At 43.0% G+C, this 68,992-nt stretch overlaps 2 protein-coding genes across 2 annotated transcripts in view; one reads left to right on the top strand and one right to left on the bottom strand.

Moving 5' to 3' along the window:
- nr5a1a (nuclear receptor subfamily 5, group A, member 1a) overlaps window positions 1-2,162 on the top strand; it is a gene marked incomplete at both ends in the record, with an annotated part of 13,648 nt that extends 11,486 nt beyond the window's left edge. The window contains one exon of the mRNA XM_080003196.1: window positions 1,909-2,162. Coding sequence (XP_079859322.1) covers window positions 1,909-2,162 — 254 coding nt within the window. The remainder of the gene's footprint in view (window positions 1-1,908) is intronic.
- Window positions 2,163-8,571: 6,409 nt separating this feature from the next.
- On the bottom strand, window positions 8,572-38,999 carry adgrd2 (adhesion G protein-coupled receptor D2; the record flags this gene model as incomplete). The annotated part of the gene is made up of 25 exons (XM_080004329.1): window positions 8,572-8,603; window positions 9,041-9,071; window positions 9,197-9,255; window positions 12,463-12,610; window positions 12,732-12,785; window positions 12,920-12,961; window positions 15,095-15,215; window positions 17,646-17,761; window positions 18,584-18,717; window positions 19,515-19,668; window positions 20,525-20,627; window positions 21,020-21,123; window positions 21,276-21,402; window positions 21,526-21,581; window positions 21,723-21,828; window positions 24,576-24,684; window positions 25,104-25,241; window positions 26,083-26,194; window positions 27,260-27,547; window positions 29,487-29,581; window positions 30,578-30,712; window positions 32,624-33,253; window positions 34,950-35,189; window positions 35,656-35,716; window positions 38,724-38,999. The coding sequence occupies 25 exons, from the start codon at window positions 38,997-38,999 to the stop codon at window positions 8,572-8,574; spliced, it is 3,471 nt and encodes a 1,156-aa protein (XP_079860455.1).
- Window positions 39,000-68,992: the final 29,993 nt, after the last annotated feature.

Below are 68,992 nucleotides of genomic sequence, written 5' to 3'. Positions count from 1 at the left end.
TCAAATAGTAGGGCCCTAACATTTTAATGGAAACCCATATTACAAAATGTTGATTATCTGCAGCACCAATTTATATTGAAGGTTACTCAAGTGTTTTGCTAAACGGGCCTTTTCTCCTCGAATAAACCGACTTAATTAAAATTTTTGGGGGGTTGACAAAAGCCAACCATTAACAAAGACAAGCTACCCCATTGTCCACTAATGGCATTAAAAAGGAGCGTAATGGATGGGGTGGGGAGAGGGGGTCTAAGCATTTGATGGCTGGAAGCGACATTCATGCAGCGGCTTGTGCATATGGACAGAGCACAGACGCCGTTTGCCTGGGTTCCCAGAAGTGATTTGCTATTTAGCGGCAGCACGTCAGCGAACAAAGGCCTTTTCAATAAGCAGAGCACTTGTCACAGCCGGAGAAAAAAAATATTTGCCGTCTCTGCAGTTGGCTCCTCCGCTCCCTCGCTCCGGCTCATCTCTCCAGAGTCAGGCTTGAACAGGGGGGGAATTGAATTGCCCTGAAGCGGCGTGAAAAGATGATTCAAAACATTGATTCAAAACATTTAATCACCAGAGTGAATGGGAAAATCTCCCGGAATGGGCTCAGCTGATGCTGAATGCCAGTCCTGCTGGAAGGAGCTGCGGCTATTGTCAGCTCGCGCGTCAACATTCAAGGGAGGGGGGGAGCGCATATATGTGTTATTGCACATAATGCACAGGCATACCTCACTATCAGCCCCATAAAGCGTTTTCTTGTAGGGCACTTTTTTAGAAGATATTATTGGATATTCCAATTGACACCGTCAAACTGGCAGATATGTTTGTTTCAATTTATATCTAATATGTTTAATTTCCGTTAAGTCTCCAAGCCATTATTCAATGCGCTTACATGCACACATTAATCTGAATACAGTGAATAATCAGAATAAGATGTTTTGAGTGTTGTTTACATGTGTTTGCAATAGGCTTATTTCTGTCCCTTTGACCACATGCCAGGAAGTGACACCACTATAGTTGGTTAGAATCATTACAATCCAGGTATATACATACCATTGAGAACGATGCTGAATAATCAAGGTCCGCTCATCACTTGGGTTGACTCCCAATGATTGAAAAACAAGGTTTATGTATAAAAGATATTTGACATTATATTTGACACTGGCCAACTGGGACTACTCTACCACCTTTACCCCGGCACTACTTCTACTCTACCTTTCTCTACTTCTCTACCACCCCTCTACCTGAACTTTATCTCTACTCTGTAGGGCAATGTTTTCAGCTGCTGTGCCATGAGAGCTCACCAGATGTGCCATGAAAAATGTTTATATTCCACTAAAAATTTTAAAATTTGCTCTTGTGTTGCAAGATCAAAACTGCAAGGATGTACTAATTTATCAGTTCCTGCCAATATAGCAGCTCTCTGTTCATCATAATAAGGTCACACTGAAAGTGCGAACAATTTGCACGCCATAATAAATAGTTATACTACGTGTTTGTGAGGTTTTTATTGGGGTTAGTGGTGGGATAATGGCGAGCCGTGGGATTATTTAATTGTAAAATGGGTGCCAGGGCAGAAAAAAGGTTGGGAAACACTTCTGCTTGTGGGGCACTGATAAAATATTCTGCAATCGTGATTTGATTCAATTGTTCTTGATTATTCAATTTCAATTTCAAGGCAAAATAAAAATTAGAACATTTTGTCCATGTTTGCCATATACTGTATCGCTTTTCTTTCCCCCGACAAATATGTGTAGTCTATGCAATATAGTATTTGTATTTCTGACAGCATCACATTCATTTTTTATAAATTAATATGTCAGTGTCATTGTGGGCATTTTCAGTATAAATGTATGAAAAATCCAATTTACTTAATCCCCCTGTGCATGTCTGCAACTCCCGCCCCCTTCCCCAACAAAGATGTGAAGCTCCTGGAGAACCAGTCTTTTGTGGAGGGCGTCCAGGAGCAGGTGAATGGGGCGCTGCTGGAGTACACACTGTCGGCGTACCCGCAGTTCCAGGAGAAGTTCGGCCAGCTGGTGCTGCGCCTGCCTGAGCTGAGGGCCCTCAGCACCCAGGCTGAGGACTACCTCTGCTACATGCACCTCAGTGGGGAAGTGCCCTGTAACAACCTGCTGATCGAGATGCTGCACGCCAAGCGGGCATGTGCATGAGGCCCTTCACTATATATACATATATATATATATATATATATATATATATATATACTGTATATATATGAGTGTGTGTGTGTGTGTGTGTGTGTGTGTGTGTGTGTGTGTGTGTGTGTGTGTGTGTGTGTGAGTGTGTGTGGGGGGGGGGGGGGAGGAGGGCAAGGGAGAGACTTAAGAAAGAGAGAGGGTGTGTGAGGCAAAAACAATGAACATAGGCTCAAGTGACAATAGGTTCCTAATTTTCACAGGCTCTAATTAAGTCATTTATGGAAAGATGGTGCCAGGGTCGTTTGGTGGACTGGAGTAGTACTTCCACCACTCAAAATCTAAAAAACAGCAATGAAGTAGTGTTTTTCCCCCCGCAGACAATCGTAACCTTTTTGCGACGAGACTGTGACCTCTTAAAAGCTGAGTTCTTTTGCACGAACTTTTTTTGGGGAAATGTAATGTCAAGCGCTGGTTGTAGATTCCCTACGATCAATTTTGACGGAGATTTTACGAATGGACTCGTTTCAACTCAAGTGATACGTCAGATGAAGCTTTACGGCTCTTAACGCTAACAACATTATGTCAGAAGTTCCAAAAGAAGATAGGCATCAAAAAAAAAGTGTGGGGGGGGGGGGATAGAAACATGGCATACTTTGGTTTTGGTTTAAGTAGAGTAGCACGACTCATATTTCTGCACTTATTCTTTTTGTCACAAAGAAAAAAAAATATATGAAAGCTATATAAGGTCAATTTTAATTTAATTTTTTACCTGCTTAGATGTTATTATATTGATATTATATCAAAGACACATGTTAACGAGGGCACATTTTTGTTAGGAGTTCACCGTCCAACACTTTGATGGGTTAAGCCAAGAAATATCTCCTAAGACTGAGGAGAGACAGAGAGAGAGAGAGATAGAGAGAGAGAGAATGAGAGAGAGACAGAGAGAGAAAGAGAAAGATGGTCAAGACACAACAGGGCAGAAATGGACAGGCAGGGGCGAAAGATGAGAGAAGAAGAAAGATTATAATACAAATAGACAGAGACTGAGAGATAGAGAGAGGGAGAGAGAGAGCGAGAGAGAAAGAGATCGAGAGAGAGAGAGGGGAGGTGATGAGAAAAAAACAAGCTGTATGTAGCACCGCTGTGTGGGAGAGAGAATGAAAGGAAGCCATCGCTGGCCAGAGCACCGAGCGAGCGGGGGAGGCTGAGGACAGCAAGGAGGAGCAAAAGAAGGAGTGTTTGGGAAGGGAGGGGGGCTTGGCAGAAGAGACACATCCACGTGTGCGAGACTGCAAACGAGAGAAAATAACGACAAAGACAGTGGTTTTTTGTTTGTTTAATGAGCAAAAAAACAAACGAGTCGTGAATAAACGATTTGTTTACTTTGTTATTATTATTATTATTATTATTTTTTTTTTATTTTTTTTTATTTTTTTTTATTTTTATTTTATTTTATTTTTTTTTTTAAACCAAGGAGCCAACTCCAGACGCCATAAAGATTCTGATTTAACAGACTTTTCCTTTGTAGATCTTATGTTACTTTTGTTGTTTGTTGTTGTTGTTAGGGCTGGGCGATATAGACAAAACTGTTATCATAATAATCTGAGTATATATATATATATATATATATATATATATATATATATATATATATATATATATATATATATATATATATATATGTTTGTCAAGAATTTCTATTGCAGTTCATCACATGGAATAAAAAACATCACATCAGACTCAGTGTAAAAGTGTAGTTTTTTAAATGAAACTCCCCCTATTTTTCAGAGTTTCATATTGTGAAAAAAAAAATCAAGCCAAATCAATCAAATGAAATAGAAAAAAATAATTGGGTATCATGTGATGATCATCTCGATTGTGCGGCAAAACAATAAATGATAAGACGATTTGATCGCCCAGCCCTAGTTGTTGGTCACACTTGTCAGTAAAAATATGTCTCTAGCAGTGTATTAGCCCTCCGCTCCACCATGCCACCATACCTCTGTGAAGTACTCATGGAATTTACATCTTTGACAGCACAATGGGATACTATGACTTAAACTAATATTACTTTTTTTGTGTGTCTAATGAGAAAATGTACATTTTTGGTTACTTTTCCATGTTATGTGAAATGAGGTACATGCCGTATTCACACATAATGTGTTGGAATCAATGGGATTCGTCCCCTATTTGGATACTCTGACATCAAAAAAATTACACTTTGATACCAGATCCCAGCGATTATATAGCATTGTTGGCGCATTGTCAAGGATACTCATCGTTGAGGCTAAATTTGAAAACATGACAATGCAATGTAAAGAAAATCATGCAGGGCTGGGCGGGTGACATGGAGGGATCTGTCATCACAACATCAATGTGTCATGATCTTCTCACATATATATCCCACATCAAAGAAAAGCGAGGCTCGTCACATTGATCTATATGGTACTTTCAAGTATATGACTCAAAACTTGGGAGAGTGCAAGGTCAAATTGATCTCATGTCTACGTACGGTTTGAGGCCACAAAATCACATACCATGACACGAGGCGATACGCTATACGACTATACGACACCATGGAAATACCGAAAAGTGGAACTACGGAGACATGGCCCAGCCCTCTTTACATGTTGTCACCATCGTGGTTGAAGAGTTTCCCCGTGGACTTTTTATAGCGGGTCCTGTCGTACTCCTCTTGCTAGACAATCGCTCCGCCTGCCTTAAATGAACACACTCACCTTTGGTTTTTATAGAACAGTGTCCACAATCACTGTGTATAGTCTATATTTATATTGTGAAGTGAAAATCGCCAGCAAGGTTTAAAAAAAACAAGACAAAAAAAACATTTCAATGCTGTTAAAAAAAATATTTTCTGCTTTATATCTAGGCCAAAATGCTACTATTGTAAAAAACATAATCTGTTCTCTTGATATTGCCTCGGTTTCAGTTTCCTTTTTTTCCCCCATGTGAGTCAACAATCCATCCCTGTCTTAAAACGTTCTCGGATGAAGAGAGCAACGCCCAAATATTTGGTTTCCTTTTTTTAATGTTTTATTGTAATACCCATTGAACTGAATAAAAAACTAAACAAGGTTAAAAGTGCCCGTCTGTCATCGTCATTCCTGCGGAGGTATTTATAAGAACCTGCAGTTCTTAAAGTATCTCAGACTTACAAAAGTGATGTGATTACAATACTCGTGGCAAAAACAGCCGAGTCTGACGCGGCGGCCTCTGAAATGAGAAATTAATCTGAAGCTTCTCACTCGATATTTCTAAACGAAAAAAAAAAACATGAACTTTTTTTTTTATCACCACATAAGTTTCCTGTGAGCGTTATTGAACTAGGTATACGACAAAAGCCTACGTAAATTAGATGTTTTTATAGCTGAAGACATTCAATTCACAAAACAAAACAACATTTATGAATGTAAAATTGATTGAAGTTGCCACGGCACAAGCTCAGAAAATAGTAAATTACTGCAAACATATTCTAAAGAATATATTTTGCCCACTAGTGGAGGGGTGGGGTGGGGGCGGGGGACTTTGAATTAATAACTTTTAAGACGTTATTTCACTGTACATGGCGATAATGGTTCTCCATTTGCTATCCATTCTATATGTCTGTAGCACAGATATACAAGACTTTGGAAGCCTGCCAAAATCAAATGAAACCAAACAAAGTTAAGCATACTGTTGTTGTAGTAGAGTAGATAGATTAGATGATCAGATGTTCAGGCTGCATACCCTTAGTGTCCAGTTTGCAAATTGATAGAAAGACAGACAGACAGACAGTGCATACAGCTCATAGAATGCATACAGGGAAAGTAAGCAGAACATCCCGACAGCGTCAACGAGCGCGTTCCACATTTTCTCACACTTTTTTCGCTCAATACAAACGGCTACAGCAGTGGCCACAGCATCCACATTTGTCCTCAGTCATGAAGTAATGACCCAAGCATAACTTAGGGATTGAACTCATTCTAATGTATTTCACAAAAATGAAGAGCGCGGTGATCTCGCAAAAAAAAACAAAAGCGACCTGGCTAACGGGCTGATGGCATGACGTTGGGGATGGTCGGTCATGTCGCAGGGATCATGACAGCCACACACTGCAGTTTTAAAAATAAAAGATGGCAAATGAAGCCAAAAGAATGTATACCAATTCGATTTTTGAAAATGTGGAAGCACAAGGCCCCGATCCTTCCCTCGGGACCTACTATTTGAAAACCACCGGTACCTACGGTGTCAACCTCACCTACCATTTAACAGATGAGAAAATGAAGCAGCAACTTGTGACCCACCTACCAAATGGCGAAAATAGTTTCATGAAACAGACAAACAAACAAACAAACAAACAAAAAACACTGACCATAAGGCATTGGTTTACAATCAAAGAGATTCTTGTACATCGACAGGAGGGCAGAAAGTAGGTTTGGGACGGTTTAGAAAGACGCCATAAGTGGCAACAAAATGACATCCCCCACACACACCTCCGTGGTTTCCTTATCCACCCTCCGTCTCAGCAGAGCACGTCTGACGCAAGGGGTCGTTCCGTCAAGCGTGTGTGCATGTGTGTACAGTTTGTTTTTTTCCGCAGGGGTGCACAGAACAGGAAGGGGGGAGTTGCTGTGCGTCGTCTGTAAACGACAGCGTGCCGTGTCCGCAGCTGGACGTTCAGAGTTTGGTTCCAGGGCGTCTTTCGCCGTGTCTGTGCTCAAAGCGGTGGAATGTGGGGATCCTTGGCGTGCGCAGTTCAGCAACCTTCGGAACCAAACAAACAACAACAAAGGCTTTAGGTAGCTCTCTGAGTGCCGCAATCTTCGGCCAAACAGGGCGTTTAATGTTTTTGCCTCCAGGCACCTGCAGGCAAAGTCGCCACGTGCCACAATGGCGAGAGTGCAAGAGAAACGGGCGGATGAAACAGAGAGTGAGAGAGAGAGCAGGTGTTGGAGTGGTTAATGGGCACTAGGCTTGAATAGGTGAGCCCCTGTCTGTTCCCGATTAAGGGAATGAAGCTCCCCTCTTTTTTTTTGTTTTGTTTTGTTTTGTTTTGTCTGGGTGGTCAACAATGAATCACAAGCACCACTCAGATACGCTGCCCATCAGCGGTTTCCTCCACAGAAAAAAAAGAAAGGGGGATGGGGGCATTTAGCCTGTCCATTACAAACTCCGATCTAGCTACGCAAATATGGAGCCTCTGAGAATGACTTGATGCTCTGGAAATAGGAAACCATCTGTTACCTGCACTCCTAAAAGCACACACACATAGAAAAGACAGAGGGGGATTTAAAAGGAAAAAAAGGAAAAAAAATGTTTCCAGTGATGTTTTTTTTGGTCTTCAGAATAATAATTAAGATTAATTCAGATTTTCATGTTTTTTAGTTGTTATTTTAAAATAACAGAGAGTTCAAAATTTCACATTTCCCTTGAAAAGAAAGTACCTATTCACACTTTTTTTGAACCTAATGCGACTAAGGCGTTTTGAGAAAAAAAAGCCTATTGAGTAAGTCAGCTGTCATTTAGAAAAACCCTCTCCATAAGCGATTCCGTGCATTCCTTGGTTGTGTGCAATGTATGTTTTTAAACTGTTTTTATTACTAATATCATACCTTTTTCTTTGCTTTACTTTTAACTGATTGTCTTTATCAGTGTAATTTATTGAAAAAGAGAATCTGTGAAATGGGAAAGTGCACAATGTAGAAATGTGTTGCATATTGTGGCAATGTACTGGATACCGTATGACGTGTGATATCAGGATCAGACAACGAAGGCTAAAACACAAATATATTTTTTCTCTCTGGCCATTACAAATTATTTATTTAACAAAAAGAGCATGTGTACCATGAAAAAGCGTGGACGACGACAAAAATGGTAGTCCATGATAATGAATGTTGACAAAAAATGTAAGTCTTGTCCAGACCACAGATCTGTCGTTGTACTCACATCATTCCATTTCTTTCAGTTCTGATTCCACAGACGTCCAACATTTATCACATATTTTGTAAATGGTAACTACAAAACAAAGTGTGAATTTGTGCCTTTTGCCCAACATTGTGTGATTACGTCCTTGATTCCTTTATCTCACCTTGATGATTTATCATATGTTGCGGTACTGCAATGTTGTTACTGGTGTTACAGCAAATGTGTGACCTGTCGAGTTCCGCAACACTATTTATCCGAGACTACACATCTTCTTTTACCCAAAGCTCGAACATGCATGAACTTGGCATGAACGGTTTTCTGCAAGTTTCTGTAAAAAACCCACGCATGTATCTCAACGCAATGCTTTTATACAAACATGAGAAGTGTAGGTAATCTTTACAAAAGTGTGGTCGTGTGGTGGTTGCGTTCTTCTTAAAGCAGCAATTTTCTTGAAACTGCAAAAACAGTCATCTTCAGTGGCACACAATTCGGCAGGTCACCCATTTTGGTTCCACACCAGTAATAACACTGCGGCACAACAATCCAAATAACACCAGCAAACAAAGAATTTCTCAATAAATCAATATGGAACTGAAACAAATAACTCCTCCACTTTGCAAAGTCAAGCTGCTGTGGCATCACATTAGTTTTTCCTCAAATGTGGAGTGAGTTTATGCACCGAACACAGATTTTAGATTTGTCCCCCATTACTTGCATTAAATTCCTGATTGGAGAGACATGCATCCAATATCAAGAAAAGGCTGGACTGCTGCAGGAATGAATCCTATCTACGTACTGTTCTAGGCTATTTAGTCTCCTTTGCTGGTGATGTGTGGAAGGGAAAAGCGAGTGATAATGTAATTGTTGCTAATATCACAGTAGTTGTACCAAATCACAAGGATACGTTTCAATTTGTGTGATCAATATTCAGTATACTTAATATTCATTAACTGAAGTTGCAGTACCTGATTGCTTGAAACCCGTGAGTTGGACAACCTGGCAAAATAGAAAACACACACATGGGTGACATTTAACTGTAATTTAATCATAACGAAATAGCTTTGCATATTAAAACACAGTGCCGCTACTTTGGGGGACTTTGGGGAGACCATCACACTTACTTGGTTTCCAAATGCTGGTTTCAAGGAGAAACTCACAAAGCTCTCTTTTCGGAAACTCTCTGAAAGACGAAAAAAGACATATCCGTGGCTCACATTTATTTTCTCCTGACAAAACAAAGGTGCAAAATTTCACCCAAGGCCAAAGTGTGAGACACAAAACAGAAAAGACACAAACAACATACTTGACAAGTCACATAGTGCTTCACAAGCTAAACGGCAAGAGATCATCAACAGAATGGAGGAAAACAAAAGCAGAACAAAATCTAATATAATGCGCCGTCCTCTCTGTGAATGTGCAGAAAGAAGTCCAGCAGATTCCTTTTCCAATGCTCTCCTTGTCTTAATTATTGTTTGTAGCTTCCCTGTGCCAATTCTACATTTGAACTACTATTAGTTTCCTTCCTTGATGACAAATGGACCTGTTATGTTTGTTAAATATATTGCAAATATAGACATTATAGACAATTATAGAATTGAATCGGATCACAGACACATACTTATAACATCTCCAGAAAGGAAAATCCTTCTTTTGTGTAAAAATGCAGCCGAAAATGATTTTTGACCAACTCTTCTTATGAGCTATTTTCTTTAATGTTAATAGTTTTCCCAGGGTTTCTTTGGTTGATAACTGTGCTGTTGAATAGGTTTTTGAAGATTGAGCTACAACCAAAGAGCTGAACAGTTTTGGGGTTGCTATTTCTGACAGAAAAGACTGAAGCCTCCCAGACAAAGAGGCTTGCACTTAAGGATGCCAGACAACAAAGAGCTAAAATGAGAACTGATATTGTATACTAGCTTTAACAAGATAGAGAGCTGGAGATCAATGGACTGAAGTCGTGATTTTGCATCCTGGGGTTGTTTTATGCTTATAAAATTACTAGTTCTACCTCTACCCTTGACTCAACCCTGGAACCAGGTACTTACCTGAACACTCCAACATTGCCCAGAGCTAGTCCTCGAAACTCAGGTTTAGTCTCAACATTATAACCAATACCAGAGACTAGACCCAGGCAGATGGGTCCACTATTTAGAGTATTTGTTGAAATTTGACTTGGATGCACTTCTTTGTATGAAGCACTGGGTGACTCGATTGGTTGGGTCAATTTGAGCGGGTAGACCAAAAGCCCCTAGTAGCATTACTAAATAATCGGGAAATAAATAGACTTAGTTTGTAAAGTAATGGTAATAGGTATTGGATTTGCTGATAACATGTAGTTGTACTTCAGTGTGCTGGCATTGGCAATTAACCTCGCTCAAAAACACTGAATAATATCAGATGTTCTTTTTTTAATTAGTTGGTAGCAAATTAATAGCTAAGTTCTCGGTACAGATTAATAATTAATTTTTCATATTTCGTCTTCAGAGAGGGGATTTAGGGGGTGAGACTGTGTCTCCGTTATGCATCGTTACGCACAGTGTTACTTTTTGTTTCATACAATTACAGAAGAAGAAAGAAGAAGAAGAAACAGTCTTTATTCATCACGCAACACACCACACTATAACACATGCTTGCACACACACACACATGCTTTGATGGTGGCCAATAAACAATAAATACATCTACAATAAAAACACAGTATAATTATTGGTTTTGTATGGAGAAAGCAGGGACGTATAGCGGATCACACAGAGGTCAGCAGACCGGAGAGATTGGTGGCGTTGCCAACCTTTTTTTGTTTAGAAAGTTTAAAAATACAGGATATTTACAGGAAAAAATAGAAGAGAGAATCTAAGGAACAGTAAAATACGGGGAATGCTGTACAAAACGGGAGGGTTAAAAGGTATGGTCATATTAGGTTGCTTGACAATAAGCAGTAAGCTATAGAGGTAGACAATTAGCACTTTGATATGTGAGTAATACGAGCCAACTGACAGTAACATGGGCCAAATGAATGGCATTCAAAATTGAAGGCACTTCAGTCACAAAAACTGAAGGATTAATGAATCAACAGGAATCCAACTGCCCAACTTGGAAAAATCGCATCGGCAATGAGGCTCAGTGGTGACAAATCAAAGCTCACAGAGAGGGATAGATGGAGACTTAACAGGATAGTGGATAAATGCTCCAAAAGTACAGCATTAAAAATGAACACAGAATTGAAACAGCACCTCTGTGACCCAGTCTCAACAAAAACGACACACCATGGACTTCACAATGCGGGAGTTTAAGGCAGCCATGTAATTCTGAGAATGCTTGTATCCAAGGCCAGGTTTTGCACAAAGATGCATAACCTGGTTTTAGGAGCACAAAATGTGGTTAAATGGGTAGACGAGTCTTTCAACGTTTTTCTGACATCCGGACAGGTTTATGTTTGGAGAAATCCAAAGGATGCCTTCAACCCACAGTATCTTTCATCATCTCTTAAACATGGTTGGGGCATCAATCTCATGGGTGTCACTGGGTCCAATAATTACTCTTGCATGGCTGTATAACAGCCAAGGACTATGAGGCCATTTTACAAGACCAGGTGCAACCAAAGCTGCAAACACTGTTCCCTCAGGATGTTACCATATTCACTACAGTGGTTTCATGAAGACCGGGATGAGGTCAAACATGACCTCCCCAATCAAGTGATGGAACATCATTGAACCTTTATGGGAACTTCTGGAGCAAAGAGTGTGAAGCAGATTTCCACTTCCATCAACCCTCAGAGACCGGAAGCTTTTGAAGTTCTGTACTTCTGTGACAGTATTCCAGGATGGTTTTCTCTTGTTTTGAGGGCAAAAGTTGTCCCTACATATTAGGTCTCTGATTATACTAATATATTGCTAGGTGTTTGAGATATTTTGTAGATCCCCTATGCCCTGCTGGCAAATGTACAACATTTGCTAATGTTAGCACACATGCAGACGGCCTTTTGCCTTATTTGTCAGATTTATCCACATAGTTTCACATTACGTTAGATATCAAGCTTGGGCTCCAAACAAAAAGACAGCATGTCGTTAAATATTTCATTCAAGTTATTATGAAACTTTTGAATACAGTACATATCCAATATTTGTGTTCATGTACCTTTAAACGAGTACTGTCTTGTGTGTTACAAATGTATACTTAGTGGGCAAGAATTCATTTCTTTCTCTTGTCAAAGAGTGCACCAACAGATCTTTAGTTCTGCCTAGTGAAATTCAACTACCAATCAAATTCATCGTACCTCGGAGCACATTCATCCTTGAAGGCAAAGATGTCTCCCAGACATACAGTATTCCGACACCTGAAACTCCCATCCACTGGACGTACGGCCTTTGTGATCTTACTCCTAGCTTACCGTTCTTGATGACCAAAGAGGCTGAGGTGGAGCTTGGGGGCCCAGAGGTCTCACTAGTCTCGGGGGTGGAGGGCACCGGTAAGCTGTGGCCCCAGGAAACAGCCGGGGCCCTCTGGGAAGGCAGGAAGCCGATTGGCTGGGAGCAGTTCTGAGGAGCACGATTGTGCAATCAAAAGTGTTGAAGAAAAGATTAAGATCCATAAGTTTAATACAAGTGAAATTGATAAAATGCGCCTTTAAGAAATATTAAAAGGATAACACGGTCTCACCGTAAAAGATAAGGCCTTCCGCTTTTCTTTAATCCTCTTTATGGCATTCCTCACCTAAGAGAGAATGCAGGTTGTACTGCTACTGGTATGCCTGACCACTGGCATGTACACACATGCCATACCACACAAAGATACATTCTCACATTCTGTAACGGTGGCAAAGACAATGGTGTGAATGTTATCCTCACCTCACTATTGTAAACAGCATACACCAGGAATATATACAGACCCTATCAGGATGAGAGAATCAACACAAACATGTTTAGAAAAACATGTCATCAAAAAAAAACAACGACAATATACAAGGTTAAAACCGGCAATTCTAGAATTCCATGGGGACCTTAACCAAGTCGGGGTATTTGCACACAGTTCTATTTCCAAACAGTAGACATATCCGAATAAAGCTACTCCCATTGTTAATTCATTTTTTTTTCTTCTTATATTTATTTCTCTGCAGTCTGGGAGCTGGTGGAAAGAAAATGAAGAAAAAAAGCAACAAAACAAAAAACAAATTGTCTAAGAACACATGCACGTCTGTGGCCAAGAGACGCTCGTCCTCCTTCCTACACGAGGAAACACTCCTACCGCAGCGTTATCAGCCCCTCAGCTGGACACTGGCAGTAAATCTAAATTAACTAGCAGCTATCCGGGGGTCACCCAGGGGCTAGTTCATTTTGATAAATTAAAAAGAACCAGGGTAAGGAGACACCTAGCGAGGTGGGAGAGGGAGGAAGAGTGTGTGTGTGTGCTTGTGTGTGTGTGTGTGTGTGTGTGTGTGTGTGTGTTTGAATGTAGATGTGAGGCAAGTGGAAGGGATAAATGAGTGTGGGATAGAAACAGAGATAGGTGAGTGTGTGTGTCAGAGACAAGAGAGAGTGGGATACTGTATACTGTATACAGGGAAAATGGGAAGGAAAAAAACGGAAGCCCAGCTCGCAGCTTGAAAGAGGGGAGAGAGCCATGGCAGCTGCCTGAGTGGCATTATCTGGGCAGTGTTGGGTTGGTGGAGAAGTGGAGAAGGACTGGTCCAAGACCTGCTCCAATCAGCCAGCCCTCCGCCCCTCCAATTTGTTTGGGGAAGAACAGATCACATAGTTGTGGATGAAAGCTGCACATGACTCTAGTTGTGTGTTTAATTAGATGTTTGATGCTCATTTGTTTTCCATTTTCTCCAATTCCTTGTTTCATTGTTCTTATGCCTGGATGGGACGAGACGATCTGATAAGCCGCGACACCCCATCCTTAATAGTTTTGATTAAGGATGATGTCATTTAGTATTCACATCATTAATAACTAAGTTATGATTACATTATTTTACATAAATTATTATTATTATTAATTCTTTAAATTAATGGTATGTTACTATTACATATACAACATTTTTTTTTGCTTCCAGCAGGATTTTTTATTTATGTAACTGTCACAGTTTACTAGTTAGTAAGTTCTCTTTAGGACTATTATTAAGTACGATTTGGATTACCTATTTATTTAACAAATCATATGCAATTTTCTTGAGCAATCCGCTACAAATTCCATGATCACACAAAATTGCTGCATCTGTAAGATACGTCAGGCATGGGGAGTGACGAAAACTGTTACAATCCGGAACAGCTGAACTGATATCACTGTTCACCCGGTGGCGATGTGTAAATCAGGGGTCAGGTGGCTATCTTTACACTTTACACTCAGCAACAACTGCTGTTTACTATACAAGACAGCGAGACAGACCACTCTATGTCTTGCATTGTTTTGCCATGTATCGGTGCCCCCTACCCCTGGGAAGTGCAAACAACATCTAAAATAACTGAGCAGGATAGGCCTAGAAGGCTAAAAACGTATATTACTAGTGCTTTCTTTATTGTCGAGTTCAGGGAGGTGATTTATCGAAATTTGCTTAAAATACTTCTGACAAATGTATATCTGAACAAAAATAAGCAAATACAGAAGGATAAAGCTCTGAAATGGCAATGGTTTGACGATTTAGTGGAGTGCTGTTTGACCCCAATTAATTTTGCAACTACTGAGCCCCTAGAAATGTTATATGATTGGTGTGCCTTTGTCTTTGGAAGCATTTTTAAGCTGAGAAAATGCCCGAAAATTGGTCAGCTGATAAATGTCTCCTGTCAGCTTTTGGAAGCGCTCTACTCCACTCCACTGATTCGCACCATATTTCTATGTATAAAATGGCAGAAAATGAAAGGAAAAAGTGAACTGCTCCCAATGGGATTGAAACACATCCAGCTAAACTTTGTAAATGCGGCCATTTTTATAAACTTAACAAACAGTTTGTTTCTTTCAACTAAACCCAATGCCAATGCCGTGCTCACAAAATGCAGGAATGGAGCCTCGGTGGCTCCCTTTACCTGGAAGGCATTGAGGGCGATGAAGGCGTAGGCGATCACAACGGACAAGTGGACCAGCACTCCGCAAAGCCAGGTGAGACCCAACACTGGCAGAAGGATGAGGACAGGTCGGGTCACAGCCCTGGGGGAAAAAAAAAAAAGTGTACCATCTCAGTACAGGGCAGACGTAAAAGATATTTGAGCGCTGGCTAACGTTATAATTGAGACGAATGGAAATGTTTTCAAGGCGTTTTATTCTATGTTGTTTTTTTTGCAGTCGGCAAGTCTCCCTTTGGAAAGCTTCTGCCTTGAGTCCTCGTCAAACCTTCCAATCTCGCCGTCGCCTGCGTAGCCACTCGATTTGAATCGCCCACGTTCACTCTCCTCCTACACCGCCGCAATCCGCTCCTTTCAATTATTTTTGGTGTTTATGCCACCAATACCGTTGGCTGGGGGGCAAGGCAGAAAAGGTTGCCTTTGTTTGGCGTACCATTGTTGCTGCTCAGCTGCACCTGGGTAGAAAGATTGAGTTTTTCAGTCTGCACTATGTCTGCAAGGACAAACCTTGCGTTTTCCTTTTTTTATTTTTTTCCCCCGCTTCATTTATTTATTTATTTTAAAGCCGCTTCTCAAACCGCCGTGTCACAGAAAGCAGCAGAAAATGCGTACATGGCTGCTTTCAATTTTAGCGTAAAGGAATGGACCTGAACTCAGAGGATTGTAATTAATGCACTGGTGTGCCGCAGGGAAAAAAGCCCAAATTGGGGTAAGTTTTTGTTTCAGCTGAATCCCAATTTCGAGATGAACGAGCTGAATATTTATTAATTTATTATATTTGCTTATTTGTCTATTTATTTATTTTTTATTTATCTATTTACATATTGTATCTGGAAGGCAATTTACTGCAAAACTAGAAAGAAGATTCGATTTTTGTGTTGACATCTTTAAATGTTAAAATCCCCCCCGAAAATCTTTCAATTACTTACAGCACTCATGGCGGCAGTGATCTTGTGGCAAACCAAAAAGATGCGATAATAATAATGGTTACACCTATTATAATAACGACCTTCGCACATATTGCGCTCGCGAAAATGTGTAAAAGGACAATGTGGGGTGTGTGTGTATGGTTGTTTGGTGGTGATGGGGGTGGGGGGGGGTGCAAGAAATCACACTCTTTGTCCTTACATTGCATTCTGAAAAACCATTGCAGGTACATTGTGAAACGGGAGGTCACATTCACTCAGTACTTAGACATTGTACCATTTTGCAGGTGTAACATTTTACTGTCGGTTAATATTCTTGAGGGGGGAAATCGGTTATGTCAAGTGAGGATGAAAGACATTTTTTTAAGAGGACTGGCTTCACATTTTAACTGCAGAAGGGAATCTGGGGGGTGACTTTCCATCATTTGATAACATCACAATTCAATGTTTATTAATTCATTAAGAAACGTTGCGATCTGATATTAAAATGTATTGCAATTAATTTTTTCCTATTCGGAAATTCTTGTTAACAACTCAGGAGTTGAGGGCGGTCTTAAAGGCCACAAATATCTAAAGTCCTCAAAACCAAAGACATTTATCAAACCTGAAAAGCTCACACAGTTTGGTGTAAGCAAGGACATGGCATGCGCAGTCTAAACTTGTGTGCTACGGCCTACAGCGAAATATCAGAACGTTTAACTTAAGACTTACATTATTTGTCCACATACTAGTAAAATGCGATGTAAACACAACTGTGGTGCTAGTGTGGTCAAAATGATCGGTAAATTAAAAGAGACATGGAGTAAAGCCAGAATTGCATGAAATGATAACGCAGGGCCACAGTGCCGGTTTGCAACTGTAATGTTTGTCTGTTTCTTTTCTTGAAAGTTTTCCTTCTTCTGATCATTGCTTTGTTTCTCTCTTTTGACTCTGTGCCCGATCTTGGCATTTTAAAGGCGCACCCCGCCACCAAAAATGGAAACAGCATACACTGTATACACTAAATGGCTGTTTCTGCTGTTTTTATTTTAATTTTTTGACAAAATAATCTTACGGATCACTACTTTATAAATATGTACAACTATTAATGACACAGAAAATGATCATTACTTGTCTTCATAGTCTGCTTACCAAAATTGACCCCCTAGTGGTGCGGTGTACATGCAGAAAAAAGATGCATGTACACACACACACACACACACACACACACACACACACACACACACACACACACACACACACACAAATGCAAACCAGCATCGACACAAATGAGACCCAAATGAGCACGGCCACGCTCAGGCACGCAACTCACTCACACAGGCACATGCACAAATGCGCACACACACATTTGTACAGGGACCAGGTGTTGGGCTGATAAACCTACTGCACTCCCACACACACACACACAACTCCCTCCCCCCGCGCTCTCTCTCTCACACACACTGTCTCTATTGACCAGCAGGTTCAACCCAAAACACGAGTCTTTACTGTCCAAAGAAAAAAAAGAGAAAGAGAGAGAGAGAGAGAGAGAGAGAGAGAGAGAGAGCGAGTGAGAGAGAGTGAGAGTGAGAGAGGCCTTTGTGACTCACCAGGTGAGGTCAAAGGTGTGCATCTTCGATGCCGAGCTTGGAGTGAGCATCTTGGCACGACGACGAGCGCTGGAGACAGTCACCATGACAACCCGACATAGAACAACCGCATTAACCTGGAGACACGATGCAGAAAGAAAATGAACTCAAATAAAACATGTATGAATGTGCGTTTCATCATTTGGTGTTTTTTTTGGTTTAAAGTCCAAATCAGTCGAGCCTGGCATCAATTTTCTATTTAAAGGATGCCTAAATGCAGTCCAATGGGGCAAATGTTTAAGCCGAGAAAAAAAACAAACGTGTTAAATCTCCCTTTAGACATTGTGAACTAATAAGGCCTGCGCTGAAAAATAATGGACCTTCACAGTTGCTCTATAAACTCCAGACACCATCTTATCCAATTCCAAGAACATCACAGGCTACATCACTCCTATACCAAACTGCGCTCGTTCAACCCTTCTGTATCTCCAATATGCCCAAAATGTAAGTCAGCAGAGGTCAACTCTGGTCCACCACTTTGACACATTATTTCCGCAACATTTGAAAAAAAATGTTGCAACCATTTTTGTCTTCCTTATTGAGGACAGCCTAAAGTATACATACTGTATATGTGTATACATCTTCTTTTCATTGGTACATATTGTAGACATTTTTTTTAACACTTGGTGCTTATTACTATTCTTATAACAATGCTTTCTATCTTGTAAGAGCCTGTTTTTGTTTTTTGTTGTTTTTTGTGTCTTTAAGGGGCGGGGTTCTTGTGACCTCATTGCTTGTTTGTAAAATTCGAAAATCTATAAATAAAATAAAAGATAAATAAAAAATAAAAAATAAAAAACAACGGACCAATCGTTAAAGCCCCAGAGTGTTTATTATTATTATTATTATTTTTTTTTTCATTCTTTTTATTATTATTATTTTTCACACACAGCACATACCGCCAAGACAAACAGAACAGGTCCCACAAACGCCCAAATCATATCAGTCTCCACATTGAGCCAGCAGTGGCTGTCCGCCTTGTATTTATCCAGGGATATCGCAAGTGTTACGCCGACATTTAGAACGGGCAGTCCTGCAAAGACATTCAACAAATTAGAAAAAATAATAATAACGATAAAAATAAATTCATTTCGAGACCATATTCAACAACCACAATCGCATATATAAATAAAAAGGAACATGTTTTGGAGTTGACAGGGTAGCGGGATAGCTACTGCTTTTTTTTTGCCAGACAGGTGTATTTAGTCTGAAAGGGGAACGCTGTGTGTTCTCTTGTGAAAACTGTGTGAACGAATACAGGCCGTTCTCAAACTCACCGGAACGACATAACACAGAGATGACGACTTGGGAACACAACAGCGCGAGTCATATCAGGGAGTTTTTGTTTCTTTTTCAGACCGATAGAGCAGAATGAGGAGGGAGTTTTGGGGACAGGTCAAACCCTAAATTACACTAAACAGTTACACTATTCAACTTTAATCCCGATACTGGTAACTGGTGCTGGTGGTGATATGTTAATCGTTTTGGCTGCGGTGTTAATCCCTGCGTCACAAATGTCATGTTTGATCATGATCATGTTTGTTTGTTTGAAAAACAATGGGATATTTAAATAATATCTAAATAATATAAAATACGCAGCATAAGAAACATACATTCAAAACTATTTTTGACCGTCCATCCAGTGATTGTCAACTGTGAAGCTGCCTGTGAAACTCAGCACATAAGTGCTGTAGGGTTGCCAGTTCCGTCTGCAGTCAGTGTTTTGTTGAAGGTAATGTTCTGGCGCAAGGCATTGTGCAGTGTGTACCTGGCAACCCCCCAAGATAAATAAATACAATAAAAACAGTAAAAAAGATTTACAAAGCTTACCCCAACCGATGACGTAATAGAGTTTCATGCGACGGTCCTCGCTGATGTTAACTGAGACCACTTTGCTCCACAGAAGGAGGCCCTCCACCAGCATCCAGGAGAAAGAGGCCATGAAGAAGAGATGGAGCAGCACTGTCACCACTAAACAGGCCTCCTTAAATGATGAAAAAAAAAACATTATTCTTAAAACTAATGACACATCGACTTTTTTTTTTTCGAACGGGAAACTCACAATTTAGTTAATGCTTTCAAACCGTGCATTTTATCAAGGTTTTAAGGGTTTTATTGATTCTCCGCAAACAACCTCTTTTGACTACCGAAAGACTGGAAACAGGAATGTTGCGCCACTTTCGACTGGCAACCAGCGTTATGTTAGCCAACGTTATGTTCTGAATGTTAAGTTCTCTCCAGCGGCAACTCCAAGTTTAGTAGTCTTAAATAAAATGGGATATTAGTTACTGAAAACATGTGACTATAATGTAAGTATGTCGTTTTTGAAAAGGTTATTTTTTAACCAAATTTTTTTGGCCCTTTAGATGGCATTTTAGCACAGCCAGAAGCTGCAGCAGTGTGGTACGTTTCTCATTACTAAAGCGTTGAGGGAGGTTGTGCTTGAACAGTTATGAATGATGGGAACAGACATTTTAATAAGGCCTGGGTTGAAGAAAAATTGTATTGTTTGGGAACCCCTATCAAAGTATCCCAAATTTTCTTATACTATCCAAACTTAACCCATAAGTATATGTGACCCCATTTCCTTCAGCTGCAGTACACCGCGTCTTTTTCATTGTTCAGTGTCTCACACTGCTGCCAGCCAGCAAACTGGTACTGTGGGAGCCAACACATGGGCACCGGTCACGAGGACGTCCCACTTTAACATATGTGGATGTACTCAAGAATGATGCAGGAGCACAAAGCACCAACGAGCTGGCCAGATGTATGGAGAACCGGGATGACTGGAAACAACGATGGAAGGCTCGTCTGAGGACGACCTAGAGGGAGTGTCTCACCTCATTGGCTGAAGCCCAGTCGCTGCACATCAACAGCAGCTCAGCAATTCCAAGAGCAACTATCAGGTTCTTATGCACGGTGGTGCGGTCCGACTTGGGTACGCTGTAAAGACAAACAGAACACACACACACACATGCACACACAAGCACGCACGTGCACACACACACACACACACACACACACACACACACACACACACACACACACACACACACGAGATAGAAGGGGAAAGAGCAGAAATTCCATCTTGTTGTTTTCCAATGTTTATGAAAGTTATGTTTGTCAATAAATGTTCATATGTCATTGTGTGCATTCTCACTGGGGGCGCCGTTGAGATATTGCTCGTATAGAGTACACACACACACACACACACACACACACACACACACACACACACACACATTTTGGTACGATAGCCAAGCGAGGATGTTATTAAATGTTTTTCACCCTCAGCACCCTTTATGGTAGGGACTCCTCTGACATGCGCCACTCACCCCACCGCCATGAAGAGGATGAAGGTGAAGAGGAGGCCACACAGAGACACTCCACAGCCGACGAACGTCAGCACCTGCAGGGCTTTCTCATTCTCTGTGCTCCGCTGACGCGCACACGCACACGCACACACACAGTGCAAATGCAGGAGGAATGTTTACAGACACATAATAGCAGTTAATGTCAGCAGAGACTGCTGGAATTAATAATGGCATAATCAGAGGGGGTTTTGGGCGGGGTTGGGGTGAACAGAGTTACCTGTACTTCATAGACTTGCAGCAGCAGGGCGAAGTTAGTGGTATGGTTGCAGTAGCAGACAGTGGAGCCATACTGTTTGGAGACTACCTCGCAGCCCCTGGTGCTCCACCAGCCGCCGGACTCGGGACTGGGGAGGGGAAACAGTGGAAATACAAAAGAGTAATCCTGAATACTCAGCCAAAGACTTTCTGACGACATTAACTAATAAACAAACAAACTGAGGAAAATAAACCTTTTTTTCCCCACTCACGTGAGTTCAAAGTCCCAGAAGGCGCACACCGGATCGTAAACCTTTCCAGCAGGATTCTAAAAAAATGATTTAAAGTGATGTTTTTGTTATTTCAAATGATGGCAATACACCGGCAGTAAGGCATGTGTTTATTTCAATTGAAAATCATCTCAGGTCAGAGAGAGAGAGCGAAAGGGATGAGAAGGAGCTCTGCTAACTTGGGCTTTGTGTTGAAGGCGGAAGCGCACCGCCACGCTGACTGGCTGGTCGTCTCCTAGCACCATGCTGGAGATGATGGAGGAGCCCAACATGGTTCCCAGGTATCTGGTTTTATGCAGAACACATTATCACACATTATTATTTATTTGTTATTATTATTATTATTATTATTATTATTATTATATTATCATTTTTCTCCTTGGCATTTTTCGGGCTAAAAATTTCTGGAACACGACAATCGCTGTAACCCATGGACATGGTTGAAGTCTCGTTAGAACCGGGACGTTTCAGACATCTTGTGGTTCAAGTTTAATCCACATCAAATTACATATGTAGCAGGAATTTGTAAAAAAAACATTGCAAATTTACTGGGAGTTTAAGAACGTTAGCATACCTTGATAAGTTTGTGGAGCGAGAAGCTTTGTGACATCATCATGCGATGTTATATACTGTAAGTTCAGGCATTGGAGAGTTGCGCAGTGTAGACCTGGTTGCTTCGCGTAATAGTTACACTTGTTCAGACGACAGACCGAAGAAGGAGCTGATGCAGCGTTCAATGTAAACTCTGAAAATTGTAATTCTTGCTTTGTTTCACAGAACTCGGGAAAATGTAATATATACCTAACACGACTGAATTGGACCCCTGTGTATTTCTGCCTGTAGCTATATTATAAATGTATTAATTTGTTGGTTGTTTATTTATTTATGTAATACAGGTTTGTTAGGTACTAGTACTTTCTTATTTTAGCGTAACTACCATCTGCCCACATTGGGCTCACTGGTTCACTAGCTAGCTCACTACCGTAGTGCTACATAGGGTTAATTTTGTTCATAAATGTGTACATTCCGTATTTCCTCAAATATAAACCAGTACTCAAATAAAAACTGAGCCTCTAATAAAAGCCGGGGACATGATCGACTCGAAAAGATTGCCTTAAATACAGATCGGGGGAAAAACCAAGGTAGGATAAACTCCCGGTGCCTGTTGAATAATGTGCATGCCAGTTAAGCATAATGTTCATTTCCATTTGTACGTTTCCTTTAAATTGATAAATTGAACAATATAATCATGCTATTTTCAACACTTTTTTGTTCTGGATTACTCATTGTGTTAAACTTAAACCTAACTCAGAGAATTTGGAGTGCAGTTTCAGTGGTGCACCATGGACACCGGTTTGTGTATCGGTTTCCTGTGTTTTTATTTCAAATCTATTTGTTTTTGGTCAGTTTCCACTTGTACTCTATGAAACAGACATTTTAAACCCAACTAAGGAACTATCCCATTACACCTTGGTTCAGCACAGTGGATTGCGTAATGGAGAGAGAGCGATCTCCGGCCATCTGTGCATCCAGGCTGTTCCTGTGTCTCTGATCAAAAAAAATAATGTAAGAGAATTGAGAGTGCTGAGAAATTACAAATAAAGAAATCTCTTAAAATAAGAACAGTGTGTTTTTAATTTAGTTGTATTTATCCTGAGGAGCATGGCACCCAGATGGAAGTTTGATCTAAAATTCAAATTGTTCTGGTTTGGTTTTAGATTTAAAAGCCTGCCTCGAATATAAGCCTGCTTCCAATAAAAGCCCGGTACCCTCTGCACTTGAGGTAAATAAAAGCCACAGCCACTATTTGAGGAAATGTTTGAGGTATGTTATTTTTCTTCTTATCCCTTTCTTGATTTGCACAGATTTTATTTATTTTTTTGCTACTCTAACTAAGACCAAGATATCCCCACGGGGATTAGTAAAGTGTTATCTTATCTCATTTTGTGGGTCATTCTCATGAAACCACCATAAAACATGTCCGAAATGAATTGACATATATATAGACATATTTACATGTTACAGAGAATGTAGCATAGTTCATTTCAATATTAAAGTGCACAACGCCTACTATATGGGCCTACATTGTTGTTTTTCACTATTACATTGTAGTGTTTTTTCTGTGCTTTTATTATCAAGAAATTCATCACGCGTTCAGACAATTAAAGATGGCTGTTACGGTAATGCATGCACTTTAGCTTAACTTAGTTTAGTTTAGCGTAAAATGGCAGAACACACAATGGCAGCGCAAAAATGTATATTCCCTCACTACGTTCCCTCACTACTCTTTCATATTAAAAAAAAATATATATTAATTTTAAATATGACAATCGAAAGAATAGTGAAGGAATGTAGTGATGGAGTACATTTTTGCATTCATTATGTGTTGCGCGAAAGTGCCTTTATTACCATAGCACCCATTGTTTTTTCTGGATGCGCGACGGTAATGAATGTTTTGATAAGAAAAGCACAGAAAAAGCAAAAAAATAATATATAAGTTCGAAGCAACCAAGTCAACCAAGCCCAAATAGTAGGCATTGTGTACTTTAATATTTAAATGAACTACTTCACATTGCCTGTGAATATGTGCGTCAATTCACACGTTTGATGGTGGTTTCATGAGAACGACTTTTATTGGGACGTGCATAGCTCATTATCAGTTGCTGCTGTATTGAATTGACCGGAATTTCTATTAGAAGGGAAACTGGAGTATCCCGTCGTCGCTTGTAAATGTAATGCCTTTCCCCAGGCATACGTATGTATGCTTTTTGTTGGTTGTAAAAAAAAAATATATATATATATTTTTATTTTATTTTTTTAAATTAATTAAATAAATAAATAAATAAATAAAAAAAACGTAATAAATGTAAGTGAAAGAAAGATCTGTTGAGCATTAGGTGCTAAAATGGTGTGGTTTCATCAACATAGGCAGTATCTCACAGGCTGCAGGCAAAAAAACCCTGCCCTAGCACCGTCGCAGTGCAGTTACTGCGTCTCAGACACGGCTCGATGGCGAGCACTCCCGCAATTACCTCTGGCTGCCGTCGGTGACTGTGGGAACCAGTGTGACGTTCTCCTTCGAAGTGAAGACGGGACACAGCGCGCCGTACCATGTGTTCACCAACGTGAGTTTGCGGAAGCCTTGCAGCGAGAGCGACAATCCCCAAAAAAAAAAGAAAGAAGCAGAAGCAAGAAGAAGGCAGGTGAGTACTAATATACAGTATATTGAATTTGTTTTTTAATTACTAATTTATGATATTAGCCATCAATCATGAAGAGCATATTAGCCATCTAGAGCACGACCAACCCGACAATGCACCTCCTGACACATTTCAACATGAGATCTTGGGTTTGAAAATGGGGGTCCGTCGTTTGCACATTGACCAGCCCATTCACCTGTAAAACTGAGATTAGTTAATGAGGTTAATGAATTAATCCCGTTAATTCCACCGCGCCCGGACGCACGTGGAACTAATGGAGGCGGAAAAGGGCACCGCAACACGCAACGGCTAAGAGGACGCGAGTTTCCCCCGAGTTCTCCTTCTTCTCCTTCTCCTCACCGTTGTTATGGAGATCCTGTAGCTTCTGACGCGGCACCGATATGCAGTCCAAGTTGCTCTCTCGTTCCGTCTCAGGCCCGCAGAAGGTGGAGTCGCTGTGTCCCTCTGCCGACAGCGCTTGCTGTTTGACTTCCAATTCTGGCACAAGAGACAAAAGGACATCAATTTGAACACAAGGAGTCGTCTAATTGTACCTGCGCGTTGACACACAAAAAAGTAGCGTTGCCCCCCGTTCAAAAAATGGCACTTGTAGGGTATGGTAGGATACGTTTCACCGGAATGTAGGTATGATAATCTCAGTGTAGTAAGAATGGGGGGGGGTCTAAAAGAACGTAATAAATTGAGAAGAAACGTCTATAACAATAAACTCTACCACATTACCACATTAATATTCATACAGAGTAGATATTTCTTTCACCGTCCTTCACAACAATCAAAACAATGATATTTACATTTTTTGTTGTTGTTTACAGTCATTACCATAAGGTAAAGAATGGCTCCACACATGTGGACGCAGATGCAAATATGGATTGACCCTGCATTTTATGAGACTGCCTCATTACCTAAGAAAACAGCAAAACAAGCAATATACCAAAGCAAAGCTTGCAGGGTCTAGCAGATGAATAGCTTTACAATGACAGTTGACTTAGGGAGGTAAGCATAAATAAACAGTTAAAGTAATGTTATTAAATGTAAATTAAATGTTACCCTTCTGTGAGTGTCTACAGATGTTCATATTGCATCTAACGGCAATAGGAAAAGGCATGTGCTGTCAGCGTTAGCTTTCTCTGTGCTTTCTTTGCATCGCAAAATCGCATTTCATTGGTATTCCTCATATCAAGGAATCCATATGCCTGGCTTACAGATGATCCATCCACTTCCAGCCTCTCACCCTTTCACAGGCTCTATAATAGACTTTTACTGTATATTGTGTGTGTGTGTGTGTGTGTGTGTGTGTGTGTGTTTGTGCGCAACTCACTGATGTTAGGGCTTCGAATGAGCAGGTGCTCAGTCTCTGCCATCAGTCGAGGGCTCAGGCTGGACGCCATGCGGTCGATGGTCCTGACCACCTCCATGGGCCCGCTCACCACCTGAAATGCGGGGAGCCAAGTTCCATGACAAACAGGGTACTTACATTGCATTTGAATATTTGTCCTCCGCGGTTTACCCATCCTAATCATCTGGGAGCCATGGGCAGCCATAGCATAATCAACTTCAAGAGTTAGTACAGCCAACGGTGGCCCTTGGTGAAGGGCATCGGCAGGACTCTCGAACCCTAACGTGCATGTCTTAAGGATGAGGGGAACATGTGGCAACATGCAAACACGCACAAAGAAAGGCCCCGGTCTGGGTTTGAACCGAGCTAAAGACTGAGCCACCATGCCATCCGACAAACAAATGATCAACTAAAAGGGATCCACCCAAAAAGCGTATTTCAATTGCAAGTGTCTCCTCTTTTTTTTATATATATATTTTTTAGGACTCTTTAGATATATAATATAATCCGGGGTAGGTAATTAGGCTACAATCCTAGGATTCCCTCCCTTGTCTGTGTTCACCCGGGCCCCAGCCCCTCACCACCACCACCACCACCACCATCTCTTAATTCAACACGGCCATCTAAGTGCCGAGCCCCAACAGACAGTCATTGACAGAGAGACGGAAAGATAGATAGAGGGAGGATTGTGGATGACTATAGCAGCCCGTGTGTTAGAGCGGCGTACTCCTCTCCTCCTCCATTCAGTCTGGGCGGCCTTGGAGAGCAAAGCTGCCTGGGAGGTGGGGGGTGGTGGTGGTGAGATGTTGGGGGTGTGTGTAAGGGATCTATACATTCCATACACACCGCAGGCAAAATAGGAAGATTTGAAATAATGACATTTAAAAAAGGGATCCAGTATAGAGTTGTGATTGTAAAAAGGGGCATTTATAGGCCTATGTTTTTCCTTCAAATCAATTTCAGCAGCACTAAATGAGTTTAAAATTTCGGTGCAGGCGGCATTCATCGGGGAATTGTTTTCAAAGAGACAAATTGGTACAATCTCTGAATGAGCCATCGTCGATGCTGGTCGTGGTCATTTAAAATATCTGTGGAACTACACTGCCCTCTAGTGGGATGACCCAGACACAGCCACAGTGTATGCACTTGTGATGGGTACCTCTTTAATGGCCTGCCACTTTAACACATTATCCTGACTGATAATGCCGTCTGCCACATTGATGAATTGCTGGCTGAGCTCTTCAGCGCTGGCCCGACTGCAGTTGCCCTCCGCTGGCACGTCGGCAGGGACGTCAGCTGCCAAGGAGAGCAGCTGGATCAGGGACAGCATGTCGCTTGGCTGCAGCGCCTCCCGTCCAGTTTCCTCCAAGGCCTGTCTGGACAGGTTGAGCAGAGTGGATGCCTGGTCCCAGACCAGCTGCCCTGGCTGCCGCTCCCTAGGTGCAGCCTGAGTGGAAAAAAAGTAAGATGACTAAATATAATCGGTATAATCTCTATCTATCTAGAGTATCTATCTAGGGAGGTGGGCGCACTGGGGCGCGTTTGGGCCCGGGGGAAGGGGTCCACGTGGATACTCCCCGGCCTGCTGCGCCCCTGGATTGACCGGTCAAAACTCATACTCAGCACATACACCACACAATAGACCGAGGGCTTGCGGGATGGCGGCGTGCAGGCTATGTGGGCAGGGATGCGGCGGGCAGCTGCCATCCTGCCTGTCACGCTCCTGCCCAAGCGTGCTTCTTGTCAGGGTCTGCGAGACAGGAGGGGTGCGAGTGATTTGGGTTCGACTTGCCTGAAGGACTCACACCCCCAGCCCCGCAATTTTAACTGCAATTACCAACAGCACACATTGAGCACTGGGGTTTTCCAGGGTGGCCGGTCACTGGTGGGTTGGGGTGGGAGCGTGGTTGGCCGGGGGGCGGTCAGGTGGGCCCCTCCTCCCGGCCTCGCTGGAGTCCTGACGGCTTGGCCTGGTGGCTTGAGATGTGCTGCGACCTGGCGGGGCTGCGGAGAGCACCGCTGGGTGCCTTCTGGGGCCCCTGGGGGGACCTCTTGTCGTTGTGGGTGCGGGTTGGGGCGTGGGGGGGCGGCTGTTGGCCTTTTGCTTCTGCGGCAGGGCCTCTCTGCGGCGTGCGCCCCGGGTGCTGGGGGTGGCCGAGGGCCTGTATACCTGCCGGGGGGGGGGGGGGGGGGGGTGCCCTGCGCTGGGCACACGCTGCTACATGTATGGGCACTTGGCACTCACGCCGGGCAGGGCGCCTGGTCGGCTGCGGTGGGGCGGGCCTTGTGCAGGGAGTGGGTGGGCATGGGGGTCTTGCCGGCCCGCCCATGGGGTGGGCGGCTCGGGCTGGGTGTCGGTCTGTCACCATGGGGCCGTGATCCGGGCCCGCGGTCCGTGCCTTGTGCCCATGGCCTGGGTTCTGTGCCGGCGGCTGCGTCTTGTGCCTGCGCCCGTGGGTTGGTTGTATGTGTGCGCCCCTGGGGCGCAGGGCCTCCTTGTGCTCCCTGGGACTTGGTCATGCTCCTCGGGCTGGGCGCAGGAGTTGCTCGACGGCCCTCTGGCTTCTCTGGGGGCCCAGGGGTCTTCTGTGGCCACAGGGCGGGGTACCCAGGGATCTCCTGCAGCCGGGGGTTGACCACGGGGCTGTGGAGTTCGGGGGGCTTCGGGGCCCTTGCGCTGCCTGGAGGCGCCGCAACATAATACCGACCTTCTACACCAGTACCAAGGGGGATAAGTCATGTACACTCACCGGTGGACATCTTACACACACACACACACACACACACTTGCACGCACGCACACTTGCACGCACGCACCCCTGCTTGGAGTGCACCCCAGCAACCGGGGTGCTTTCCTCTCCTTTCCTCCCTCATTTACTGCCATAACTTTGACAGGAAGAGACCACGTGACCAGTTGTAGTTCCAGTTTTCCTGGACCTAATTCAGTTTTTCAATATATGTTATCATCCAATGTTCATGTTTTTGTGTAGATGTTGTTTGGTTCTATGTTTAATTTGTCTCACCGTGGTGATTCTCCCCCTCTTGGAGTAGTGACCAGTGGTTTATAGACCCAAACATGATGAATAGTTCTCCAAAGAGGGGGGTTGGTGGTCGCTCTTCATAACCAAAAACTTGAACTCCACTTGCAGGCTAACTCTGTCCTGGATGCAAATGGCATACAAATACTCTGTCTTGTATGCCCAGCATGCTGACAGCACAGGTAAAAAAATAAAAAATAAAATAAAAAAATAGAGTATCTATCTACAGTATCTATCTATCTATCTATCTATCTATCTATCTATCTATCTATCTATCTATCTATCTATCTATCTATCTATCTATCTACCTATCTACCTATCTATCTATCTATCTATCTGATTCTTTACCTGAGTTTTGTTGGACAGTTTTGTCAAACGCTCCATAAAAGGACTGGATTCCGCATTCGTGGCCTCACTCAGCTCCTTCATCTTGAGGTAGCGCTCTGCAGCACAGAAATCAGCGGAACTTAAACATCACAGCACAATGCCTCACACTCCTTTGATACAAAGATACAAAATTGTACCTACAACGTTTATGCTGGAAATAATTGAATTCTCTTAGTTTTTAGAGAAATCCTGCAAGCAAATTAAGTTTAAAGTTACCTTAATTGGTGTTATGCTTATATGTTTGAAGATATAAATATGTATATTCCTGAATTTCCTCTCCTGGAATCATTCAAGTCACATTTTATGTCAAATCTGAAAGAAATATTATTCAGGCTGTCAGGCTATTTGGATACCGAGGATGTTTTCTGTAAACCCTTACAGAAAAATATTTTAGTAATCTAAAATATTTTTTCTTGAGGGTCAATACAACAACAAGGAAGAACAGGTTATGCAAAACAGTGTGTTAAAAATCACAAAATGTAAAGTATACCCTGACCTTGAATTTTAGGGCCAAACCATCCTAGCCCTACTTTTAAACAAATTTTGTTTTTCATTAAATTTGATTTCCTAACATCTTCCTGTTCAGTGTTTACAGAGGTCTATAAAATGAGTCCTCTATTATGGCTCTACTAATTCCACACTGTGTTCAGTTTTGGGTAAAGCAGGTTCTGTCCCTGCATCTTAAATGGCATCCTACATACAACATATATACACAATGTAGTTATTTCATACTAATTTCACCCTTAATAAGAATAATAACAGATACTTTATCAAGTAGTGATGAGGAAATGACTTAAAAAAAAACAACTTTACTAAAAAAGTTGTTTTTGCCCTGCATATTTCGGGTTTCTGGCGCATTGTGGGTTTTTTGAGCTGTAATAGACAATAGCATTAATAAATAACTAATAAATCTAGGAAGCTGGATTTGATGAAAGACAACAACCTCTCCATATATGGAGGTAAAGGAGAGTTTCTTTCTTTCTTTCTTTCTTTCTTTCTTTCTTTCTTTCTTTCTTTCTTTCTTTCTTTCTTTCTTTCTTTCTCTCTCTCACCCCTGCTGCTGATGCAGATGAAGGCCAGCGGCTGGGTGCAGTCAGCCACTCCGTACAGAGGGTGGTGCTGTTCTGACCAGCCATCCAGTGTCCTGCAGCCCACCAGCTCTGCTCCCTGCTTCTGTGACTGGAGTGCTGCTCTCACAGACGCACACACGCATTCAACAAGCGCGCGCCCACACACACACACACACACACACACACACACACACACACACACACACACACACACACACACACACACACACACACACACACACACACACACACACACACAGACAAAATCAACCACAGGAAATACTGTATGTAGTATGTGAGTATGTATTTCAAAGTTAAAATAAAATTATGCTGGTCAAATTTAAAAATAAATATATAGAAAAAAATGGTGTATTGTATTTCAGTGGTATTCAATTGGCATTAATTCAAGATATTGTAATATCGTCATGTAGATCATTTTTTTAAATCTAATAAAGCCATGTAGCCACTGAGTGTTTTGGGTTTAAAAGGCATTGAAAAGATACTGGATGCCAAAACCTGGCTAAATTTGGTTCAAAACTGAATTTAGTCAACATCCATGCTTGGACACGCATAAAAGCCGCTATTTCAATGTACTCTGATTGACTATTTATTCATAATAGTTGTTCAAGTATATATTTATAACATATGTTTCTGTTATTTTGCATAAATAAAATAAAGCTGACCTACATTCATATCAGTGATTCGTAAATGAGCGCTCGGTTCTCAATTAAAATTTCAACTGTAATTAGACCAAGCGACCTGAATAAATGATGTCTGGCTCTCACTGGGTAAGGGCTAGAAACATATAACTGAAAAACACAAGTCCAAGAATATCCATGAAAAACATTTTGACTGATACTGTACTTTTTCACAGGAAGAAGCACACCTTCCTGTTTGTTGTGTCTTATGTTAGCGTGGGTGTATCCAAAAGATCTGATTTACAGAACCCTGAAAACACTGGTGAAATGCATAGTTTGACACTGTAACAGTGCGGTAAGCTTTTCCATAGTAAAGCATTCAGTGACGTTGTGCTGTAAACAGTTATAAATGACTGTAACCAACATTTTAATACAGTCTTGGTTGAAAAATGCCAAACCCATGCTTTAATTTATATAGGGGAGCAGCTTCTCTAATATGTTCCTGTTTTCCAATATCCCGTATTATATAAAGAAAATTACTATAAAATTTGAAATGTTGTTACGGTTAGAGCCCTAGGCCTTCCCCCACACTGCAGTCTTGGCATCCCCTCCAGCCTTCCCTGTCTCTTGCCCTCCTGCCCGGTCACCTTCCCATGTCTCACACTATCCGGGTTAAATGACGAACCTCTTTGGGATGGGGGATTGTTCTGAATGATTTGGCAGCCTATGAGGTAGCCGAGGAGGAAGATGGGATCATTGGGTGGATTAGTGTAAGATAATGACCCCATCCTTTTTGGATGTGAACAGGGACACAGAATCAAGGCTGCATCCAAAAACCTCAATGGATTAAAGTCATTTATAAATTATGATGGATCAAAGTAAAATTAATCAACAAAGATGGGATAGTCTTAGAGCAATCGGACCCTTAAGTGAGGATCCAACTCAGGCCATTTTGTGGGCTTAAATAATGCATAGCCAACCTTAATAGCAGCAGGTTGAACAAGAACCCACTTGTACCTTGAACCCTGTTGTCAGTAGACCCGCGACCAATTGTATTCACCAGGATACATTGATTAAAATGAACCAGAGAAGGAAGTTGAACGCATATTGCAATTATAAATAGATCTTGGAATGTTAGGTGCTGTATCTTTGGTGCAATTGCTTGTCAAAAGTGAAGACTGAATTCAATTCATCATAACATCAACGTTTAAAGGCATGCCTGAGAAAAACTACAACAATATTAAATATGCAAAACATTCTGGAGCTGGCCTGACTATAATGTGAGCTTCCTTATATAGACTTGGGGGTTTGGAGTGTGGCCATTTATTATTATTATTTTTTTATCCAATTCTTAAGTGTCTTCAGTGTCATGTTAAGGATGAGCCCTTACCTGGACAAAACAGCATGGCCTCTACTTCTTTGACCACTGGGTGGATGCTGACGCTGTCAACGCTCCAGTGGAAGAGCACTTCCTGGGGCAGTGGTGAACAGGCATTCAGCACTCGAAGCTGCCACCCCTCTAAGCAGACATTCCACGCATTCAGGTCAGTGATGTTCCCGACAAAAGGCTCCGTGAAATTCCCACCGAATGAGTCCTGGTCTTGACCCAGGATGAGTATACCATTGCCATGGATGTCTCTGGGTGTGTCCGTCCCTGATCCTGTGTCCCTGCGCTCCGCGTCCACATAAATGGCCCATCGGCCGTCACTCCGGCGCCAGGTGACACACAGGTGGTGCCACGCCCCGTCGTTGGGGAAAGAAGCCTTGTACGGCCGGTGCTGCCCATGGATGATGAGGGCCAGCAGGATGCGTCCATTCCTGTCCACCTGTCCACGCAGCTGAAACTCGTTTGTGAAGACAGGTGCCGCATATGAGAAGATGGTGGACACCTCTTCCCACTCGGGATCCCACTGGATGCGCACACAAACGCTCACCGCCAACATGGCGGGGAAGGAGGCGTTGACACGCGCAAAGCCCTCATGGGATTCCCTTGGGAAGTTGAGCGCTGAAAATTGCAAATCTGAGCAAAGGCAACATTGTGGATTTATTCTACGGGAGCAGCCGAAAGAGGAAGAAGAAGACATAAGCAATGCAATGCATGCAATATACTGTACGTTTTTAAAACTTTGTTTCCTCTGCATGAACCAGTGCCCAGAGCCAAATAGCACTTTTCAAACTTTTGAAAACAACGTAAATATATAATTTTGCTAACCAGACAAGAAACTTTTGTAAGCCTAGAAAACTTGCATGTGGTAAAAATCAATTTATGGCACAGGCCAAGTGGGATTTTTGGGATTGAGTGCCTCAATTTTGTGTTTGCTGCAGGTGCACCAGTTGATGAATGCTAAATGCTCCTAAATTGGACGTGTGTTCCTGTTCATGTTGATTTGCACTGGTAGACGCCCTGTCAACACTATTAAAGGCATGAATACTTAAAATCTTTGTACAATGGCATATTTAAGTGCTCCAATGAAAGCCAGCTTTGTTTTTATCATATGTTCATAAGGTCTACAACTGTAACCTACTGAAACGTTTTGTTGTTAACATGAGCTTTGGTCCTACTGTAATTGCATTAATATAAAGAATAAGACATTCTAAGTTCAGGCCATGCCAGCGGAATGCCTCATATAAGATTCCGAGGAGCAACTCAATACAAATATCATCCTTGTGTGTCCCACACACAAGTGTCTCACACTTTTTCATGCTCATAGTCATGGAAATAATCTGTTGTCCGACTTTTTTCGTGATACAAACAACAAAATTTAAACCAATACATTTGAATGGGGATATTTTCTCAAGGTTGATATCATACAGGCTTGTGGCTTCTACAGGAGCAAAAACAAATTAGTATATACATATACATAATATTTACGCAATTATTTCTGAACCTTTGAAACCTAATGCTAACCTACCATAACCCTAACTGTACAAACTACCAAAAAAACAAACAAAAAATACACAATTCTGCACCATTTTGTTATGCATCTTGATGCAATTGCCTCATAGGTTAGGTAGTTATATTATTATAAACCTAAAAACAAAAAGAAGGTATGTAAGTAAAATAAATCCAACTCATCCAGGGGGGTGCCAAGTGTGGATTACAAGACCATTCATAATCTAAACTGGAATAAAATCAGATTTTACTTTTTTGGAGAACAAAACCAAAGACATTTCTGGAAAGGTCTCAGCTTGTATGTTAGCATATGTAAGTTTAACACATTTCAGTGGACCTCAAACTGAGATATTGACCTTTGAACCCTGACCAGAGGTCACCTTTGAAGCCCTGTATCTCCTGTTATTGAAAGGTCAACAGTTTTGGACAGCTCTGGACATGTACTTTTAGAGGGCTGGTCGTGTCAATAGGGGGCGCCACTTAAATTGGCCTAACATATAATTCAGGGCTTTGCAAATTACACATGTAAATTCTGACAACACAGGTATATTTTCCTACCAAATGAACCCCTATTTACACATGCATGTCATTTTTTTTCATTTGTAGGTTTATAATAATAGAACTTCTTTACCCATGAGGCAATTGCATCAAGATGCATAACATGGTGTAGAATTTTAGTTCTTGTAGTTTTTATGGTTAGGGTTAAGCGTTAAGTTTTCAAACGTTTATATACTGTTAAATTGTATTAATGAATGAGAGTCATACAGAGGGTATGACCCTACACCCCTATTCTCGCACATTCTTGATTTAATAGTCCACTTACACTGTTTGGCAATCGCTAGAGGAACTGAGGCAGGCTTGGTGATGTCGCGGATCCAGATGGGAGCGTGGAGTCCAGCCAGCCTGTGCAGCTCCAGCGCGCCCTCCTGGTCCTCTGACTGACCCACTGCGGTGAGGGAACTAAACTGGGCTCTGCAGAAGGCGTCAGCCCCGGAGAAGGGAAGAGACTCGTTCACCAGCTGAAAGGCCCAGTCTGCCGTGAGATGGACCAGGTGTCTGTCCTCTGGAGGTGAGAACCAAGAAAACAAGCAGGATCCATGCAATCGTGCTTCTCAATGAAACTTTGCAAAGTGAAGAGTGGTTTCAACCCCTGGTTTGAGCCTCGCTCCACTCACTGCACAATTTAGAAACATGCCAAGAAGTGGGTGAGGAGTGGGGGTCAGGAGGGGAGCTTGCTGTGGTTTCAGACACTGCAGGGCGGTTGGTGGGCATTGGGCAGAAGAAAAAAGTCAGTCTTCAAAGAAAAAAGGTGTGACATGGTGGAAGCTACATCAGCATCCACCATCAACCATTAGATGGTGTGATGATCCACATTTACTATATGTAATGCAGATTTAATCACATTTGTAAGGAAATGTTAATATTATGACAAGGATTGATGTCTTTCATTAAAGAACAGTCATACAGTATAGTCAACATATTTTCTGGCTATTAAATGAACCCTTAAAAGTAACAGGTGAATCACTCACCGCGGGAAGTCCCCATCAAACTGTCCGGCCCCGCGTGCTTTGGCTCGGCCACACCCAGCACCTTGAGTAGAGAAAGTTTATCCCCACGAAAAATGGAATGAATCAATAATAATAATAATAATAATAATAATAATAATAGTAATAATAATAATAATAATAATAATAATAACAATACATGCAAATATAAAGATATATTATTATTTTCTGCAGATAAATAAGAAGTAAGATTAAGCAAAGGACCAGATTCTTTACCGCCGTGTGCAACAGCATGAATCCGGTGAGCAAGGCGCCGGTCATCTTAAAGTAGCCGAAAAAAAAAAATAAAATATATATATATATATGTATAAACACACTTAGTAGAAAATAATTTCCATCGGATGCAAACGGTCTGTTGATTCCTCAATGGAAACCGGTTCAGTCAAGAGTCTTTTCGGAGCGATAATTCCTCTCGATTTTTTTTTGCCTCGGAAAAAACAAAACAAAAACAAACCAAAACCAAAACCAAAAACAACAAACACAACCAAAGTGCAGGAGAGGATCAATTGTATCAATTGAGTATTGATAGTGTCGTGTTTTCCTCCGTAGCCCCCATCCCTCCCCACGCACGCACCCCCGCGCATCTAGAGCGTCCCAGTTTTACTCCGAGGTAAGGAGCTCAAACCCCCCCCCCCCCCCCTCTCTCTCTCTCTCTCTCTCTCTCTCTCTCTCTCTCTCTCTCTCTCTCTCTCTCGCTCTCTCTCTCGCTCTCTCTCTCTCTCTCTCTCTCTCTCTCTCTCTCTCTCTCTCTCTCTCTCTCTCTCTCTCTCTCTCTCTCTCTCTCTCTCTCTCTCTCTCTCTCTCTCTCTCTCTCTCTTGCTCTCTCTCTCTCTCTCTCTCTCTCTGTCTGTCTGTGACTGATCTGGACTTTTCCAGTAACAGCATCTCCAAAGGAGGGGTCCAGCAGTGGTCCACACCAACCCCCATGCAGTACGAAGCCAGCATGCTTTGTCATGCAAATATGGACATTTATCTCTATTCCTTTTTTTTGTTTCCTTTTTATTTCCTTTCTTTCTTTTAAGAACCCTTCTTACGCAAGCGGTGTCAAACATTTAAAAAGAGGAGTTCATCAAAAGCAGCAGGCAACTTTACCACCTGCGCTGTCATTTATTTTAGGGGGCCCTTTCTGTGAGGGGATGAGTTAATTTAGAAGTTAAGTTAAACTTTTTTACTGTGTGTTCTTCACGCACCATAAAATATTGTCAGCGCACATGCAACGAGTCTGTACTGTATAGTAAACCTCAAGGAAAGCTATTTGCATGCTTTTACAACTACGCCACGCTGTCACTAATGAAGTGACTGTGAGGTGTCTTGCAAGACTTAGTAAATCTTGGCGCTTTTAAACACAGACACGCGCACGTGCACATGCACGCACACACGTACTTCTGTGCACGGTCCGTGACATCACTAATGCCCAGTGTACACTGATCTGTTCAAAGAGGGACCAAGACAAAAGACCACCATTAGTATTCCCCCAAGGCGTCACAAGTCGTTCCTTGCACCAAGTCATTCTTTGCACTTGCACTAAGTCCTAATCCCAGAATGCAGGTGCCTCGACAGCCTCCCTGTCTCTGCCTGCCTGTCTGTCTGTCTGTCTGTCTGTCTGTCTCTCTCTCTCAGCTACTCTCACCCCAGCCTATCAAAGTGGCAATCCATAAAATCGTCTATGTTGGAGAATTACACTACAAATCCCTGAAGACGGTCAAATGTTTTTTGCCATTTGAGGTCGTGGGGATATACTTTCCTCTGAGGTTGCGTTTGGTTCTTTTTTTGAATGTTGGTCCATATCCACAGTATATCCAAAAGGTAGATGACGAAAGGGTTGTTTCCTCCAAATATAATATAGTTCTAAACTAAACATTAATCCAAAGTTGAAGCATATTTCCAATGCTTCCAATACTGTCTTCTGGAACTTGCCTTGGATTCAGGAAGCTCCGCCCCCAGCGCAGTGGTGTAGGGCAGTGGCAAAAATATGCCATCACCATCTCAGTGTAACTGCTGTTTAACCCTGAATAAGGAGAATTTAGAACTTGAGAGCCGGAATACCAACCTTCCCTCCATCAGGGTGGATGAGAGATTTTTGGACACGCTCCCTATAGCATCCCAAACCACTTAAGCCTCCCGGCTGGAAATGTCCACCCCTTGGCCACCCCAGCTACTGAGACAAGTGGGCAATGTCATCTGATGATGCCTGTAAAAGATCCGAAGAAAACCCGTGACCACACTTGGAGCCAAGCCAAAAACTACGGCACACTGATAATCCCCGTGTCATGGTCCAATGTCCCATTTCGTAGGGGAAGGGGAATACGCTTCAGCTGCCTCGTGCCTGAAGAGGAGCTGAGGCTCTAAAATCCGTTTTCGGCACTGGATGAGCCGGATCATTCCACTGCGGCGACCGGATCAGGCAGCAATCCTGCGCCTTGCATCGTGGGTGTATGGCTGTTCCTTTTCTGGGTGCCTCTCTGTTAGACCCATGGCCTCCCAGCGCCACTAGAGGCCGCTCTTTCCCCATCTGCAGCTCCCTCCTTGAGCCAATTTCACACACCTGGGATCAATTACCTTCATCACTCACACAGTATTTAGCTCCCCAGTCACTCATTGCCAGACTGTCAACTAGCTTACCCGAGTTGTACTGGCACTGGCCTTGTTCCTAGTTCCTAGTTCCTAGTTCCTAGTTCCTAGCTCCTAGCTCCTAGCTCCTAGCGCTTGTTTCAAGTCCCTAGCTTATGTCTCCTTGTTTCGTCTTCCCCTTACCTGCTTATCTCCTCTCGTCGACCCAGTCTGTCCGTCCCTCTCCATCCAGCCCTGTTCCCAGTCCATCCACCCGGATCCTGTACCCCTCCTCCCGGTCATCATCATCCCTGCCCAGCCCTGCTCCATCCCTACAGGACCGGGTCCCCCCAGCCATCTCCACTGTGTGGGCTAATAAACATCCTTTGTCTGCCTCCCGTCTCTCTGTGTCGTGCGTTTGGGTCCCTTCTAGCTCCGGTCGTGACAGTACGGTCTGGCCCTAAAACATGGACCCAGCCGACACAGAGGGGCTCCGCCGCACACTCCAGATCCAAGGAGTGTTGCTTGGTCAACATGACCACGCCCTCAGGGACCTCGCGGACCACATCTGGACCATCTCGGTGGCCGTCAGCAGCCTGCAGATTCCTTTGGCTCCCGTGGCCCCCCCCCTCCTCCGGCCCTCCCTCCACCAGGGCTCCCAGTGCCCCCCTCGTCCCCTGGGAGCCCCATGTTTTGGCTCCGGCGATTTCGGCACCTGCCGCGCCTTCCTTGTGCTTTGCGCGATGGTTTTCCAGCATCAGCCATCGTGGTACGCCTCCGATGGCGCCCGCATCGCATTCCTCATCTCCTGCCTGAGAGGGGCGGCTCTCGGCTGGGGTTCCGCAGTTTGGAGTCAGGGGGGCACCGAGAGTCTCTCCTATGATCTGTTCACCTGCAAAATGAGAAGAGTCTTCGATCACCCAGTTCGCGGCAAGGAGGCCGCCAGAAGACTCCTCTCCCTCCTCCAGGTTCCCCGTAGCCTCGCCTCCCTCGTCGTCGAGTTACGGACACAAGCCGCAGAAAGCGGCTGGAATGACGGAGCCCTGCAGGACGTGTTTCAGCCTGCCCTGAACGATGAGTTGCGGGACGAGTTGGTGCGGTGGGATGAGCCCACGGACCTGGACCAACTGGTAGATACCGCCATCCGCCTGGACAACTGGCTACGGGAGCGCCGGCACGAGAGGGAGGGGGCGAGACTACAGCCCGTGCCTCCCGCCACACCCTGGTCTCCAGCGCCCACTACTCTCGGGCGCCGACGAAGTCCCCCAACTTACTCTGATGCCGAGCCTATGCAACTCGGTCGCTCCCGGATCTCCCCCGAGGAGCGAGCCCGCCGCATACAGACCGGTGCCTGTCTGTATTCCGCCATCTGGGACACATCCGAGCCACCTACCAGGTCCGGCCGGGAGAGGGCAACTTCTCTGTATGGTTACGTTCCGGTCAATCCAGCTCCAACCCTCTCTCCCGTCCTCTGCTCCCAGCTACCCTCTCATGGGGGGTATAACACTCTCTTCCTCCGCTCTCATAAATTCCGGGGCGGATGCGAATTTTCTTGACCTGGGACTAGCACGCCAGCTGGGGCTGACACCCGTCCCTCTTCCCAAACCGCTCGAGGTCAAGGGGCTTACCGGGTCACATCTGACCCGGATTACCCACCAGATGGCCCCCCTCGAGCTGCTACTCTCCGGCAACCACAGTGAGTCCTTGAGGTTCTTCCTCATCCATTCCCCACTGAACCCCCTGGTCCTAGGGTACCCCTGGCTCCGGACCCACAACCCTCAGGTGGACTGATGCTCGGGTAGCATGAGCGCCTGGAGCACACACTGCCACGCCCACTGCCTCCGCTCGGCCTCTACCCCGCCACTGGACGCCCTGCCGGCGGTCCCGACCTGTCCTCGGTTCCATCACAATATCTGGACCTGGGCCCTGTTTTCAGAAAGCAAGGCGCGCTGTCCCTACCACCTCATCTTCCCTACGACTGCGCAATCAGCCTCCTGTCAGGCACCCCCCTCCCCTGCAGTCGCCTGTATAACGTCTCCCGGCCCGAACAGGAGTCCATGGAGACCTACATCCGCGACTCTCTCGCCGCCGGGATCATTCGCCCCTCGTCGTCTCCGCTGGGCGCAGGGTTCTTCTTCATCGCCAAGAAGGACAAGATCCTCCGTCCCTGCATTGACTTCAGGGGACTCAACGACATCACAGTCAAGAACAATACCCCTTGCCCCTGATGGACTCAGCCTTCGTCCCCATCCGGGGTGCCACCCACTTCTCCAAACTCGATCTCCGCAACGCCTACCACCTGGTCCGCATCCGCAAAGGGGACGACTGGAAGACTGCATTCAACACCCCGCTCGGACACTTTGAATATCTGGTAATGCCTTTCGGTCTGTCAAATTCCCCCAGCGGTCTTCCAATCTCTAATTAACGATGTCCTCTGGGACATGCTCAACTCGTTTGTCTTTGTGTACCTCGATGACATCTTGATTTTTTCCAAATGCCTCTCCGACCACATAAGACACGTACGCCTGGTGCTGCAGCGGCTCCTGGAGAGCCGTCTGTTCGTCAAGGCCGAGAAGTGTGTCTTTCATGTTCCGTCCGTTCCCTTCCTAGGATTCATCATTGGCTGAGGGAGGTTGGGGATGTACCCCAAGAAAGTGGCCGCCGTGATAGAGTGGCCAACCCCAGCCAATAGGAAGCAACTCCAACGTTTCCTCGGTTTTGAAAACTTCTACCGGCGCTTCATCGGAAACTTGAGCCGTATCGCTGCTCCCCTCTCAGCCCCTAGCTCCACCGCAGTGGGCCTCAAATGGACCCCCGCGGTCGAGGCCGCATTCCTCGACCTCAGAAGCCACTTTTTGTCGGCCCCAGTCTTGGCCCAGCCCGACGCCGACCTCCAGTTCGTGGTACAGGTGGACACTTCGGACACGGGGGTAGGAGCCCCATCTGAAGCTCCCTCCTTGAGCCAATTTCACACACCTGGGATCAATTACCTTCATCACTCACACAGTATTTATTCGACAGCTCCCCAGTCACTCATTGCCAGACCGTTAACTAGCTTACCCGAGTTGTGCAGCTACTGGCCTAGTTCCTAGTTCCTAGTTCCTAGTTCCTAGCTCCTAGCGCTTGTTTCAAGTCCCTAGCTTATGTCACCTTGTTTCGTCTTCCCCTTACCTGCTTGTCTCCTCTCGTCAACCAAGTGTGTCCATCCCTCTCCATCCAGCCCGGTTAACCTGCTTGTCTCCGCTCGTCGACCAAGGCTGTCCGTCCCTCTCCATTCAGCCCAGTCCCCGTCTCTCCACCCGTATCCTTGACCCCTCCTCCCGGTCATCATCATCCCTGCCCAGCCCTGCTCCATGCCTACCTGACCAGGTCCCCCCGGCCATCTCCACCGTGTGGGCTAATAAACTTCCTTCGGCTGCCTCCCGTCTCTCTGTGTTGTGCGTTTGGGTCCCTCCGCTTACACCATCTGGGCAGATTTCCTGAGAGAAGCCCTGCCGCATCTCCAACACAGGCCCTCCCTCCACCCTTGTTGTCAGCTTATCCGTGGTACGGCACTTGTTTCGGACATCAACTCATCCATTGCGTCCAGAGTTCAGGATCACCTGACCGCATCTACAATCATCGCTCAATGTGTCTAATGACATCAGACTCGAGCAAACTGAAAAACTGGAGGCTAGTTTTAAAACCCTTATAAACACACTACTTGCTGAAAATGTAGGCATAGGTGTAATGCTGGCTGCAATAATTTAGCTAACATCTTACTAAAAACCTTGATCCATACAAAGTAAGAAATAGATAATCAATAATGCACTTTTAAATGTAAGGTCAGTCACTCACAAATCGTTTTTTAATCAATGATTTTATCGCTGCAATGAAATATAATGTGTCTTGTGGGAACCTGGCTTTAAGCGTGATGGCACTGCAACTCTTGTTGAAACTTGTCCTCCTAACCATAAGTTCTTTCAATCAGTAAGACAGGACCAAAGATGGGGTGGTAAAGCTGGTTAGGCAGATTTTCATCTTTTGAATTTCTTACCATTGTGCTCAAAGCAGAGTTAGATGTGCTCATTTTAACTCTATACAGACCACCTAAGCAATCCTCAGGGATTGTTCTTGAATTTTCTGAGCTTATGTCTATTATTCTTATTAGTTATGACTGAATAATCCTCATTGGGGATAGAAATATTCGCCATATCAATAATAGTACTGACTCAAAGGCTATGGAATTTATGAATCTCTTAGATAGTCTAATGTAGGATTAACACAACACGTCACTGAAGCTACCCATCGACCGGGTAATATACTTGACCTCGTAGTATCACAAGGGATAAGCATCAATTACTGTGTTCTTTGATGCTCTGTTAAATACTGTACATCTAGTAGCAAAATACAATTTACAATTCAAAAATGGCACTTAGATACCACACCAGAATAAACATTTTCTGAATTTGCAAACTCCTTTGATCCATGTAATGTACACTGTTCGATAAATGAAATGGTTGATGCCTTAAATAGCAACTTAAGTAATGCAATGGACAGCATTGCACGAGTTAAGATTAAAAAGAGGTCATATAATAAAATTCACCATAGATAAATAACACCTTGCGAGCCTAAGAGATTGTGTAGAACCGCTGAACAGGCAGGGAGAAAAACTAAACTAGAGATTCACCGCAGCATTTTGAAAGAGTGCATTTCTACCTATAACAATGCTATCTGCACTGAGAGAAGAATCCACTTTTCAACGATCAGTGCAGACAATTGCAGCAACTCTAGGGTACTGTGCTCAACTATTGACTGATTATAATAATGGCTCACATTATTAGCCTGGCTTCTGCCTCAAAATGTGAAGAATTTTGTTCTTTAACAACAGCAACTATTAGAGCTGGTATTGTCAGAAACACTAGTAACCTATATGATCTGCCCTGTAACAGGCCGGAAATTATGAGGAACTTTAGTAGCATATCTGATGCCAAACTCTGTAAAATTGTAAGAAACGGTAAACCTTTAACTTGTTTTCTTGATCCTATCCCTACAAATAAAATAAAAGAAAACACGTCTCTGACACATCTCTTGAGACTGGTATATTCCCCAACGCATTTAATACTGCTGTTGTGAAACCGCTACTGAAGAAACCAAATCTAGCCTATAGTATGCTCAAACTTGTCCTTCAGGAGCAAGATGCTTGAAAACATAATTTTTAATCAACTAAACAACTTTTTTAAATGAAAACAGTATTCTAGAGAAGTTCCAGGCAGGTTTTAAATCGAATTATAGTACAGAGATGGCTCTAACTAAAATAATCAATGATGTTTGACTCAGTACTGCTGCAAACAAGGTCTCTTATTCTCTTAGATTTGAGTGCTGCAACTGACACAAATGACCACGGCATTCTACTCAATCGTCTAGAAAACTCGGTTGATCTCTCTGAATGTGCTCTTAACTTGCTCCAAACATACAATTTTATATTAGAGAGACAATTTTATATTCAAAAACAGATATCAAAGAAATATGACATATCGTTTGGTGTTTCACAATGAAGCTGTCTTGGTCCACTTCTTTTTTCATTATATGCTACAACTAGGTAATATCATCAGAGAAGACAATGTTAACATTCACAGCTATGCTGATGCTGCAAAATAATACATTTCTGTGGAGCAGAATGACGTAACGGGACGTACCTTATGCTGCCTGACTACCTGTCTGTCCGCAGTTAATCAGTGGACGAGGAATAACGTTTTTTATTTAAATGAAGATAAGACAGAAATACTCTTAGTTGGCCCCAAAGCCAAAAGAGGTTAGGGAATTTAGGTCATCAGAATAAAATGGAAGTAACAAGTCTATAACTATTGCCAAAGTACGGCAGTTTTTTACTCAACAGGATGTTTAGAAGCTCATTCATGCTTTTATGTCAAATTGACCGGACTACTATAATGCTCTTTATACTGGTCTTCCAAAAAAGTCAATTGAGAAACTACAGCTAATTCAGAACTCTGCTGCTGGACAAAACAAAAACAAGTAAGAGAGCGTATTACTCCTGTTGCTACATTGCACTGACTCTCTCTTTTTTTTTAAAATTGATTTTAAAGTCCTTCGACTTGTATACAAAGCTCTTAATGGTTTAACAATCTCTTACATCACTGATTCCCTTTTGATTGTTGTCCGCTCACGGGCCCTTGGGTCCTCTATAGCAGCTCTTTAAAACCTCCCAAAAGTCTCCCAAAAAAAAATTATGGGCATAGTGCATCCACTATGCCCATAAATGGTGGGCATAGTGGGCATAAAACCTATTATAGAGGTGGGCTCAGTGGACATTATTAAACGGCAACTGAAAAAATACCTTTTTAAACTAACTTACAATTTGCAGCATTCTTTTTTATTTTTTTATTTTTTTTTTTTATCAAATCTTTTAAATTATTTATCTTTAAATAGCTTTATTATTTTACTTAAACAATCTTCCCTATTTTATGTCCCTTGGATTGTCTGGTTTATTCTTGTTTATTATTGTGTGGATTATTTATTTTTATTTTTGTTGTGTGCCGAAATGTAAATGCAGTTTGAGCTGCATTCTCTGTATGAAAAGTGCTATACAAATGAGGTTTATTATTATTATTATTATTATTATTATTATTATTATGTTCATCGACTTTCATAGGAAAGGACTAGGATTGGGGTTTGGAGACCCATCATGGCTCAAAACAGCAGCAACTTCACTTTCCTTTTTTACTTAAGTGTGAGAAACTATAATAAAATCAATTAAAATCCATACACAAATATTGTTATTTATATACTTATACTTTCATATATTGTCAGGCCTTGTCTCGGGTATGTCTAATGGGAGATTCACGATTAATTTTTTAAGCTAAATGGAAATGATACGGCTGAGTCCCGGCACATCACAGCATGCTAAGCCACTTAGTCATGCCAGTAAAAGCCCATTAGAGGTTAATATATAAAATGTAATCAGCTCATTTAAAAACTTGGCACCTGGGCTTTATGGATGGGAAAAGAAAACTAAGAATAGCTAGCAACCCCTAGCAGATTCCTTCTTTGTCTGTGTGGAAGACTCGGGGGAGTGGTCGAGCGGGCTCCGGGAGGCGAGGGGAAGTCAGCGTAGTAGACTGACGCTACCTGCCTCGGTGCCAGCTGTGGCCTATTGGACTGACTAGCCAATCACAGCAGCGGGGAAGGCTTCTTATGTGTCTGTTTGTCTTGCAGTGAGGAGAGTCCTGGCAGGGAACGTGTGGGAGCGCTCTGGAGGACTCCCAGTTGGAGCCCGTTCTTAAAGTTGTCTGTGTTTTTGAATGTTCCGCACTTGAGGGTTTCTGACTAAAAACTGATATCAATAAAACCCGTCGTGCGGGCACTCATTTACGGCTACCTCTGTGTCACGTGTCCTTGTAAGAACCTGGGTAGCGAACTGGCTACAGTGGTGTAGTCAGCAGGATCTTGACATGGAAGAAAGTCACGATATGGAGCAGTCCCTGCTGGAGAACCTGGTTGGCCACCTGGCGCAGATGCAGGAGGTGGACCCTGAAGTACTGCAGAAGCTGCTACGGGACCGCCCACCAGCCTGGGGCGAGTGGCATCCGTGCGCTTCCTCCCTAGTTGAGCTGCAGTGGATGACAGGTGAGGACGACGCCGAGGCCTTCCTCGCCACATTTGAACTGTTGCCGAAGGCGTGTGGATGGTCCAATGAAGAAGCGATTTCTCTCCCTGCTTACAGGAGAGGTGCAACAGGCGGCCTACAGCTGGCCGGCCGCTGCCAGCCGCGATTATACGGTGGTGAAGAAGGCCATCCTTCCCTTCACTACACTGGCACAGGCCGGCCCTTCGCCTAGGCCCAGCAGCTGGAGGATGCGGCTAGACTGTGGCTGCAGCCGGGGCAGAGGTTATTCACAGATTGGCCTGGGTTTGGAGTGCTGACGCAGGAAGCAGGGCGGTTGGCGGAAGCCGGTTCATGGCTGGTAGGGACATGGAGGTGCTTTCCCCTCGAAGAATCTCGAGATGAGATTCTGCGCGTCGCGTCAAACGGGTAGAGAGAATTGATGGGGTGGCAGTGCTTCCACGGGCTGTGCTCGCGCTCGTGTTGTGCAGGCACTGTTCCAGGTAATCTCCCGGGTCGGGATTCCAAAAGAAATCCTGACTGACAAAGTCACATAATTTATGTCATGCACACTTCGGGAACTTTATGAGCTCCAAGATGTTGCAAACATTCCTTTGAGATTCTGGACAATGTTGACAGGATTGTATCACGCAATTCCTGCAGATTTGTCAGCTGCACATTCATGCTGCGAATCTCCCATTTCTATCACATCCCAAAAGTGTGACATGATGCATTATCATGCTGGAAATAGCCATTTGAAGATGGACAAATTGTGGCCATGAAAGGGTGCACATGGTCAGCAACAATAATCATATCGGCTGTGGCATTCAAGCGATTGATTGGTATTAACAGGCCCAAAGTGTGCCAAGAAAAGATTCCCCACACCATTACACTACCGTCACCAGCCAAATTCTGACACTACCATCTGTGTGCCTCGGGAGAAATTGAGATTCATCAGACCAGGCTATGTTTTTCCAGTCTTCAACTGTCTCAGCTTTCTTTTCTTGACTGACAGAAGTGGAACCCATCCGCCTCAAGGTTCGATGTGTTGTGCATTCTGAGATATTTTTCTATCATCACAATTGTACAGAGTGGTTATTCAAGATTCAAGATTTTTATTTGTCACATACATATACATACTTTCATACATATATGCAGTGAAATGTAATGCAACGCACCCGGTGATAACACACAATATGTCCTGGGGAAAAAAAAAAATTCTAATAGACCGACTAACTGACTCCTAAAACGTAATACAGTAAGTTGAATACTTATAGAATAAAATAAAAATATATAGAATAGAATAAAATACAATAAAAATAAAATGGAATAGATAGAGGGAATATGCTTATGTATATACAGATATGTGCATTAAAGTGGCATGTGAATTAAAGTGGCATGTGAAGGTGAATAGAGTGAGGTGGTGTTTGGGATAATACAGCACAGTATACAACAGTACGGCGCAGCAATACGGCATCACGAACAACCCTGAACAGTGATACAGTATGCGGTACAGTATGCTACATACAGTACAGTAGGTAGTGGAGCCTATGTGTATGGCTCAGTGAGGACCCCTGGTGAGGTCAGCGTTGACAGTTCTTATGGCTTGAGGGAAAAAACTCCGTCTCAGTCTCTCTGTTCTCGCTGTGTTACTGCGGAGGCGCTTGCCTGACCGCAGCAGCTGGAACAGTCCGTTGTTGAGGTGATGAAAATCCTTCATGATCCTGCGGGCTCTGCTACTACACCTCCTGGTGTATAACTCCTGCAAGGGGGGGAGGGTAGTTCCAGTGGTACGTTCAGCTGAACGCACCACCCTCTGCAGGGCCCGCCTGTCCTGGGCAGTACAGTTCCCAAACCAGGCAGTGATGTTGCCTGTCAGGATGCTCTCCACTGCTCCAGAGGATCCTCACCGAGACCCGGAATTTCCTCAGCTGCCTGAGGCGGTAAAGACGCTGCCTGGCCTTTCTCACCAGAGTGTCTGTATGTACAGTCCATGTTTAGTCCTCTGTGATGTGGACTCCCAAGTATTTGAAGCTGCTCACCCTGTCAACAGAAGTCCCATTAATCAACAAGGGCGCGTGCGTCCTCGATTGTGATCCACGCCTAAAGTCCACAGTCAGCTTCCTTGGTTTTGCTGACGTTCAGGTGGAGGCTGTTGTCCTGGCACCAGAGTGACAGGTCAGCCACCTCCTCGCGGTAGGCCTTCTCATCGCAGTCGGTGATCAGGGCCACGACCACGGTGTCGTCAGCAAACTTGATGATGGTGTTGGAGCTGGACCTGGCCGCACAGTCATGTGTGTACAGGGAGTACAGAGTTACCTGAGTTACCTTAGACTTTCTGGCTCGATCCAGTCTGGCCATCCTCCGTTGACCTCTCTCATCAACAAGCCGCTTCTATCCGCAAAACTGCTGCTCAGTGGGTGATTTTTGTCACAGCCCTAGAGGCTGTTGTGTGTGGAAATCCCATGAGATCAACAGTTACATAAATTTTCAAACCAGCCCATCTGGCACCAACAATCATGCCACGGTCGAAAAAACACTGAGATCACATTTTTCCTTATTCTGTTGGTTGATGTGAACATTAACTGAAGCTGCTGACCTGTATCTTCATGATTTTATGCATTGCACTGCTGCCACATGATTGGCTGATTAGATAATTGCATGAATAAGTAGGTGTACAGGTGTTCCTTAAAAAGTGCTCAGGGAGTATATGAAAAGGTCAATCAAAGACGGTTTTAGGGTTTATATCAGCCTAATTTTGAGTATCCTTGCACCATAAACAACTGGGCGTCCTACATGGCCATAGCCTGGCGCAGGAAGGCTCAAACACCAGGCTATAACACAAGACCCTGGCAGCCCTCTCCTATCGCAGTTTGAGCTGCTTTCCTCTGGCCATCGCTTTGAAAGGCACGCAACACTGAAGAACATTTCTAAGAAATCCTTTGTCCCTAATGCCATTAGCATTCTTCAGACTGTCACGTAAAATGGAGTATGCACGTAAATATATGAAGTTCTGTTTACTTTTTTATGCCATCTTTATATTATTGTGCAATGTTAATCAATGTGTTCATTCCAAAAACACATTTTCCAATCTTGATTGTATCAAAGCAGAGACAGATATCTTGATGAAGAGCTGGCAAGTATGGTATGTTGGTGGAGGGCACATTGCTAGAGTACGTCAACCACAATCCAATGAAGCGAGCCATAAAAAAAGGTGTCGGTCAACAGAAACGCGAAGGGTGACGAAAAAGACGAAGGCAGGCAGCACAAACTCTGCCCTCTGCAGCCGCAGCCTTAAGAGATGGTCTGATCTACTTCACGCCTTGGTTGTACTTGTGGAATGTCGGAAAGTGTTCCTATCATGTTCAATGAATGATTAAAGCAAAATAAATCCTAAGGCCTGGACATGTGCTTGATGAGTGTGTGTGTCTGTGCGTTTGGTTGAATACAGGACATTTCTTTAGGGCCTATGAACGCTTGTCATTTAAAGGCTTATGGTTGGGCTTTCTTACAGTGGCCCTGAGAGCTCAATGCAATGCAATGTAAGAAAACACATGCAAATGGACAAAACACGAGCAAATGAAGAAAAATTCAACCGCATTAGTGAGAGCTCAACTGACTGAGAGCTCAACTGAACTGACTGATGATCATTTCAGGAAGTGATTCAGTTCAGTTTGTTCACCCAAAAGGTTTGAATCGTTCGCGAACTTCACCACACTATTACAGAGCCAGTAGAAGTTGTTTTCCCTAGAATATCGCACCAAAATGTCTTCAATAAAAACTGTGGATTGATGTAAAAGTTGCTTTTCCTATTTATCAATTGCATGGAGGAAGCAAATGGAGGATTGGACACGGTGGTCTCGCGTGGCAGGATTGGTCTGTGATAGTTGCAGCTCCCGGTTGTTACTTGTATAAATTCTTATATATAATAACAGACACTAAATAATTGAGCTGAATATATTTTATTGCAGATGAATCAATGCATCTGGTGTGCCTCACTTCCATAATGTGGTTTTGCAGTTGTGTTTTCTGTTAATGCGGTTGTGTTTTTCGTAATTTGCTTGTGTTTTTTCTATTTGCATGTTTTTTCTTAAATTGCAGTGCGTTGTGCTCTCAGGGTCACCAAACTTTCTTGATGCAATGCCTCAAGTCTCGTCCACGTTAGGTGATTTTTCAATCGTGAAGGACAATGAAAAGACTGAGCAGCACACATTTAACTGAAAGTTGCAGATTTTCTGCCTCTTTTGCCCACACACATAATAACTGCTGTCTTTGAGGAGCACCAATATAAGACGGAGAACAGAAGGACTGAGTTTTGTGGTACTCCAGTACGCGCGAGAATGTTTTCCCCACCAGAGGCAAAATATCATGTGATATTTTGACACTAAAACAAACATGGATGCCATACAGCTGGCTGCCGTGGTCTTTTGTGCCGTGAACATGCATTAGTCAGCTAATTAGACTAATCAGACTCTCATGAGTTGACACTATTCCACAAGTCGCTCCTCCTTTTTAGAAGTCCAAACTTACCCACTTGCCACTTTCTTTGGCTTCACCATCGTGCAGGCACACAATCTCATTGGCTCCTGAAAATTGCCGTTGCGATTTGAGGCTTTGATGCAGACACTGCAAAGGATTTTAGAAAGACTAGGCCCGATCAAATCAAACATACTTGATTTAATCGTCACCTGGATAGGGAACGATTTGAGTCTTTCACTCACTCACAGGTATCAATGACAATCAATTCTACAGTGCGACTATCCCAGACTACCACAGACCTGAAAATCATGTAATCTGGCCCTGCCTTTACATTGGTTGTGTTGTGTGTACATGCACTATTATCCCCCATTATGAAACGCTGGTCTTAAGTCCGATACATCCAATACATTTGTGGCAATGGGACCAGCCTGAACAGCCATATCGGAATTGATGGAAGTCTTAAATAAGATGTAGCAGGTCATCACTGCAAAAAAGGCGAAAGTTAAAAAACCATGGCTCTCTTTCGTCTTATGCCTTTATCTCCATTAGCTGATACATTCAAAGCTGGCCTATATATTAACTTCAATATTAAAGCATTAGCTGTAATTTGAGTGACTTTTTTTTGTTTTAGTTTTTTTTCCACGTGAATGTCATGTAGGTTCTGGGTGGGATGGATGTGATGTCTTTTGTTATTGTCTACAAAACATAGCCAAAAAGTCTGCAAGCCCCCAGTGTAATCTGTTCACCGATTTGAAAACAGTTCGTCCTTATTTTGTTATTCATCATGTCAATATACACAAAACGTGAATACACTTTGTATTGAGTCCACTGATGGACAACTGTGTTCAGAGATTCGTTTGCCACTGGCTCTTTTTCATTCTTCCTTAGTTTGTAGTGTACTGTGTACTCGAGCCAACAGAACGGACTCCTCGGGAGACACACACTCTTCAGGAGACACAAAGTCTGGGCAGACCGGTGAAAACCAGTTGACATTCAAGCAGTCCTTCTAGGGGTGGGGGCATGTGGGATTATTTCCATGTTTTGGGCACATTCAACAGTTGCAGCTCCATACACCACGACTCCTTAAGTTCTCATTGACTATCAATGGACATGAATGTTTTGCTTCAAGTCCGCCGATGGCCTTGGTCGATAGCTTTGCACAATCTACAGTTTTGGTCTGCGGCGAAAAGAACTCAAGCTTATTGACCATCTCCTTGTATTTTTCCTCTCTTTTGCATTCTCTCTTTCTCTCTCTCTCTCTCTCTCTCTCTCTCTCTCTCTCTCTGCCTGCCTCACTTCTCTCTCCCCACTGTAACTTTTGCTGCCGTGGCCACCCAGTGTATTTCCATGACAACCTGTGAATTCTATGAACGGTATGGAGACGTCAAATAGTCGGGCAGGCTTGCATCGTTGGAGACAAAAGCCCCCCCGTGACCTACATGTGGAAGGTTTTTTTCTTTTTCTCCCAGAAGAGCTATGAGACCAGAATGGCTTCCACACAACAAACATGCTCCTTAATGTTTGCTTTACTGTTTCTTTACTCAAATTGTACAATAAAAAAATAAACATCCGCCCAACTTAGCAAAACACCCGTGCTAGCGTAACGATGGCGCTGTGGCGTCTCCAAGCGATCGGTTAAGATAAAAATGGGACGCGATGAAAGCTGTAGAGAAAAAAAGTAAAGAGGGGGGGTCGTTCCCCAACACTACCCAGCGAACCGTGGAACATTTAACAGCTGGGTATTTCACGACAGACTTCTTCTTTTACTCAGTTTATGATGCCGAGCACAATGCTTAAAACTCTGCCACTCCTTGGTAGGAAGATACAAAGACAAACCGCCATAATACATCCACCGATTTATGGAATTATTAAAGTCTTTGGGGGTGCAAGGGTAGTAAAAATGGCGGAATGTTCGCTCGTAAACAAACATTCCTGGCTCGATGGCTGACCAATCGCGTTGCCCACGTTTGTCTGGTCTAATCTGGCCTGAGCAGATAGGTCTTTATGACCACCGCCGCCCCCGCCCCCCTCCCTCATTGACCATCAATCAGGGCTGCTGCTAGTGTGGGTGGGCGGGGAGACGGGGATGGGGGACCTGGTCAGCCACAGCAGGGGTCACAGAGTTGCCATGGAGACCGCCTTTAAACGAACGCAGCCACATAAACGATGTAGGGGCGCTGAAATGAAACAAAGGAGGGAGAGAATGAGAGAAAAAAGAGGACGGGGCGGGGGGGCTTAGCCAGTCCAACATTTGTAACATCTGTAGATTGAATTTGTGCGTGGCATGGGGAACGCGATCGTGGCCCTAAGCCAATTATTTTCTCTCTGCATATATTTCTCTACATGGGATGTGATGTGCTGACACATGTCGGGGTTTCATCACGATAATAAATGTCACTATCTCAAAGCGTGATTTAGAGTGCAAAGTTTACAACCAGAATATTTCCTCAATTTGTGCTTAATTTACTCTGAGGTTTACTATTTTTTAACCCAGGCCTTATTAAAAAGTACAACTGTTCATAGCAATCTCCCTGAGTCCTTTACTCTTGAGAAACTTGCCATTTCTCAAGCTGAAATAAATTACGGTTTGAGACCATTTTCTTTCTGAATGACAATTCATAAATATCTTGTGTTTTTTGTTTTCGAAAAGGAGATTTAGCATCCTTGGAAATAAGGCTTTAACATTGGCCCATTGGACTACATTTAAGCACAGCGAGAAGCTGAGTGGTAAGTGTCTCAGCAGTAAAGTGAGGGTGTGCTATGAACAATTGAAAATTATGGAAACCATGAGGTTTAATGAGGCTTGGGTTAAAAATGTGGCCTGGGTTAAAATATGGCAAACCAAAACCTTAAACAGTGTTAAATGGGATTTTTACTTAAAAGTTCAAAATAATACACATAATGGCTGCACAGAAAGAAGTACTCAGAGCTTTTATTTAAGTTTAAGTACAAATACGCATTGTGGCACAAAGAACACCACCGATTTTGACAAACAGCCCAGACACTGTTTAATGCAAAAGACACCCCCGTTGGCCTTTTTAGTGTCTCTCAAACAAAAAATATTGTCATAAACAATATAAAGTTAACAACATAAAGTTATTTTCCTACTCAATTGCTGCAGATTATAGCAGTGATTAGTGGGTTGAGTACATCCAGCATGAACCAACCTCCACTCCTTATGCTTGTTCCTCTTAAAGGGCACCTGATGAGCCCTGAGGTGCTGCAACTGGTGGTGGTGATTGGTAGGCAGGTGAGTATTGTTGGGTGGCTCCAGCCTCACACCATGTGCTTTTTGGCTGTCCATAATAGTGGTTCTGAAAGACAGGTGGCCTCTGTCCTAGGTGCTGGAGGGATAGCTAGGCCGCCTGTCCACCTGCCAGGGCAATGGGTTACTGGGCTCTGGCGTCAAAGCCCTCCCCCCCTTTGTGTCCAACCCAGCGTGGTAATCACACCTGCCCACTTAACATGTAGTCGGGACAGGCCGTCAGCATTGCTGTGTTTTCTGCTGCGTAGTGTTGGTCAGCTGGCAACAGCTTCCGGCGAAGGAAAATTATGTGACAATTCAGCGCCAATGCTCAACTCTGAGACATCCGTTTGTACTGTAGGGTTTGTCAAAGGCTGGTGCATGAGGATGGCTCCCATGTAAGAGCCATTTTCAGCTGATCCCAATCCCAAAAAGGTACAGTACGTACCTAGCTCTTGGCGCTAGGCTGGGGAAATTTTCGCACTGCCTCCACCTTCTTTTCTTGAGGCCTGAGCAGGCCACATCCAATGTGATACCCAAGGTAATGAACCTCTGTCTGGCTAAGGGTATACTTCTTGGGGTTAGGTGGAGGTGTGCCCACCCCACCACCCCCAGACAGGTCTAGATGTCATGCTCAATGAGGGTGGTTCTACCGGGCAGAGAAGAGAACACATTCCTAAATTGATCAATATGTTCCCTTGCCTCTTGGCACTGGTGATGGCTGAGCTGTTCCACAATCCTCACTTGGTCCCTGGCCGTGCCGCCCACAACTGAGTAGGCCATCGCAGGCAGCAGGATGATGTGGTATACCTACTCGTTTTTCCATCTACCCGTCTGGCTGACTTTGTAGTTTACAGGGCCCCCCCCTTTTTGGGGGCATAGAGACCACTGCATAGAGACCTTGCCACGGGGAAACGGACAGAACTTATTGTGATTGGTGAGGTTATGGCTGCTGCTCCCAGGCTTCTTTGGCCAGGTCAAGCAAGCTCAGAGGCCTTCTCCCAAATAGAAGCTCAAAGGGTGTGAAATCAGTGGATGCCAGTGGTCCTTCTTAAACTGAAAATAGGACATAATATATCCTTTTTTCATATTAAAAATAATGAATTGATGAACATGAGGTACCAGACATATGGAGTACCTTGGTCAGTCAGGATGTTTTTGGGTGGACCCACAAGGCTGGACATAAAGAGTTCTCTGGCAATAACCTTGGAGGTGGCTTTCGAGAGGGGTATGTGCGAAGGGTGGCATAGTCTACAAAAACCAGGAAATACTCATGGCCTCTGGCAGACTTGGGAAGGGGCCCCACCAGATCTATGCCAATTCCCTCAAAGGGAACATCGATGATGGTAACTGGTACCAGGAGAGCCCGCGGCAGCCGGTGTGGGGCAGTCAGCTGGCAGGTGGGACACCATTGGCAGAAATTATTTCACCTCTGCTACCTTGCTGGACCAAAGGAACCGGTCCTCAATCCTCTCCAAGGTGATGGATGTTCCAAGATGGCACGCCAGGGGGTGTGAATACGCTAGGGTCATTACCACCTCTTTCTGAGTGTGGTACAAGCAGCAGTTCAACCTTCTCATCCCATAATTGGGATAAGAAGTAGAGCAGACTTTTGCACACTGTAAACTTTCTGTAGTTAAATAAGTACAGATACTTGAAAATGTACTTAGGTACTTCAACTTTGTTACTTTCCACCACTGGGTGTAAGTTGGGTCAAGACAGTTTTGGAGGTTTTGGAGCAATATTTGACTGTATGTTCCCTCCCTCACTGTAAGTCCATATACTGGCACATAAAAAATGTGTTCACCTACTTTACTTTTACCTGGTTGTGAATGAAAGTGAGTGGGTAGACACATATTTTCCTTTATTCCACTCTCAATCGACTTCCATTGCTTCGGCAAATTTAGTCTTGAAAGCATACTTGGGACTAAAATATGCAGCCGATTGAAATGTTCCATGCATGACAGAAAAAGGGTCTTTATTGTACAACTTGGGGTGTCAATTCACGATAACACCAACAAAGCAGCTGCGAGCTACTTCATTGTCAAAGTGAAAAATAGTCAAATGTCAAATGTTCGACTCATCCATTTTTCATTGTCCTCTGAATGAAGATTGAGCCATTTGAGTTCAATCAGAATTGCTATGTCGACATTAAAAGCATCTTTCTTCATTCCGCCACTGCCCTTATGTCAGAAAAGACTGCTTTATAAATTTGAAGGGAGCACAAACGCACTACATTTAATTTGTTTTTTATTTTCAGCATGTTATTTGTTGTATACTTGTGGGCTGAACTTTAGAAAGGAATATTGAAATAAATGCTGCTGTGTCATTGTTGTGCAATATTTTCTGCCATAGTATGATGTACTATAAACGGTATCCCACAGTATCCCAACCCCAAATAATCCCAACCTTTGTTTATTAATTTTTTTCCAGAAAAACATCAAGCAAATAAATTGCCATCGCAGCACAACAGGACATAGTATTGAAGTTAAGTTAATAATAATAACTTGAATTTGTATAGCGCCTTTCAAAAGAACCCAAGGTCGCAATTCGACAGGGTCGAAATTACAGCATTGAAGTGTGGACAATTCAAAGATTAATTTTCCAACTAATTATTATTATAATTGTTTTTATATTTTCTTAACTTTGCATGCAACTGTATACAGACAATACATACACCCAGAAAGATTGTAATTGTTGGGGGAGGTGTTGTATCTATATATGTATTAATTTTATAAGGAATTGTATCTGAAAAAAATGTATAGTAGGCACTTATTACTGGTATATCAGGGCACCTGATTCTTGTACTTTTAATAAATTAAGTACATTTAATAGCAAGTATAACTTTAGAAAAAAAAAGGTACTTTTACTTACTGGAAGTAAAAGGTCCGACGGAATAAAAAAACCCCCAAAAAACCATTTGGGGTACAGGCACAGGACGTCGTATCGTATTGACACACTGCCACCCTGTGGCGAGATGAATCACTGCTATTCTCTGTCGCCTGCCTCTTGTCGAACGCACCGGTAATACCGTGCATGTGCCCACAAAGGACTTCGTTCTGTATGGATATCAGATATCAAATAGGAAAGATGTCTCTAATGCAATTATATTGGTCCGTAATCAACTGTGCATCACACCTTGAGGAAGGGTAAGTAACTTACCCCCAGTTTATCTGATGTATTTCTGTAATAAAACGATGCAGTCCACCCTGGCCAACAAATGAAACAGACCTAACGTCTGTTTACAAAAAAAACCCCAAAAAACTATCGCAGTGTCAAAAATGCGGCATAATATCGTATGTAGATGTACATTTATATAAGATATAAAATAGAAAATAAATATAAACCAGAGAAAAATGATATGTACATATATAAATATATATATGGATTTTATAAATCAAAACGTTTTTTTCTTAGTGTAGAAAAACACAAAAATGCGCCTTCTAATACTGTATGTTCTAGAGTAAAATTAATTTATAACGCACCTTCCCCCGGCAGTTATGACTTTATCCACTTGGTGGTGGTGTTGTGCAGTGTTTGACGCAATTCTTGATCATAGGCGCAAGTGTGTGTGTGTGTGTGTGTGTGTGTGTGTGTGTGTGGGTGTGGGTGTGGGTGTGGGTGTGTGTGTGTGTGTGCGTGTGTGTGAAAAAAAACAACAACCCAAAAAAGAAAAACATGTCCGCCCAATACTGCTTGTGATTGGAGAGGAGACAGGTGTCCCTGTCCCGCTTCACCTGCGGGCGCCCTCTGCGTCACCTGCAACCCTGTTCTGCAAGAGGAGGCAATTACAGGAGCGGGTGCAGGGGGAAAACAGCTGTACAATTACGAGAACAGAGGTTTGCACTTAGCCCCGCTCATCGCCCCGGCATCTTGGCTGCAGTTATGCAACACATAAACAGCCAATTAAGTCTTCATCAAACTTGATTCACCTCCCACGACCCATGCTGTCTATCAAACTCTGCGCTCTGTCTCTGGTCGTCTTTCCCGCGTTGTCTTCCCAGTTTTTAATCCAAACCAAGGTTCTGTCACAGTTGTGATCTGTTTTTTCTTTATTGTAGTTAGTCTGTCATTTTGGTTTTGTCCTGTAGACGTCTCCCTTGTTGATTTCCTCTTCTTGTTTTACCTGGGTCAATTAGTTAATTGTGTTGACCTGTGTCTTTGGGTGTTTAGGTCTGCAGTTTGGTTTCCTCTGTGTCAGTTTGTCTGGTCACTTGCCCTGTCAGTTTGTTCATCGCTGTGCCATTGTGTATTTGTTAGAAAGTTTAGATTACCTTTTAAGCTTGATCCAATTCAAGGCCTGCCTTTTTCACCTGCTTGTTCTTCTGTTCTGATCCCTCTATTGAAATGGAACTGCTGGCCTTTTTTTTAAATTAAATCTCTCAGTGTCTGCATTTGGGTCCTAGTTCTGAACTGACCAAATATGGATCCAGCAGGCACCGATCAGCTCAGGGCTGCGCTCGCTGATTAAGGAGTCACCATTGGACGGCGTGAGCAGCAGCTGAACCTTATTGCCAAGGGACTCCAGGAGGTGGCAGCACACCATGACTGTGTTTTTCGAGACATGATGGAGCAGTTTCGGAGACTGGCCGTCAGCGTCCAGCCGTGTCAAGCCTCCTCCTTGGTTCCAGCTACTATGTTGGTAGGTCGCAGCCATTTCTCCAACTGAGACTTCATCAGAAAATCCAGTTCTACCTGTTGCAAGAGAATACGTCTGCTTCTGCCTGAGCGATATACAGATGAGATATACTCCAGGAACTTTTCCTCTCCCAGTGCTCCCTGGTGTTTGAGCTCCAGCCTTCCTCTTTCCCTACTGACCGTTTCTTCGTTCCTTCCATTTCAGATCAATTATTGTATGTACTGCAGTCAGCCTGGTCGCTTTGTGACCACCTCCGCCGTAAAATAGGGAGCTCGCCAGTAAATGGGAGAATAACAGAGGTGGGAACAAGTCTTAGCACTCAAGTCCTAAGTCAAGTTCCAAGCCAAATCCCTGACTTTCTAGAGTTCGAGTCCTAAACGAGTCATAATGTGCTCTTCACTAAATGTTATACCATTTCATATTTTTAACACTTGTAATCGTTTGTTTATTACATTTACACAAATATTGAATGCTTTAAAAAAATATTTATTAATTATCTTCCAAATAAATTTTAATAAACTTTACACATCAATACTACAACAAAAACAACATATTTTTGTTCTCTCTCTCTCTCTCTCTCTCTCTCTCTCTCTCTCCAGATTTACTGTGGACACATAAAACAATACTGCCATAAAGGTACAATCATTTATTAAAAGGTACATTAAAACAACTGATATGGAAATTCAAGTAGGCCTTCAATTTCAACACTGGCCTGAATGTCTGAAAAAAAAATACAGATCCCAAAGATGGAAGATAAACCCTGAACATGGAGATTAGGTGTGTGTGTGTGTGTGCACGAGCGGAGCTTTTTCTCCACTCACGCAATTTGATTGGCTGCTGTCAGATTCAATCTGTAATCCGTTAAATGAAGAGTTTATTCACTGCACACTTTTTTAAATAGCATACAAGGCAAGTTACGAGTCAATGGTGTCAAAGTCAAAGTCGAGTTTCAAGTCTTTTTTGATTTTGTCAAGTCAAGTCTAAAGTCATCATATTTGTGACTCAAGTCTGACTCGAATCCAAGTCATTTGACTCGAGTCTACACCTCTGGAGAATACTGGTGAAAACTAAACCAAACTAGGTATTTTCTGCCTGTTCCCGCTCTACACACCCAGCCTCCCTCCTCTGGCAGAACCGGACCCACTCATTTGAAGTTCTCATCGACTCTGGCGCAGACGAGTGCTTTATAGACAACCCTGGCCTGCCAGTTGGGTGTTAGAACCCAGCCTCTGCAACCTCCCGTGGATGCCAGTGCACTGGACACCAACCTCATTTCTAGAGTGTCTCTTTTGATCGTCCCCATCACTCTGCTCATATCAGGCAACCATCACAAACAAATTCAGCGCTGCCTTCTTGACTCCTCCCATGTTTCTTTGGTGTTGGGCGACCCGTGGCTGCAGAGACACAACCCACATATCTACATGTCTACCGATTCCATATTAGGCTGGAGTCCATGGTGTCATGGCCATTGTATTTTGGTGCTTTTCCACCGTGTGGAACTGGCTCAACTCAACTCGACTCTACGCTACTCAATTTGGTACCAGGTAGATTGTTTTCCACTGCAGATAGTACCCATAGTGATGCCACATGAAACTGCTGTGACGTCATCTTCAATGCGAGACACACAGGAACAATGGAGGCTGTCGAAATGATGGTGTTCTTGATTCTCAGTGTTCGGCTGGTTAAGCTTTTCTTGTTTTCTTGGCATCCTTTGTTTCATAGATGTATTTATTTTCCTAATTGAATGAAACAAAAAAGCTCTGCATGGGGAAACCTTCTCACTCCTGTTCTCAGTCACTCTCTTACCTGTGTCGCACAATGGTGACGCAGTGAAGCTAACGCAGTGATGATTCTCTCTGACCAATAAGTAGGGTGCAGTTTTTTCACGTGACATTTCGTATCGCCTCAGCTCGCTTGGAACCTCGACGGGGACTGTACCAAAATAAGTACCATGGACAATAAGGCCTGGATTAAGGCCATGGACAAGAACATCCCGGAGTCTCTGGCTGCCGGCATCATTCGGCCTTCCTCATCTCCTGCAGGTGCAAGATTATTTTTTGGTGACAAGAGAGACAAGACACTCCATCCCTGTATTGACTACCGTGGCCTAAATGACATTATTGCAAAGAACCGGTATCCTCTGGCTCTCATCTCCTCCATCTTTGAGTTTCTATCCAGCGCTACAAATCCACCAAGCTCGACTAAGGCAACGCCTACCATCTAGTGTGCATCAGAGGATGAATGGAAGACAGCCTTCAACACACCCAGTTCAGATGGGTGGTCATGACTTTTGGTCTCATGAATGCCCAGGCAGTTTTCCAGGCCTTGGCCACAGATGTAGTAGGTATTGATGGTGCGTAAATTGTATTTCGGGGAGAACAACTTTCTAATCAGAAAGTAAGCTCTGTGATTCAGACAGGTCAGGTCAAGTGTTTAATTCATTGAGTCAACATCTGTGGTTGGCTTAAGTTAAAACTTAAGTTCGAGTGCACCTGAACTCTCTATTTTAAATGCTAACTTGAAGCCCAGCATTGGTGAGAATCTGCTTCATTCAGAAGCCCGTTCCCATGGCCTCGCTAATATGCAACAATTATAAATATTCACTTGTTTACTGCACCTCCGATGAGCCATATGGCGAAAAGTCGAAGGGGGAAAAGCAGGATATGGAATTAGCTGGAGATGGCAATTTAGAGTTACCTAACCCTTAACCCTTAAAGCCTCTCTTTAAGGGTTAGCCTAACCCTAACCCAAACCCTGAAAGCCTTTCTCTAAGGTTTACCCCAACCCTAACCCTAACTCTTTAAGCCCACTCTTGTCTTCACAGGTTGTGTTGGATAATTTTTGGAATTACTTATTTTAGGCCGCCATGCCTGTATTCTGCCCCCTCACCTTTTGACTTATACCCCCTTCCTCTCCCACCCCCACCTCCGATTCCAATTGATAAAACATGGAGGCCATGAGGAAAGAGGCCTGCCCCTGCTGATGAGCGCCAGGCTGCAGCAGCCACATTGCATTTCCTGTGTCTCTCAGGGGCTTCTAAAGGAGATGTGTTGCTTACTCAGGAGCGAGAGCCTCAAATTAAAGTGTTTGTGCTGACAAAGGACAAATGGGATTTTACTCTTTTCGCGCAAACGATGCAGGATCACATTGGCCAGGCTCCGTGTGTGTCAGGAAAGAAAAAGGGGAAAAAAAAAAAAAAGTCTCCCAGTCGATCGCCTTTTAACGGAACGTTTGCATGAAATTAAGGTACACACCGTTTTCTTTTCTTTTCCCCGCTGTTGTCATTTAGGGATGGTTTTGGATGGGGTTTTTTGCGTACGGAAAGGCGGAGGAAGGATGGAGGTATGGAGAGTGAGGAGGATGATATAGAGGGGTAATGAATGAGAGAATATGAGAGAAGGAATCAAAAAAGATGGGACACCGAGCTCTCTCTCTCTCTCTCTCTCTCTCTCTCTCTCTCTCTCTCTCTCTCTCTCTCTCCTCTCTCTCATGAGTATAGGCCTCTTGTATCCTTGAAAACGTGAGTAAAATTGAATATTCATGAGTGAGCGTGAATAAGTGCTCTGTCAGACAGGGGTGTCACTGATCGATGAGGGTCTGGCCTGCGAGGGAGCTCCGATGGCCGGCCAGGGTCCTTTTCTCTTTTGGTGGGTTGGGAGTTAGGAGTTGGGACTGGGAGTGGAGTGGTCAGGTACAGAGAAGGCCTGCTCTGTAAATAGAATGGAGGGATGGATTAACCTCCCCACACATCACCCCTTTCCCCAACAGAAATCACTTGAGCATGAGGAGGAACCAACTGCAAAATGGAGTGAGAGAAATATAAAGATAAATGGAGGAGAGAGAGAGAGAGAGAGAGAGAGAGAGAGAGAGAGAGAGACATGGAGAATTGATTGCTTTTACTTGTTTGCCTACTATGCTTTCATGTATTGTTGTTACACACTGTTGCTATATACTTGTATATTACTATATATAACTATGTAACATTACATACTATGTAATGTTACATACTAAAATAAATACAAAAAAAAAAAAAAAAGAGAGAACACACACACACACACACACACACACACACACACACACACACACACACACACACACACACACAGAAACAATCATATTGGCACAAGCAGTTTTCAGCATGTACACAAGCACATAGACATACGTACACACAGGATATTTTAACTATGATAATTTAATTCATGATACCATCTAACCACCCCCACCATCAACACGCCAATACGTCTCATTGGTACAATTGCGAATGCAAGACTGGGTCCAAATGTTAAATGTTCTGCTATAGGGGTTGGATCCAAAAAAAGAGGGGTTTCCAGGGCCAAAACAGAGAAGCAGAACAGAGAGAGAGAGAGAGAGAGTTGTGATCTGCTAGATGCACCAGCCTAGCCTGCACTTGACTCCAGTCAAGCACGCCTGGCTCCCAAACACCGGCCAGATGGCCTCCTCCTTGGGCATAGAGGGAGAGAGAGAGAGAGAGAGAGAGAGAGCAGGAGCACCGGTGCCTTACTCCCTGAGGTACAGGCTCAGTCCAAGTCAGATCCAACACAGGCAGATGGGTCCAAGTGTTACTACAGCTCCACAAATGTAACAACTGACTTGGATACGGCCAAATCCTTTTCAAAAGTGCTTAATGTTACCGTTTTTGAGGACCCAAATGAGGTTGTTTGTTCTGTGCATCTTTATTTATATTTTTTACTTGTTACTTGCTTGACTAGTTCAGGATTTTTTGTTCTAGTTTTGTGAGCATCGACCATTTCTCTCAAACTGTTTTTATTTTTTCCTAGCTCATTTGATTTAGTTGTTTTACTTAGTTAACTGAAATGTTTCTCTGTTTAGTTTTAGTTGGCTTTTAGTTTTAGTTCAATTCAGCAAAAGAAAATGGTGTTCAATAGTGTTCCCAAGTCAAACATTGACTCAATGGAAGTAAAACTGATAGGGGTCGACCCAACAGGTTACAATGCCATCTAGAGGATACAACTGAGTGCTGACATTTTTCTGCTAATAAAGGAGGAAAAAAACAAAACAATAAATGAAAACATGAAAAAAATATTTAATTTAGGTTCAGTCAATTTTAAAAAAATGTATATTTCAGCTACTTTTGAATAATAGCAGCTTCGTTTTTATTATTTTAAGTAATTCATTGTATTTAGCTTTTTGGGATTTTATGTTTTCATTAACTGTAATTTTTGGACTTGTGTTTTATTGTTATGAAAATGTTTTATTTATCAGGTATTTATCAATGAAAGCCACAAACAAATCCATAGTTTTGGTTGCGATGGAATTATAGGGGTATGCCATCCAGTGATTAGATGTGACGCGCTGTTTCAAGTGATTTGGGGGTTGCCAGATATGAACTGCAATGCAGTGTCTCAGAAAAATATTGTCACCAAAACTCTGTTGATTGAGCTAGCAACCCCACAGCACCAACATTTTGAGTTTCATTACCTATTGATGCTGGTAATGGTGGTTGGTAAAGTGACAACGAGACAAAGAGACTTTGCACCAAAAATCAATCTCACCAGTTTTATTTTCCACATGCCATGAAATTATCCATTGCAAATCAAATTAAAGCATTTATTAACCACTGACCACCCCCTCTTCTTGTGATTTGTGTGACAAATCATCTCCAAAAACATTGACGGTAACATGATACACCAACACTGTGCCTACCTGCAATTTATAATCCCAGATCCGTCTCACACTCCGAAGTGTATAATGCACACTTACACACTTAAAAAGGAGGAGAATAGCCTTTGATGATCCTGCTCAAAACAGGTTTATCTCATATGTCCCCGAAATCAATAAAACTGATAAATGTGTCCCACCAGGACATAATCTGGGCCCATTACACTTCACTTTATAGTGTTTATAAACAACATCCCAACTCAACATAACATTGTAATATTTGTAATACTAGTGATATTTCTTACTACCTCATTGTCAAATAAGATCACCAATTGTCTCTGAATGTGTTAAAGAAAAGTTAAAGAAAGTTAAAGAAATAAAACAGTGATCTACGTATAGAATCAATGCCGAAAAACACGACACTGACAATACAACGGCTACAGTGGTACTTGAACACAGAAGTATACTTTAGTCTTAACTGTGACCATATTCAACTTATATAAAGGTATGTAAATATATTTGTGTAAATGTACAGATAGAAATACTTTTGCTTCTGGTTGGAAATTGGAATTTGGTTGGACAGCAGACTGCCCTTGAACATAAAGAATAAAAATCGAATTTGATTTCTTTACCAGAATGAAGCATATTTCAGCTTTCAAGAACAGAAATATATTATCATACAATCCACTATAATATCTGCAGCTGATTATGGAGATATGCTGTGTACCAATGCTGTCTCCTCAAACTTGAAGAGTTTTTTTTCCATGTTGTGAGTTGTATGAAAATGTTGGATGTCATCCTGAACTTCTAGAAGGAATCAGCACATCACTGTTTTCACAAGGCCGTGCTATTAAAATCGCCACAATATCTACCTTCCGTAATTGAGGCAAGACATAGTTTTAAAATTCACCTGTACAAACACGGAACTGGAGAAGACTGGTTTGCAGAAACCAGCACTTTGAATTTAGAGTCATTCTGAGCACACCGAGGGGCTAATTCACAAAGAGCACCATGAATTGCGTATTAACTGAGCCTGCTATCTCTGCAATCTTAGTGTTCCATTCACAAAAGATATTATGCTAATGATATGCCAGCACAAACACCCCCTTAAAGTTTTGCTGCTGAGTGCAATTTGGCGTTGTTTTGCGTCTGATTGCGGATCCATGGAGATATGGTGGCCCTGAGAGCTCAACGCACTGCAACTTAAAAAAACACACGCATATAGACAAAACACAAAGGCAAAAGCCACAACATAACTGCAACTTAAGAAAACACATGCAAAACTAAAGCAAGCTAAGAAAACATCTGCACCAATTTGAAAACACATACGCAGCATTTAGAAAACACGCTGCGCATCCAGACATGTCGACTGAACTGCGTACCGAAACGATTAGTAAATTTGTCAAACACAACGGCATTAATGGAAAACACAAATGCAAAAGCCACAACATTACAGAAATGACCCACAACATTACGGAGGTGAGCCACACTAAATAATTTTGTGTCTGTAATTATATATAAGAATTCATACAAGTAATTACCTGGAACTGCAATCACCAGAGAACCATGTCCAAATCCTCCATCTGCTTCCTCCTTGCAATTAATAGATAGAAAAAACTAATTGATCGCAATCCACGGCTTTTATTTAAGCTATTTAAGTGCGATATTCCAGAGAAAATGGCATCTAACGGCTCCATGAAATTGTTGTGAACGATTCAAATCTTTTGTCCTCCTAATTGTAATCCTTACCCTAACCCTAAACCATTTAGATTAAAATGTACTAAGTACTTTTAGGCGTATGTGCAGTGACTATAAAACATTTAAATAGTATGAGTAAATCTATAATAAAACTTGAAATTTTTACTTCAGAAATTCTAGTTCTCACTTAATCGTAATATTTCAATGCAGAAATTATGAAAGTTAATTTAATATATTTTACCCTACCACAAAGTTCATTTTTTCAATGCAGGCCGAACACTGTTGCCTTTCAAGTGCAGCGGCCCAGGTCCGGACCCAGTTCAGTCGTTTTAGGTATGTTTTACAGTCTGTGAAACGCAGCACAAGTTACAAAGGTTACAAACACAGTGGACTGATGTCTAGACCAATCAACGTGCACGTACGCATGCTGCTCTTCTGGCAGTTTAAATATCCCAGTGGAACAGAGTTTTAGGAAACTTGATTGTTCTTGGATGACGTAGTGTGGACACAGAAGAAAAGGTTGGTTCTTCCAATGGTTCTTAGAATTTCCTGTTGTGCGAAAACATCTTCTTTGAATGATTAAAGTTTCCAGGTTTTGCAAAACGCAGCACAAGTTACAGTTTTCTGAGTTTCGACCACTGAGTCTACAGTATACATGTGGCCACTAAACCTTTATGGTGAGCGCAAGCGGTAAGTATTTATAGTACACAATGAGCCAAGTCATCAGCGACATCCAACACCACTGAAGATGGCGAGAACGAGGTGCAAGAGCCTGAGCCAATTGCTACTACAATTGCCACCATGACATCTCCGCGTGAGTATCCCAAGGACAAGGAACATATTCTTGAGAAGGTAGACACAAATGTCAAATGCTTTATTGTGTCTAAGGGGCCGTGCAAAGTGCACTGTGATCAAAATGTTTTCATCTGTGCAAGGTGCCCTGTCACCGATTATGTTTTCATCTGTTATGGTGCTCTGACACCAGATTTTATTGGTCTGTTTTCCTAGTAAATATTTAATTTAGGCATCAATTATGGAATCCATTTCACTGCTAGTCTGCTGGTCGTTTTAAAGCTGCGTGCTTCTGATTTTATTTGACGTTATGTTACCTTAAGATTTAACGTAATCTTATAAATAACAAATCTTATTCGAGAACCGGATCACAATTCTGGTGAGGTAAGTGAGGTAAGTGAGGTAAGTCTGCCGCCTACCTTGGGAGGTAGGCGGCAGACTGAGTAGCAAGTGGAACATTATAATGCATTGAGATGGGGGCCCGCTTTGACTATCTTGCATTGGGGCCCGGCGTTGACTTGTTACGCCACTGGCAGCTGGTACCGGCTAATAAATGGATATCTGGCACAATTTTTGGTGTTAAAAAAGTTTTTTTTTTTGCCCTGGCGGCCTGGTACATACATTTAAAACTCCTTTTGGTCCCTGATACATCCCGGGGAAGACCTCTGTTCCTCCTAAACACATTTTGCATCGGTTGTCTGTCTATGTGGGTTGTCTGTGAACTCTATGCAGTCCAAGTGGCTGGAGCAAGTCGCTGGATCGTTGATCCATATTGTTCCAACTCAAATGACAAGATGCCTGAAACGTCCCGGTTCTAACGACACCTCAACCATGTCTCTGCGTACTGCCATTGTTATTCAGGGGTCCACCTCTAATAATAATGTCAAAAAATTATTTCCAAATCACTGTAAAGTCCTTATAAATGCGCTTCAATTGCACCAGCTCTCTGAAGACGATCGCGCAGTCGAGCCTTTTTTTTCTTTTGATCTCCATGCTGTTACCACCTCCTACTACAACCTCTGAAGACAATTAATTTCACTAACTCTGTGGCTGTTAGTGTCGGCACTTGTGAATTGTACATCATTGGCTCATTCGGCCAATTTTTCTCCAAATGTATGCATAATACCTAATTCAAATACGGATTAATCGCACCGGCGCACCAAGACGCTTTTTGGGTGGAAGTGCAGTTAGCGGTGTAGCGGTGCAATCCTTTTTAGAATTCGCGTATTAATTACAGTTTTATTCTTTGTGTTTTTATGCATGTTATTTGTTCTCTCGTCTTACTTTTAATAGAGATCTTGAACTAAATGAGAAAACCTGACAAAATAAGTCTTCCAAAGAGTTTAGAGTGTTCAATGGTCAAGGGAAGGAAAAATTTGATTTGCAAACAACAAGAGCACATTTTTTAATCCATCGAGACAAGAATGAAATGTTACTTGTGCTACAGATATTCAAAGTTAAGTCAAAATAAAAAGTATTACATCGTGAATGTAAATGTTTTGGCAGAAAAGTATAATTTCTTCCCAAGACTCCCTAATTGCACTTAACAAAGGCCCAATCCACAAGTATAAAGATTTTCCTGAAAATGCATTTTTCCCCCTTAAAAAAAAAAATGCAAAAAACACTCACATAAGCATTCCAGGCCAGTAGGGGGGAATAATGTCTCATAATACTCTATGTCAAACACCACTGAAAAACATTAGGATCTTGTGTATTGAGCTTTTTCTTGAGCACTGCCGCAATCATAATAAACAATAATGATGGGCGCGATTCATAAAGTTGGAGAGACTTTTAAAGAGAACCTATAATGCTTCTTTTCACCAAGTTAATTTATGGTCTCTGAGGTCCCCAAAAGATGTTTTTAAAGTTTTTTTTAATGAAATACCACTCAGATTATGCATTTGAGCCATTCTAACATATGTCTAACCCACCTTGTCTGAAAACAGCTGTTTCAGTGGGAGGAGCCACCCTCCCGAGGCCTCTTGTTCTGTGAACCAATGGGGTTTGAGCACAAGTTCCGGGTTCCATATTTACTCCTTGAAATTCACAGAAATAAGCATTCCAGTTGCTGAATCTTCATTCATATTAGATCTACAAGGCCTAATTTAAAAGTTTGTTACGACCTTCACCATGGTGTCCAGAGCAGCGCGGACTTGGCACACCGCGGGATACGGCGGGGCTTGGGGCTTTTTTGTGTCATTTAATTACGGAAACAGTTTTGTTTGGAGAAACACATAGCGGATCGCGCACTGCAGTACAGTCAACCTAACGTGGACACACACACACACACACACACACACACACACACACACACACACACACACACACACACACACACACACACACACACACACACACACATTCACACACACACACACACACACACACACACACAGAAACGTTGTGGTGCCTGGAGCAGCGCGGAGCTCAGAGCACCGTGGGATATGGCTGGGCTTGGGGCTTTTTTTGTTTCATTCAATTACAGAAAAGTCAGAAAATAAAATGAATTAAATACATCTAGGTTTTTTTAAATGTGAAACGCGGAGTGGATTGCATGCTGCAGTCTACAGTATGGTCCTAATGTTGACAAACACACGCACACACACACACACACACACACACACACACACACACACACACACACACACAACAGAAA

The sequence above is a fragment of the Zeus faber genome (assembly GCF_960531495.2).
Source record: "Zeus faber genome assembly, chromosome: 7".
Lineage (NCBI taxonomy): Eukaryota > Metazoa > Chordata > Actinopteri > Zeiformes > Zeidae > Zeus > Zeus faber.
The sequence above is the reverse complement of the archived record's forward strand: the minus strand, read 5'-3'. Positions and strand labels throughout refer to the sequence as shown.